General features: G+C 43.3%; 1 long non-coding RNA gene across 1 annotated transcript; it reads left to right on the forward strand.

Moving 5' to 3' along the window:
- Positions 1–794: 794 nt before the first annotated feature.
- On the forward strand, positions 795–57,792 carry LOC141245898 (uncharacterized). Its single transcript, XR_012309550.1, has 3 exons — positions 795–973; positions 21,747–21,775; positions 57,291–57,792. It is a non-coding gene; the product is annotated as an uncharacterized lncRNA (long non-coding RNA).
- The last annotated feature ends 14,297 nt before the right edge of the window (positions 57,793–72,089 follow it).

Raw genomic sequence — 72,089 nt, forward strand, 5'->3', positions numbered from 1 at the left:
TGCTGCTTTTTGTGATTTGTGTGTGCTTCTTTTTGGATTTTTACAGACATTTTATTTTTTTTTTGTTTTACTTTTTCACTTAGTCTCACTGCGGGACATATATAATTTTTACTTTGATCGTCGTTGGTCTCTAACAAGCCACTGTACCCTGTGGTCATCACATGGGGTCATTTAACCCTTTAGATACAGCTGTTGCAAGTAACAGCGTTATTTAACGGGTTAATCGGACCCCATCGGTTCCAAATCCGTCCGGGCCGATGCCACAGAATGCCAGCTGTCATTTAAGGGGATAATAAATATTTTTAATCTTGATTCAGGCGTCGCTCCCTAAACACTGGACCCCCGTGCCTAGTGGCGAATACGGACCTGTGGACTGTGCATATAGTGTACATGGATGTACACATGTGGGTGACTGTGCTGTGTGTCAGCGCAAGGATTTCCATATGTGTGGCTATATACACATTACTCCAGGATAAAGGCCTGGGAGAATAGCACTGGGGACTCTCTCAGCAGCCTGCTCTGTAGGCAGACTAGAATCCCCTCCATTCCAGCAGCCATGTCACTGATAAACTGTCTACAGCTGGTGCCTGCTGTGATAGCCTCCCCTTCAGAGGCTCCAGTCTGGTCACCTCTATTCAGAATGGAGACCTGTTGGAAGCCATATTCCACACACAGCAAAAGCAGCTTCCCTTCCTGGAGACAACAGCAATGAGAGCCGTGTGACGTGGAGGCTCCGCCCCTCCCGATGACGTCACCGCAGAGTCTAGCATCTCGAGCTAACGCCCGCAGAGGCAGTCGCTGGTATACTGCGTGCAGTACACAACGTATCTGGCGGGAGCGGGTGAGAGAGAGCGACCGTTACTACAGATACAGCGACATCCACTGCGAACAAGAAGACATCTTCTCATCTCCAGGAGACTGTGGCAGCTGGCAGGAGATGGCCATTCTATCAACACCTAAAATGGCGAGGCTGGTAAGTTACAAGATGGAGGCGCTGTGTGCTGATGGGCTGTGAGAAGAGCAGGCAATAGAACTTCCCTGCCTAATCAGCCCTGATGTTACTGAGTGGAAAAAAGCTTTAGAAATCATTTCTACTGTCCCTGTTTCCTGTGCTAATGAGGGCTTTGCCTAGTGGGTGTTAGGTCCCTCCTTCCCATGTTGTCAGGCCCCTGTTGGTGTGATAACATCATTTGCGCGAGCGACATCATCGCCGCTCATGCAAATCTCGCGCATGCGCCGCTCATTCCGGCAGCGTCACTGCATCTCTGAAGCCAGGTGTACAATTCCCCGCATCAGAGGCGCACTGCGCATGTTCGGAGGTTTAGAAGATGGTTTGCGCCTCTGATGCGGGGAAGCGTACACCCGGCCTCGGAGAAGCAGTGACGCTGCCGGAATGAGCGTCGCATGCGCAAGATTAGCATCAGCTGGCGATGACGCCGCTCGTGCAAATTATGTCATCACGCCAACAGGGGCGTGACAACATGGAAAGAGGGCTGACTAGTCTGGGGAACGAACGCCCTATCGACTAGTCAAACCTTCGTTAGCATAGGTAATGGGGAACTTGTGAATGTTTTTTAAACCTTATTTTCACTCAGTAACGTTATACGGGGCTGGTTAGGCAGGGAATTTGCTGATACATAGGTGAATGCTTCTGGGTTGGAGGGCATGGGGGACCTGACAGGTTCCCTTTAAGCATATTCACATAAGGGCAGCACGCTGCATTGTATTTTATTAATGTCATTTTTTTTGTGGTAAAACCTGTAAAAAAACAGAAAAAAATAAATTGCAGAATAAGAAACCTACTTCAGCATCGTGCTTGGGCTTCTGATCTTTTCTGACCTTAAAGCGCACCTGTCAGCAGGATTGTGCTCAGTAATCTACATACACTGTCAGGTGGGCGCCATTACCATGAATAATATGACACCTTGGCTGATGAAATCCATCCAGTGGTTCTTGTTTAACCCCTTCATGACCAGACCAGTTTCCATTTTTGTGTTTTCGTTTTTTGCTCCCCTTCTTCCCAGAGCCATAACTTTCTTATTTTTTGGTCACTATGGCCATGTGATGGCTTATTTTTTGCGGGACAAGTTGTGCTTTTGAACAGCACCACTGGTTTTACTACATCGTGTACTGGAAAACAGGAAAATTCCAAGTGCGGTGAAATTGCAAAAAAGTGCAGTTCCACAGTTGTTTTCTTGGGGTTTTGTTTCACCATGTCTGCTGAATGCTAAAACTGACCTACCATTATTATTCTCCTGGTCATTATGAGTTCGTAGACACCAAACAGGTATAGTTTTTTTACTTAAGTGGTGAAAAAAAATCCAAAGTTTGCTTAAAAAAAAAAAAAAAATGGCTCCATTTTCCGGGACCCATACCATCTCCATTTTTTACGATCTGGAGCTAGATGAGGGCTTATTTTTTGCGCGCCAAGCTGACGTTTTTATTGATACCATTTTGGGGTAGATCCAATGTTTTAATCGCGGTTATTGCAATGTTGCGGCGACCAAAAAAAAGTAATTATAGCATTTTGAATTTTTTTCACGTCACACCGTTTATCGATCGGATTAAATATTTTTTCATATTGATAGATCAAGTGATTCTGAATGTGGATATGTGTATGAGTGATTTTTTTTGTTTTATTGTGAATGGGGCGAAAGGGGGTGATTTAAACTTTAATATAATTTTTTTAATATTTTTAAACTTTTTTTACTTTACACTAGCTTCAATAGTCACAATGGGAGACTAGAAGCTGCAATTCTCTGATCGCCTTTGCTACACACAGGGGATGATCAGATCTCCTGTGTGTAGCAGAAATGCTCACCTGCTATGAGCGCCGACCACAATCTGGCAATGACAATAGCTAGGGTCTCCTGCAGACCTGGGTTGTCATGCCAACCTATCGGCGACCCACGATCATGTAACACGGTCGCCGATGTGCGGAGCCAACGACACGCTTCCGGGAAGCGCGAGTTAAATGCCGCTGTCAGAGATTGAGAGCAGAATTTAACTACACTGTGTTCCAAATTATTATGCAAATAATATTTTCTCAGATTTTCCCAAATTACCTATATGAATTGCAGTCATTGTAATTTTCCAGTCAAATAACTATTAGAGTACAATTGAAAGGTTTTTGTACAAACTGCCTATGATAACAGTATAGTTTTAAAAAATAAAAAACTCAACTGCACTCAAAATGCATGTTCCAAATTATTATGCACAGCAGAGTTTTCAACCTTTTCATTTTAATAAAGAACAAAAAATTGTCATTTTTGAAATTATAAGCATTAGCAGGTTATTACAAACTGAAATCAAACAGTTTTCAACTCAAAACTTTATTCTAGGTGATGTTACATTTGCACATAGGACCGCTTGTTCGAAAGGAGCTTCTGAACTTTTTCATCCATTGAATTTGTCAGGTTTTGGATGGTTTCTGCTTCCAATTGTTTTGCCTGAGGACAGAATACCCTCCCAGAGCTGTTGCTTAGATGTGAACTGCCTCCCGCCATCATAGACACTCCTTTTGATGATGCCCCAGAGGTTCTCAATGGGGTTGAGGTCAGGGGAGCATGGGTGCCACACCATTAGTTTGTCCCCTTTTATGCCCATAGCAGCCAGAGATGCAGATGTGTTATGTGCAGCATGAGACGGGGCATTATCATGCATGAAATGATCTCGATGGTCCAGATGGATGGATTGGAGGATGGCTGGTTGATGGACACCCCATGCAAACACGGCTACGGCGCTAACAAGGAGGAGGTGGAGTAATGTTTTGGGCTGGAATCATGGGGAGAGAGATTGACGGCCCTTTTAGGATCCCTGAAGGGGTAAAGATGAACTCCATAATGTATGTTGAGTTTCTCAAACAGCACTTCCTTCCATGGTTCAAGAAGAAGAACCGTGCATTCCGCAGCAAGATCATTTTCATGCATGATAATGCCCTTTCTCATGCTGCACATAACACATCTGCATCTCTGGCTGATATGGGCATAACAGTGGACAAACTTATGGTGTGGCACCCATGCTCCCCTGACCTCAACCCCATTGAGAACCTCTGGAGCATCATCAAAAGGAGTGTCTATGATGGTGGGAGGCAGTTCACATCTAAGCAACAGCTCTGGGAGTCTATTCTGTCCTCAGGCAAAACAATTGGAAGCAGAAACCATCCAAAACCTGACAAATTCAATGGACGAGAGAGTTCAGAAGCTCCTTTCGAACAAGCGGTCCTATGTGCAAATGTAACATCCCCTAGAATAAAGTTTTGAGTTGAAAACTGTTTCAATTGTACTCTAATAGTTATTTGACTGGAAAATTACAATGACTGCAATTCATATAGGTAATTTGGGAAAATCTGAGAAAATATTATTTGCATAATAATTTGGAACACTGTGTAGTTAACAGCCACGGGGGGGGGGATCGCTATTCCACCCGCAGCTGTTGCGGGCACATGTCAGCTGTATATATCAGCTGTCGTGTACCTGGAAAGCTGCGGGCTCAGTGCTGGAGCTCGCACCAAACAGGGGGTTCTCACGTTTGTCATACTATTATGGCACACGTCAAAAAGGGGTTAATTTTTACTTATAGTTTGGAGATGATGATATGCTCGTGCTCTGGGACAGCCTGTAGGGTGGGCTCTATCTGGTGCTCTGCTTATACAGTCAGCTATATGCTCTTATGACAGGTCACTGATCGTTCAGTTACCTGCCTCCTATTTTACATGTTATATACATAATGTGGGGTTAGAAAAAACAAACAAATCAAGCAAAATGGCGCCCGCACAGGCACAATAGCATCTATCGCTTGGCCATAGATGCTACTGTGCACGTGCCGTGGCCATTTTGTTGGAGCAAAAGAAAAATTTGTCTCCAGAAAAATGGCCACGTCACGTGCGCAGTGGCATCTATCAGCAATCGAGGCTCTTAATCTGCGCAAGCCCCGCCCACTGGTGGCTGGCTCTTGCGCATATTGAGAGCATCACTTGGCGATAGATACTATTGCAATTGCTCCGCTGTCATTTTGTTGGAGCAAAAAATCTGGCTCCAGCAAAATGGCCACAGCACGTGAGCAGTTGAATCTATCGGCAAGCGATGCTCTTACTTTGCGCAGGCCTTGCCTACTGGTGGGCGCCGCTTGCGCAGAATAAGAGGATCACTTGCCGATAGATGCTACTGCACTTGCGCCGCAGACATTCTGCTGGAGAATAATTTTTTTACTCCAACAAAATGGCCGTGGCATGAGATAGATGCGCCTGCGCGAGCGCCATTTTGATTGATGTCATTTTTTTCCCCCCATAATGTATACACTATGTAAATTAAAAATTGGAGACATGTCAGTGATCGATCAGTGAGCTGTCATAAGAGCATACAGATGTAAGCAGAGCACCAGATAGAGCCCACCTCACAGACTGCCCCGGAGCACGAGCATATCATTATCTCCAAACTGAAAGTAAAAATTACACAAGAACCACGGGACGGATTTCATTAACCAAGGTATCATTTTAATGTGTGTAACAGCGCCAACCTGACAGTGTATGTAGTTTACTTAGCACAATCCTGCTGACAGGTTAATTTTCAAGGAGTTGTCTGCTCTAAATCATTAAGTCTGCAGTCACTCTGTGTGCCTGCAGACTTCTGAATCCCCACAGAGCACAAGGTTTAAAAAACATTTATATGGTCCTCATTTCCTATGCTAATCAGGGATTCGACTAGTGGGTGTTAGTTGCTCCCAGAAGAGTCAGCCTCCTTTCCATGTTATCACGCCCGTGTTGGCGTGATAATTTGCCGCTCATTCTGGCAGCGTCACTGCATCTCTGAAGCCAGGTGTATGCTTCTCCGCATCAGAGGCGCACTGTGCATGTTCGGAAGTTTAGAAGATGACTTCCGTACATGTGCAGTGTGCCTCTGTAGCCAAGAAGCGTACACCCGGCCTCAGAAAAGCAGTGACGGTGCCGGAATGAGCGGCGCATGTGCAAGATTTCCATGAGCGACAATGACGCCGCTCGTGCAAATTATGTAATCATGCCCCATCAACTAGTCAAAGCCCTCATAAGCATAGGCAATGGGGAGCATGTGAATGTTTTGTAAACTTTGTTTTCACTCAGTAATGTTATACGGGGCTGGTTAGGCAGGGAAGTTGCTGATACATAGGTGAATGCTGCTGGGTTGGAGGGTATAGGGGATGTGACAGGTTGCCTTTAAGCTTACTCACATAAGAGCAGCGCACTGTTTTGTATTTTATTAATGTAATTTTCTTTGTCGTAAAACCCGTAAAAAACCCCAGAAAAAATAAATTGCCGAAAAAGAAATCTACTTCAGCATCGTGCTTATGCCTCTGATCTTTTCTGACTTTAAAGCGCACCTGTCAGCAGGATTGTGATTGTGTGCCCACACTGTCAGGTGGGCGCCATTACACTGATTAAAATGATACCTTGTTTGACGCTTGGCGATAGATAATACTGCTCATGGTCTGCGGCCATTTTGTTGGAGCAAAAAAAATTAGTCTTCAGCAAAATTGCTGCATCGTGTGGGCAGTTGCATCTATCAACAAGCGATGCTTTTAATCTGCGCAAGGTGGGCGGCGCTTGCCCAGTTTGAGAGCATCTCTTGGTGATAGATACTACTGCACACGCACCACTGCCAATCTGGCTCCAGCAAAACGGCCACGGCGCATGCTCAGTTGCACATATCAGCAAGCAATGCTCTTAATTTTATCATTTTAATCAGCGTAACGCTGCCAACCTGACAGTGTATGTAGTTTACTTAGTACAATCCTACTGACAGGTGCACTTTAAAGGGGTTGACAACTCTAAATCTATAAGTCTGCAGTCCCTCTATGTAACTGCAGACTTATGAATCCCTCAGAGCACACACTGTGAGCTGCGGGGATTCGCCTGTGTCTGAGCCATATGCGTTATACATACTCCTGGCCAGATTCCGACTAGTGGGTGTGGCTTCGCTTCATGCACTTGCATAAAGTGAGGCTGCGCCCCAACTAGTGACTCGACTGTTCAGTGAGCGTGGCTTATATGTAAAGATGGTCTGAGATCAGTGGCCCAAAGTCATTTAACCCTTGAAAAACACCAGTTACTGGCTATTTGCCCCCTTTGATGGCAGTTCTCATGCCCAGAGCATATTTAAACGGGCTAGAATGACCTGAACTTGATGCGCCCATCACTATGTATGTAATGGTGGTCAGAGATCAGTGACCCAAAGTCATTTAACCCTTGAAAAACACCAATTATTTATTCAAATATGTGAAAATTGGTTATATCTCCACTTTGATGTCAGTTTTGATACCCAAAACTTATTTTGGCCAGGCTGGAGTGACTTGTATTTGATGCGGGCAATCACTATGTAATGGTGGTGTGAGATCAGGGGCCCAAAAACACTTAACCCCACTGCCCACTTTGATGCCCATTTTTGTGCCATTGTTATAACTTTTGTAGCTGCTCTTAATTGTATTCTAATCAGGGCACCTCGCTGCATTGTATTATATTAATGCATTTTTTTTTGTCAAAGCGCACCTGTCAGAAAGATTGTGCTCAGTAAACCACATACACGGTCAGGTGAGCGACATTAAACTGATTAAAATGATGAAATCCATTCTGTGGTTCTTGTGTAATGTTTACTTTCAGTTTGGAGATAATAATATGCTCGTGATCAGGGACGGCCTGAGGAGCCTCCTATTTTACATAATGCATCCATTAGTGCGGGGTAAAATAAGAGTCAGGTCAGTGAAGGCACAGTGACCTGTAATAAGAGCATACAGATGAATATGTAAGCAGAGCACCAGATAGAGCGCCCCCCCCCCACAGGCCGCCCCGAAGCACGAGCATATCATTATCTCCAAACTGAAAGTAAAGACTACACAAGAACCACAGGACGGATTTCATCAACCAAGGTATAATTTTAATCAGTTTAATGTCGCCCACCTGACAGTGTATGTGGTTAAGGCTGTGTGCCCACGATGCCTCCCAGCCTATGGCCCCGATGCTGCGGAGGGGCCGCATGCGGATATTCAAATGAGCGGCACCTTTTTTTTTTACCTACGGACTTTCCCCATAGAGGTTAGGTCTATGGGGAAAGCCTGCAAGCGGACCTGCAACTGAAATTGACATGCTACGGTCTGGAAAGACGCGCCACATGTCAGTTTCCGTGAGTGAGCCACAGACGCATAGTAGACATAGAATTTCTAGAAATGCCATCCACTGTACTGTAACATTTGTCTCCTGCTTATTTGACGCTGCATAAGTCCGCAGCGTCAAACCTGCAGCGGCTCCGGATCGTGGGCACACAGCCTACTGAGGACAGTCCTGTTGACAGGTGCGCTTTAAATCTGTAAAAAACAGAAAAAAATAAATTACCTAATAAGAAACTGCCTAATAAGAAACCAACTGCAGCATCGTGCTTCACACAGCTTCATACTACTACAGTGGTGGCCAAAAGTATTGTCACCCCTAAAATTCTGTCAGATAATACTCAGTTTCTTCCTGAAAATGATTGCAATCACAAATTCTTTGGTATTATTCTCTTCATTTAATTTGCTTGCAAGGAAAAAACACAAAAGAGAACGAAGCAAAAATCAAATCATTGATCATTTCACACAAAACTCCACGGTATGCGTGGCCCCCTCAACCCCCAATCCTAGGATGCGTGGCTCCCTCATCCCCCAATCCTGAGATGAGTGTCCCTGTCATCCCCCAATCCTGGGATGCGTGGCCCCGTCATCCCCCAATCCTGGGATGCGTAGCCCCCTCATCTCCCAATCCTGAGATGAGTGGCCCCCTCATCCCCCAATCCTGGTATACGTGGCCCCCTCATCCCCCAATCCTGGTATGTGTGGTCCCCTCATCCCTTTCACGCTGCACACATACAAAAAAATAAACATTTATACTCACCTTTCTTCTCTGTGCTCCAGCGCTGCGGTGTCCTGTTCTTCTGAGGAGTGCGGCGCCGGAGTACGCACGTGCCCATACTTCGCTGTCCTGTGCCATTTTGCTGAAGACACACTGAAAATGTGTCTTCAGTAAAATGGCACCGGATAGCGCTATACGCATACGCCGACTACGACACCTTCACTCCTGCCCTGGTCTCTGGCGAGAAGAGAGGTGCTGTGGCAACGCTCCTCCCGGTCAGGTAAGTATGTAAGTATGGCGCCGGAGATCGTGGTATGCGTTCAGTGTCTTTTCATACTGCGAACTTTGGCGCCATATACTCCTCTTACCTGTAACAGCTCCATGCATTTATCTGTCTGGAGCCAGACTGCGCAGGCGTGTCTAGCTTGTGCAGTCTATAGAGGCTTCAGACAGAGGGACGCTTGTAGTGTTATATTATAGATACACATGCACAGCTTCACACTATAAGGTATGATAGTAGTGTGACGCTGTGCCTGTGTATATAACATCTAGTGGGGAGTTCACACTATAAACTATAAAGTGTTTACATAGCTCTATACTATATACTATTATATATTATATACCTCGTCGTGTAAAGCTGTGCATGTGTATATAATATATAATGAAGCGTTCACACTACATACCATAAAATGTATACATATCACTATACTATATACAAGAGCATCTCACTAAATTAAAATGTCATCAAAATGTTAATTTCAGTTCTTCAATACAAGAAGTGAAACTTATAGAGTCATTAAAAACAGAGTGATCTATTTCAAGTGTTTATTTCTGTTAATGTTGATGATTATGGCTTACAGCCAATGAAAACACAAAAGTTATTATTTCAGTAAATTAGAATAATTAACAAAAAACAAGCTTTTAAAAATGTCCCTTAGTCTGTTTCAGTAGGCTCCACAATCATGGGGAAGACTGCTGACTTGACAGTTGTCGAAAAGACAGTCATTGACAAACTCCACAAGGAGGGTAAGCCACAAAAGGTCATTGCTAAAGAAGCTGTCTTTTTACACACTGCTGTATCCAAGCATATTAATGAAAAGTTGCGTGGAAGGAAAACGTGTGGTAGATAAAGGTGCACTAGCAACCGGGATAACCGCAGCCTTGAAAGGATTTTTAAGAAAAGGCTATTCAAAAATTTGGGGGAGATTCACAAGGAGTGGACTGCTTCAAGAGCCACCACACACCGACGTATCCAGGACATGGGCTACAAGTGTCGCATTCCTTGTGTCAAGCCACTCATGACCAATAGACAACGCCAAAAGCGTCTTACCTGGGCCAAGGAGAAAAAGACCTGGACTGTTGTCAGTGGTCTAAGGTGTTGATTTCAGATGATAGTAAATTTTGCATTTCATTTGGAAATCAAGGTCTCAGGAGTCTGGAGGAAGAGTGGGGAGGCCACAATCCAAGCTGCTGGAGGTCTAGTGTGAAGTTTCCACAATCAGTGCTGGTTTGGGGAGCAATGTCATCTGCTGGTGCAGGTACACTGTGTTTTATCAAGACCAAAGTCAGCGCAGCCGTCTGCCAGGATATTTTATAGCACTTCATGCTTCCCTCTGCCGACAAGCTTTTAAGAGTTGAAAATTTCTCCAGCAGGACTTGGCACCTGTCCACACTGCCAAAAGTATCAATACCTGGTTTAAAAACAACAGTATGGCTGCGTGCACACGATGCTTTTTTCATGCGTTTATGCTGCGGATTTTCCGCTGCTTAAACGCATCAAAAACGCATGGTAATCCGCACCCCATGGTCCCCAATGGCATTCCGCAATGTCAATGCACATGCTGCGGATTTTTCCGCAGCGTTTCTGCAGCGCAAATAAATCCGCAGCATGTTCATTAATTTTGCGGAAGCGCCGCCATTGACTTGCATTGAGACGCATATAATGCGCGTCTGTACATTTATACAAGCGGATTATATGCGTCTCTATGTGCGGATGGTACCCAGTTCTGGAGGAGAGGAGACTCTCATCCAGACCTGGGTACCATTGTACCTGTAAAAAAAAGAATAAAATAATAAATAAAGTTTATATTCACCTGTCCGGCGGCCCCTGCAGCGCTTCTCCTTCCAGGACCTGAGATGACGTCGCGGTCATGTGACCGCAGGCTGTCTCGCGAGATGCCGGCAACCCGGAAGAAGCCAGGACGAGCGCGACAGCACACGCGGCGGGGGATCGGGGGTGAGTATAGCTTTATTTTTTTATTTTTACGGTCACACTATGTAAATCCATGCCTTTTGCATGGATTTAAATTGTGTGACCTAGTTGTCAAGCACTTTCCAAGTGATGCTATCGCTTGGAAAGTGCTCGTCAGTCCGCATGCAGAAACACATGCGTTAACGCATGTGGGTACGCATGTGAATCCGCATGTATTCTGCAGGAAAAACGCATGCACAATCTGCATGCGTTTTTTCTGCCAGGGAGATGCAGAAATGCTGCAGAAATTTTCTGCTTCATTTCTGCATCGTGGGCACATAGCCTATCACTGTGATTGATTGGCCAGCAAACTCGCCTGACCTTAACCCCATAGGCAATCTATCGGGTATTATCAAGAGGAGGATGAGATACACCAGACCCAACAATGCAGACGAGCTGAAGGCTGCTATCAAAGCAACCTGGGCTTCCATAACACCTCAGCAGTGCCACAGGCTGATCGCCTCCATGCCACATTGCCGCATTGATGCAATAATTGAGCCCCGACCAAGTACTGAGTGCATTCACTGAACATACATTTCAGTAGGCCAGCATTTTGGATTTTAAATTAATTTTTCAAGACGGCGTTATGAAGTATTCTAATTTACTGAGATAATGACTTTTGTATAATGATTGTCTGTAAGCCATAATCATCAACATTAACAGAAATAAACACTTGAAATAGATCACTCTGTTTGTAATGACGCTATATAATATATGAGTTTCACTTTTTGTATTGAAGAACTGAAATAAATTAACTTTTTGATGATATTCTAATTTAGTGAGAAGCACTTGTATACAGTGCTGAGCATAAGTGAGTACACCCCCTGTATTATCAGTACATTATTTTTACAATGCTCAGCATAAGGGCGGTTTCATGCGTCTGGATATTTCCGGGACTGGAAAAACCCATATCGGAGATATACATATCCGGTGTGTCTGTGTGTGTCACACTTGTGGCGCATCAGGATCACCCGTACCGGCGCCTGGGAATCAGTGTACAGTTCCCAAGCCCTGGGTGCTATATTCTGCCCTCATCATTGTTCTTTGCTCGCGCTGTGATCAGCACGAGCAAGAGACAAAGTTGGGTGTAGTAGTGTCTGCTCCTACAGTGTCTCAGTGTAAAATAAGATTAAAATAATAAAATACATTTACTCGCCTGTCACCACACGTACTGGACACACTGACATGTGAAAGAGCCCTAAGTAGGTACTCCCCCTTATTATTGGTACATTATATATACAGCACTCAGCTTAAGTAAGTACACCCCTCTATTATCAGAACATTATATACAAAGTGCTCAGTGTGTGTACACCCGTTTATTATTAGTACTTTATATAGCACTCAGCATAATTGAGTACACCCCCATATTATCAGTGCATTATATATACAGCAATCAGCATAAGTGAGTACAAACCCTGTATTATCAGTATATTATATAGAGTGCTTAGAGTAAGTGAGTGCACCCCCTGTATTTTCACAAAATTATATATAAAGCTCTCAGAATAAGTGAGCACACTCCTGTATTATCAATACATTATACATAAAGTACAGACCAAAAGTTTGGACACACCTTCTCATTTAAAGATTTTTCTGTATTTTCATGACTTTGAAAATTGTACATTCACACTGAAGGCATCAAAACTATGAATTAACACATGTGGAATTATATACTTAACAAAAAAGTGTGAAACAACTGAAAATATATCTTATATTCTAGGTTCTTCAAAGTAGCCACCTTTTGCTTTGATCACTGCTTTGCACACTCTTGGCATTCTCTTGATGAGCTTCAAGAGGTAGTCACCGGAAATGGTTTTCACTTCACAGGTGTGCCCTGTCAGGTTTAATAAGTGGGATTTCTTCTTGCCTTATAAATGGGGTTGGGACCATCAGTTGTGTTGTGCAGAAGTCAGGTGGATACACAGCTGATAGTCCTACTGAATAGACTGTTAGAATTTGTATTATGGCAAGAAAAAAGCAGCTAAGTAAAGAAAAACGAGTGGCCATCATTACTTTAAGAAATGAAGATCAGTCAGTCCGAAAAATTGGGCAAACTTTGAAAGTGTCCCCAGGTGCAGTTGCAAAAGCCATCAAGCGCTACAAAGAAACTGGCTCACATGAGGACCGCCACAGGAAAGGAAGACCAAGAGTCACCTCTACTTCTGAGGATAAGTTTATCCGAGTCACCAGCCTTAGAAATCGCAGGTTAACAGCAGCTCAGATTAGAGACCAGGTCAATGTCACACAGAGTTCTAGCAGCAGACACATCTTTTCAACAACTGTTAAAAGGAGACTTTGTGCAGCAGGCCTTCATGGTAAAATAGCTGCTAGGAAACCACTGCTAAGGACAGGCAACAAGCAGAAGAGACAAGTTTGGGCTAAAGAACACAAGGAATGGACATTAGACCAGTGGAAATCTGTGCTTTGGTCTGATGAGTCCAAATTTGAGATCTTTGGTTCCAACCACCGTGTCTTTGTGCGACGCAGAAAAGGTGATCGGATGGACTCTACATGCCTGGTTCCCACCGTGAAGCATTGAGGAGGAGGTGTGATGGTGTGGGGGTGCTTTGCTGGTGACACTGTTGGGGATTTATTCAAAATTGAAGGCATACTGAACCAGCATGGCTACCACAGCATCTTGCAGCGGCATGCTATTCCATCCGGTTTGCGTTTAGTTGGACCATCATTTATTTTTCAACAGGACAATGACCCCAAACACACCTCCAGGCTGTGTAAGGGCTATTTGACCAAGAAGGAGAGTGATGGGGTGCTACGCCAGATGACCTGGCCTCCACAGTCACCAGACCTGAACCCAATCGAGATGGTTTGGGGTGAGCTGGACCGCAGAGTGAAGGCAAAAGGGCCAACAAGTGCTAAGCATCTCTGGGAACTCCTTCAAGATTGTTGGAAGACCATTTCCGGTGACTACCTCTTGAAGCTCATCAAGAGAATGCCAAGAGTGTGCAAAGCAGTCATCAAAGCAAAAGGTGGCTACTTTGAAGAACCTAGAATATAAGACATATTTTCAGTTGTTTCACACTTTTTTGTTAAGTATATAATTCCACATCTGTTAATTCATAGTTTTTATGCCTTCAGTGTGAATGTACAATTTTCATAGTCATGAAAATACAGAAAAATCTTTAAGTGAGAAAGTGTGTCCAAACTTTTGGTCTGTACTGTATATACAGTATATATATATATATATATATATATATATATATATATATATATATATATACACACACACACATACAGCGCTTAGCATAAGTGAGTACACCCCTGTATTATCAGTACATCCTATATAATGCTGGACTCGTCTTTCTTTCCAAAGCCGGGATGGGCGGAGACTGCTCAGTGTGGCGCCGGAGTCAGCACGTGCGCATACCGCACTACGGCGCCATTTTATTGAAGACACTGTGCTTGCGAATTCGCAGATACAGTGTCTTCAACAAAATGGAGCTGGATATCGCAGGATGCGCACGTGTCTACTCCTGCACCATTTTATTGAAGAATTCTACTACAACATCAGTATAGCAGTGCTTACAAGCCGGCCATCACCATTATCCTTATAGTCAGCTTGTGCGCACTGCTATGTTGACGTTGGAGTACATTACTTCAATAAAATAGGCGCTGTTTTATTGAAGACACTGTGTATGCAAATTTGCAGACCCAGTTTCTTTAAAAAAATGGTGCAGGATAGCGCTGTATGTGCACATGCTGACTCCAGCGCCATTAAAGGGGTTGTCCAGTACTTTATATTACCCCCCCCCCCCCAATGTATCCCCCCGGGTCCCCTAAGGATTTTTGTAATTACCTTATGTTGCAGATACTGCCTGTGAGCAGCACGATCACTGGCCGCTCACAGGCATGACGTGAACCCCGACTACAGCCGGCTCTGACATCCGCTGATGTCACGACAAGTGCTGGCAGCAGCCAGGGGTCTCTGTCTTCTGCGTTCCGCGGTGGATGCCAGGCTGTGAGCGGGGTTACCCTCTACCCGCGTCACACCCAGCATCTACTGTGTGCTCTGCCTCTCCCCATTCATTGGGAAAGCGCGCGGTGGATGCTGGGTGTGACACGGGGTAGCCCCGCCCACAACCCAGCAGCCACCGCGGGGACCGCATCACTGATGTCACTCCTCACTTGTTGTGATGTCAGCGCGGGGTCACGTGATGCCTGTGAGCGGCCAAGGATAGCACCGCTCACAGGTAGAAACAGCAACCTAAGGTATTTACAAAAATCCTTAGGGGCCCCGGGGGGGGGATCCATTGTGGGGTAATAAAAAGTACTGGACAACTTCTTTAATAAAATTAAAAATGTACCAGTAAAAATGCTTGCCACGTGGGCGTAGAACGTGTTTAATAGCTAGTGCAATATATAGTGAGGCATTCACACTATAAGCTATACAGTTTATACATAGCTCTATACTGTCATATAGTAGATGCCTCGTTGTGTGAAACTGTGCCTGTGTATATAATATATAGTGGGTAGTTCACACTTTATATTGTATACATAGTAATACGCTATACTATCATATAGTATATACCTTGTATATAGTATAGAGCTCCGTAGATCACTACTAGCTTCACGATCACCCAATTAAGATTATTAGCTGCCACCACCAATCAGTTCCGGTCGATTGGATGCCTTATAGGTAGCGTGTGGCTTTGGGGGAGGAACGATTACAGAGCAAAAGAAACAGAACTATTACATTTTATATTTAATCCAAAGGGAGACAGTGTTTATGAAAAAATATACAAAAGATTTTACAAAGGGAGACAAAACAATACAGCATATACAGTTACAGAAATAAAAGGGATTAACAGAAAAGCTTACTATACCGATCGCAGAGACGATTCAGTTTAGATGAAGGAAAGCGCTTCGATTTGACTGTTAAGGAACGTGGCCCTTGCTTACACGAAAATATGTATCTTCCAGCATGAGCGAAGATCAATATTCGGCTTGATCTTTTATGCCTGATTGGGCCCTGCCCACACACTCCCCTGTGATGATGTCACGTGGGCTGGTCTGCGCCCTTCATGTTTTTTTTTAAATCTCTTAATTTCTGTGATATCTCCTCGCTCGATGATCGCAGAAGTTAGCAAGTGAATCCATATTTTTTATTGTGATTTTACTTTTCCTTAGAGATCAAACATGACATGGCTGCTTTCAGTTATCTTTGCCCTGTTGCGTTACAGCTCAACGGCAGGGCTCGCAGATATGGAAAAATATGCATACTGTTCCCCACATAGCCCCGCTGCTAAAAATATAGGTCCCATCACAATCAGAATTATAGAAATTCCCCTATTCCACACTTACTTTCGGTACCTAAAAGTCTGGAGATTAAACGCATTTGCAACTGGAAATGACCCGGCTATTCTCAGGAGTGTGATAGATTCCCTTTGAAGCCTAAGGAGATGTTTCCTATCTCTCTCAGGTGTCATAATGGTTACCTTTACACAACTCATTCAGTCTCTAGTCCAAGGGTCCTCAAACTTTTTAAACACGGGGCCAGTTCACTGTCCCTCAGACTATTGGAGGGCTGGAATATAGTTTTTTTAAAAAAAAACTATGAACAAATTCCTATGCACACTGCACATATCTTATTTTGATGTAAAAAAACAATACAGGAACAAATACAATATTTAAAATGAAGAACAAGTAAAGTTAGATAAACCGGTATTTCAATAGGCAAGTAAATGTCCCCAATAGACACCATAGGCCCCAATAGGCAGGTAAATATCCCCAATAGGCAGCATAGGTCCCCAATAGGCAGGTAAATATCCCCAATAGGCAGCATAGGTCCCCAATAGGCAGGTAAATGTCCCCAATAGGCAGGTAAATGTCCCCAATAGGCAGCATAGGTCCTCAATGGGGAGGTAAAAGTCCCCAATAGGCAGCATAGGTCCTCAATGGGCAGGTAAATGACCCCAATAGGCAGCATAGGTCCTCAATAGGCAGGCTATTTCCCCCTTATAATGCCCCATGCAGGCTGTTCCCCCCTTATAATGCCCCATGCAGGATGTCACCCCCCATATAATGCCCCATGCATGATGTCCCTTTCTCCCACCATATAATGCCCCATGCAAGATATCACTCCCCTGTCTTTATAATGTCCCATGCAGGATGTCACCCCCCCATATAATGCCCCATGCAGGATGTCACTCCCCTGTCGTTATAATGCCCCATTCCGGGTGTCACCCCCATATAATGCCCCATGCAGGATGTCCCTTTCTCCCACCATATAATGCCCCATGCAAGATATCACTCCCCTGTCTTTATAATGCCCCATGCAGGATGTCACCCCCCCCATATAATGCCCCATGCAGGATGTCACTCCCCTGTCGTTATAATGCCCCATGCAGGATGTCACCCCCCCATATAATGCGCCACGCAGGATATCACTCCCCTGTCGTTATAATGCCCCTTTCAGGATGTCACCCCCCATATAATACCCCATGCAGCATGTCACTCCCCCATATAATACCCCATGCAGGATGTCACCCCCCCATATAATGCCCCATGCAGCATGTCACCCCCCCATATAATGCCCCATGCAGGATATCACTCCCTTGTTGTTATAATGCCCCATTCAGGATGTCACCCCCCCCATATAATGCCCCATGCAGGATGTCACTCCCCTGTTGTTATAATGCCCCATTCAGGATATCATCCCCCCATATAATGCCCCATGCAGGATGTCACTCCCCTGTCGTTATAATGCCCCATGCAGGATGTCACCCCCCCCCCATATAATGCCCCATGCAGGATGTCACTCCCCTGTCGTTATAATGCCCCATTCAGGATATCATCCCCCCATATAATGCCCCATGCAGGATGTCACTCCCCTGTCGTTATAATGCCCCATGCAGGATGTCACCCCCCCCCCCCATATAATGCCCCATGCAGGATGTCACTCCCCTGTCGTTATAATGCCCCATTCAGGATGTCACCCCCCCATATAATGCGCCACGCAGGATATCACTCCCCTGTCGTTATAATGCCCCTTTCAGGATGTCACCCCCCCCATATAATACCCCATGCAGCATGTCACTCCCCCATATAATGCCCCATGCAGCATGTCACCCCCCCATATAATGCCCCATGCAGCATGTCACTCCCCCATATAATGCCCCATGCAGCATGTCACTCCCCCATATAATGCCCCATGCAGCATGTCACCCCCCCATATAATGCCCCATGCAGGATATCACTCCCCTGTCGTTATAATGCCCCATTCAGGATGTCACCCCCCCCATATAATGCCTCATGCAGCATGTCACCCCTCCCCCATATAATGCCCCATGCAGGATGTCACCCTTAATATTATGTCCCATGCCTCCATACATTAAAAAAAAAATGCAATTCTCACCTCCCTCCTCCTCACCTGCTGCAGCTGCTCAATTCCGGACTCCAGCGTTGCCGGCCTCATCCTGCTCTGCGCTGCCTGTGATGGCTCAGGGGAGGGCACGGTGTAAAGACGTCACCGCACCCTCTGACCTGACACGTCACAGGGAGCATGCTCCAGGAAGACAGTGGATCTGCGGAGGCACGAGAGGTAAGTATCCGGCTGCCGGGGCCATGAGCAAGCGGGGGGAAGGGCGGGCGCTGGCACCGCTCTCCTCTGCCCCCAGCTCGGCGGGCCGGATAAAAATCCTCCGCGGGCCGTAGTTTGAGGACCCCTGCTCTAGTCCATATGTTTCAAGGTGTCTATTCATCGCATGTGTCTTTTACTAAGGGCTCCATTTCTTATGGTAATTAGCCTGAATAATTAAGTTTGGCACTTCTTGTGTGCACTGCCACTTTACATTGAAGCAGCTTTTTAGATTGTCAGCTTTACTCCTTACTATGGTATAGGGTTTGTGGGGATGAGGGGCTTGGAGAGAGAGATATTTTTTATATTTCCTGACAAATAGTATACAGTATGGAGCTATGTATACAATATGTAGTATATAGTGTGAACTCCCCACTATATATTATATGCACAGGCACAGCTTTACACAATGAGGTATATACTATGTGATAGTATGTGGTATAGCACTTTGTATACAAGATATAGTGTGAATGCCCCACTAAATATGATGTACACATGCAAAGCTTCACTCTGAGCTATATACTATACAATAATATATAGTATAGAGTATGTATACATTAGTATATAGTGTGAACTCCCCACTGCATATTATATACACAGGTACAGTTTTACACTACGAGGTGTCTACTAGATGATGGTATATAGCAATGTTTCCCAAACTCCAGTCCTCATGGCCCCCACAGGTCATGTTTTCAGGATCTTCTTAGTATTGCACAGGTGATGGAATTACTATCAAGGCATCATGAATTCTCTAACCTGTGCAATACTAAGGAGATCCTGAAAACATGACCTGTGGGGGCCATGAGGACTGGAGTTTGGGAAACACTGGTATATAGTATAGTGCTATGTATACATTATATGGTATGTAGTGTGAACTCCCCACAATAGTGATGGTCCGAGTCAAAATCAGGTCACTTTAACTTGTCTCAAGCATTAGAACTGGTATTTTTAGGGGTTAAATTACTTTGGTTCACTGATCTCACACCACTGTTACACATATAGGGATGCCCTTCATCAAACATAAATTCTCTAGCCCAGCTTAAACGGGTTCTGTGCATCAGGACTGACATCAAAGTCGGCAATTAGCTTATTTTTACAGATTTGCATAAGTTACTTTTTTTAATTGGTTAAAGGGGTACTCCGGGGAGATAAAAAAAAAAAAAGTTGTACTGTTCCTGCACTCATACACTATAAAGATGATATGCCCAGCGCGCTATAATAATCTTTATAACTCCTGCTCCCTGCTAGTAGCCCTGTGAATGAGACATTATCAAGGGGCTGCTATTAGAAGCTGTGAGCAGGCGATGCCCTCGACATGTCCCCTCACCTGGGACTGCAGACAGGGAGACATTATGGGGCTGGTGTGACAGGCGCTGCTTTTCACTGCACTGCTCACCCCTCTGTCTGGGACATTACAGCAGTGTGCAGCTCCTCGCTGTTATTACCCAGTCTAATAGTTGTTTCCCTGCCGACAACGGGAGTTGCCTCGCCTCCTCTCCTCAGGCTACCTGTTCCCTACATGCGGGAGCAGCACTTAGTGTATGATGTAATGACCCAGGCGGGAGGGGGTAGCAGTGAAAGAGCAGATCCTGTCACGGAATTAAAAGGGTTAAAAAGATTATGTATCTGCACTGGGCATCTCCTCTTTATAATTTGAGTGCAGGAACAGTCCAAAATAAATGTCTATCTCCCTGGGGTACCCCTTTTAAATAACTGTGGGCCAGTGATCTCACATCACTGTTATACAATAGTGATGCCCTGCATGAGATTCAGGTCACTCCAGCATGGCCCAAATGGGTTCTGGGCATGTGAACTGGCATCAAAGTGGGCAAATGGTTGTATGACTTAGTACTACTGGTTTTACTGCACCACCACACAGAAGAGGAAGACCCACATCACAGTTTCCTTCTGGATGGCCAAAGTGGTTATTAATCAGAAAAGCTGGCATCAAGGTGGGCAAATTTCAACTTTGTCGTGGGTTGAATAAGTTACTGATTTAGTTTTTTTTAGAGTTTAAGGGGTTGTCCGGCCTTAGGCTACTGTATGTACCTGCAGACTTGTGAATCCTCACATCGCAAATATTGCTCACTGTAAGATTTCTCCGATGGCGGCACAAGGAGTTGGCGGTCATGTGTAATTTGCATACTTCAGCCATATCCTGACTATATGAGCGTGACCTCCCTCAATGCAAGTGTATTAAGTGAGGCTGGATACAATCTAGTCAGAAAGTGGCTGGAAGTATGCAATTTGCATACTTGTGGTCACATGACTGCCCACTAATGGCGCTGGCACCGGAGGATCCTCACAGTGAGCAGTGTGTGCATTGTGAGGATTCACAAGTCTGCAATCACATGCAGTGACTTCAGACTTGTAACCTAAGGCCGGACAACCCCTCTAACTCTAAAAATAAACCAGTAACTTCTTCAAATCAGTACAAAGTTACAATTTTTGTCCACTTTGATGCCAGCTTTTCAGATCAGTAACCACTTTGACCATCCTGAAGGAAATTGATTATAATATGGGTGTTCCTCTTCTGTGTGCTGGTGATGTAAGACCAATATTCATTCAACCATTTAGCAACACCAGATACTTATTCAAATCTGTGAAAACTGGCTAATTGCCTACTTTGATGCCATTTTTGATACCCAGAACCCATTTGGACTAGGCTGGAATTACCTGAATTTGATGCAGGGCATCACTTTTTCTGTAATTATGGTGTGAGATCAGTGGCTCAGGGTTATATAACCCTTCAAAAACACAAGTTATTCGGCTGTGTGCCCACGATGCTTTTTTGGTGCGTTTTTTGTTGCGTATTTGCAGCGCATAAACGCTCCAGAAACGCATTGCATACCTTTTCCCATGACTTCCTATGACATTCTGCAAGTTCTGTGCACATGGTCAGGATTTTTTCTGCGCAGAAAATTTTCTAATAACTCAATTTGGTGACAGTTCTATTGCCCAGAACCTGTTTGGGCCAGGTTGGAGGAACGTGTTTGATGCGTAGTATCACTCTCTGTGTAAATCCTAAATACTTGACATTTTTTTTTCTTCAGCAGACAAAGCTTAAACGGCACAGAAGAGGGTAAGTCTGATTTCATTCTCTTATGTCCATTACTAGGACAATATCTTTATAAATACTGTGTTTTCCTGGATATAAAACCTACACCTAAAATAAGCCTTTGCATGATTTTACAGAGTTTTTGGCGTATGCTTGAAATATAATCCCCAAAAATAAGCCCTAGTTACAGTTAAGGCCAGCATTAAAGTGGGTGGAGAGCAAACTGGGCAATTGACCAAGACCCCAACTCTCGTCGGTTGTGTGCCCACGATGCGTTTTTTAAGTGTTTCCGCAGCGGCAAAAACGCTGCAGAAATGCTTAAAAAACGCATGGTAGAAGGCCTGCCATGTTCCCCAATGATAATCCGCACGTGCTGTGCACATGCTGCAGAAATTTCCGCTGTGGATTATCATTGCGGAAAAAAACGCAGCACTACCAATTATTTTGCGGAAGTGCTACGTTTTCGCCGCCATTGACTTGCATTAGAACAAATGGATTACGCATCACTGTATACAGTTATATGAAAAAGTTTGGGCACCCCTATTAATCTTAAGCTTAATGTTTTATAAAAATTGGTGTTTTTGCAACAGCTATTTCAGTTTGATATATGTAATAACTGTTGGACACAGTAATGTTTCTGCCTTGAAATGAGGTTTATTGTACTAACAGAAAATGTGCAATCTGCATTCAAACAAAATTTGACAGGTGCATAAGTATGGGCACCCTTATCATTTTCTTGTTTTAAATACTCCTACCTACTTTTTACTGACTTACTAAAGCACTTTTTTTGGTTTTGTAACCTCATTGAGCTTTGAACTTCATAGCCAGGTGTATGCAATCATGAGAAAAGCTACTTAAAGTCGCCACTTGCAAGTTGTTCTCCTGTTTGAATCTCCTCTGAAGAGTGGCATCATGGGCTCCTCAAAACAACTGCCAAATGATCTGAAAACAAAGATTATTCAACATAGTTGTTCAGGGGAAGGATACAAAAAGCTGTCTCAGAGATTTAACCTGTCAGTTTCCACTGTGAGGAACATAGTAAGGAAATGGAAGAACACAGGGACAGTTCTTGTTAAGGCCAGAAGTGGCAGGCCAAGAAAAACATCAGAAAGGCAGAGAAGAAGAATGGTGAGATCAGTCAAGGACAATCCTCAGACCACCTCCAGAGAGCTGCAGCATCAACTTGCTGCAGATGGTGTTACTGTGCATCGGTCAACTATACAACGCACTTTGCACAAGGAGAAGCTGTATGGGAGAGTGATGCGAAAGAAGCCGTTTCTGCAAGCACGCCACAAACAGAGTCGGCTGAGGTATGCAAAAGCACATTTGGAGAAGCCAATTTCTTTTTGGAAGAAGGTCCTGTGGACTGATGAAACCAAGATTGAGTTGTTTGGTCATACAAAAAGGCGTTATGCATGGCGGCAAAAAAACACAGCATTCCAAGAAAAACACTTGCTACCCACAGTAAAATTTGGTGGAGGTTCCATCATGCTTTGGGGCTGTGTGGCCAATGCCATCACCGGGAATCTTGTTAAAGTTGAGGGACGCATGGATTCCACTCAGTATCAGCAGATTCTTGACAATAATGTTCAAGAATCAGTGACAAAGTTGAAGTTACGCAGGGGATGGATCTTTCAGCAAGACAATGATCCAAAACACCGCTCCAAATCTACTCAGGCATTCATGCAGAGGAACAATTACAATGTTCTGGAATGGCCATCCCAGTCCCCAGACCTGAATATCATTGAACATCTGTGGGATCATTTGAAGAGGGCTGTCCATGCTCGGCGACCATCAAACTTAACTGAACTGGAATTGTTTTGTAAAGAGGAATGGTCAAAAATACCTTCATCCAGGATCCAGGAAATCATTAAAAGCTACAGGAAGCGACTAGAGGCTGTTATTTTTGCAAAAGGAGGATTTACTAAATATTAATGTCACTTTTCTGGTGAGGTGCCCATACTTATGCACCTGTCAAATTTTGTTTGAATGCAGATTGCACATTTTCTGTAAGTACAATAAACCTCATTTCAAGGCAGAAACATTACTGTGTCCAACAGTTATTACATATATCAAACTGAAATAGCTGTTGCAAAAACACCAATTTTTATAAAACATTAAGCTTAAGATTAATAGGGGTGCCCAAACTTTTTCATATAACTGTATGTAGATGCACATTCCATGCGTTCTAATGTACGGCTGGTACCCAGGTCTAGAGAAGAGGAGACTCTCCTCCGGACCCGGGTACCATAGAAACTGTGAAAAAAAGAATAAAATAAAAAATAAATATGATACTTACCTTCTGGCGGCCCGCGGCGCGCTCCTCCTTGCTTGGTGGCAGTTCGCGATGGAATGAAGGACCTGCGCTGACGTCACAGTCATGTGACGGGTCACGCGACGCTGACGTCGGCAAGTCCTTCAGTTTACCACTGCCAGCAGTCGGGACGGTGAAGCAAGCCAGCATGGGCCATCGGAGGGTAAGTATATATTTATTTGTTTATTTTTTGACATTCTCTCGGGTCACACTATATGCCGGTTGCATGGATTCATATAGTGTGACCAAGTTGACAAGCACTTTCCAAGTGATGCTAAAATCGCTTGGAAAGCGCTTGACAACCCGCATGTGGAAATGCCAGTGAAGAACACTTCACTTCCGCATGTACCTGGCAGGAAAACCGCATGTACAATCCGCATGTACAATCCGCATGTACAATCTGCATGTACAATCCGCATGTACAATCCGCATGTACAATCCGCATGTACATTCCGCATGTACAATCCGCATGTACAATCCGCATGTACAATCCACATGTACAATCCGCATGTACATTCCGCATGTACAATCCGCATGTACAATCCGCATGTACAATCCGCATGTACAATCCGCATGTACATTCCGCATGTACAATCCGCATGTACAATCCGCATGTACAATCCGCATGTACAATCCACATGTACAATCCGCATGTGTTTTTTTCTGCCAGGGAGATGCAGAAACGCTCGGGAAAAATCCTGAGCATTTCTGCATCGTGGGCACATAGCCTTAGAGGTCACCAGCGTTTTTATTCCGAGGTTAAGACTTCCTAAGGACGTTTGGTGACATCAAGGTCATTTGACCATGATCTCACCAAATTTTATTTAACCCCTTCACCCCCCAAGCTTGTTTTCATCTTTCTGCCAGCCCAATTTTTACAATTCTGACCACTTTATGAGGTAATTACTCTGGAACGCTTCAACGGATCCCACTGATTCTGAGATTGTTTTTTCATGACGTATTGTACTTCACGTTAGTGGTAAAATTTGTTCAATATGACTTGCGTTTATTTGTGAAAAAAATGGAAATTTGGTGAAAATGTCGCAATTTTCAAACCTTTAATTTTTATACCCTTAACCCCTTTACAACCTTGGACGTATGAGTATGAATCCTGAACAATTTACCTCCCCCACTATTATGCCAAAACCAGAATGAGATTTTTTTTTTCACTGTACTTAATTTACATGCATAAAAGAGACAAAGCATGAACAAGAGATAATTCTGCAAAAAAAAAATCCAAAAACGCACCAAAACAACATAAATAATGCAGCAAAACCTCTGTTTTTGACCCAGCTGATTTCCTTCCAGAGATCAGTTTTGCTGCAGATTTTTGACATAAAAAAACAACATGTGTGAACAGGGCCTAAAAATTACACGCCTCAAAGTCCTCAAAACCACATTCAAGAAGTTTATCCCTTCGCAGGAATTAATGCATCACAAGAATTAATGTGGAAGGAAAAAAATTAACATTTTATTTTTTTTCTAAAATTTGTAACTTTAGCCCCAAATTTTTTATTTTCACAAATGGACTCCAAAATATTTTGTGCTATTTCTCCTGAGTGCGCCAATAACACATATGTGGGGGAAAGCTACTGTTTTGTCGCACAGCGGCTCGGAAGGGAAGGAGCACTGTTTGACTTTTTGAATGCAAAAAATGGATGGAATCGACTGCGGACGCCATGTCACTTTTGGAGACCCCCTGATGTGATTTAAAAATGGAAACCTCCATAAACTAGACCATTCAAGGCGGGGGCGAACACTGACATCTTGGGGACCCTGTGCAAGAAATGTGCCTAGAACCCCTCCTTTTATGGCATTTTATATATGTAATAAAAGAGGGCACTGTGACTAACAGAAATAACAAGAATACACTTGTTATACAGTACAGACCAAAAGTTTGGACACACCTCATTTATAGATTTTTCTGTATTTTCATGACTATGAAAATTGTACATTCACACTGAAGGCATCAAAACTATGAATTAACACATGTGGAATTATATACTTAGCAAAAAAGTGTGAAACACCTGAAAATATGTCTTATATTCTAGGTTCTTCAAAGTAGCCACCTTTTGCTTTGATGACTGCTTTACACACTCTTGGCATTCTCTTGATGAGCTTCAAGAGGTAGTCACCGGAAATGGTCTTTCAACAATCTTGAAGGAGTTCCCAGAGATACTTAGCACTTGTTGGCCCTTTTACCTTCACTCTGCGGTCCAGCTCACCCCAAACCATCTTGATTGGGATTAGGTCTGGTGACTGTGGAGGCCAGGTCATCTGGCGTAGCGCCCCATCACTCTCCTTCTTGGTCAAATAGCCCTTACACAGCCTGGAGGTATGTTTGGGGTCATTGTCCTGTTGAAAAATAAATGATGGTCCAGCTAAACGTAAATCGGATGGAATAACTTGCCGCTGCAAGATGCTGTGGTAGCCATGCTGGTTCAGTATGCCTTCAATTTTGAATAAATCCCCAACAGTGTCACCAGCAAAGCACCCCCACACCATCACACCTTCTCCTCCATGCTTCACGGTGGGAACCAGGCATGTAGAGTCCATCCGTTCACCTTTTCTGCGTCGCACAAAGACACGGTGGTTGGAACCAAAGATCTCAAATTTGGACTCATCAGACCAAAGCACAGATTTCCACTGGTCTAATGTCCATTCCTTGTGTTCTTTAGCCCAAACAAGTCTCTTCTGCTCGTTGCCTGTCCTTAGCAGTGGTTTCCTAGCAGCTATTTTACCATGAAGGCCTGCTGCAAAAAGTCTCCTCTTAACAGTTGTTGTAGAGATGTTGCTGCTAGAACTCTGTGTGGCATTGACCTGGTCTCTAATCTGAGCTGCTGTTAACCTGCGATTTTTGAGGCTGGTGACTCGGATAAACTTCTCCTCAGAAGCAGAGGTGACTCTTGGTCTTCCTTTCCTGTGGTGGTCCTCATGTGAGCCATTTTCTTTGTAGCGCTTGATGGTTTTTGCAACTGCACTTGGGGACACTTTCAAAGTTTGCCCAATTTTTCGGACTGACTGACCTTCATTTCTTAAAGTAATGATGGCCACTCCTTTTTCTTTACTTAGCTGCTTTTTTCTTGCCATAATACAAATTCTAACAGTCCATTCAGTAGGACTATCAGCTGTATATCCACCTGACTTCTGCACAACACAACTGATGGTCCCAACCCCATTTATAAGGCAAGAAATCCCACTTATTAAACCTGACAGGGCACATCTGTGAAGTGAAAACCATTTTGGGCGACTACCTCTTGAAGCTCATCAAGAGAATGCCAAGAGTGTGCAAAGCAGCCATCAAAGCAAAAGGTTACTTTGAAGAACCTAGAATATAAGACATATTTTCAGTTGTTTCACACTATTTTGTTAGTATATAATTCCACGTGTGTTAATTCATAGTTTTGATGCCTTCAGTGTGAATATACAATTTTCAAAGTCATGAAAATGTGGAAAAATCTTTAAATGAGAAGGTGTGTCCAAACTTTTGGTCTGTACTGTATATATATATTCAGTCAGTCTGAAAAATTGGGAAAACTTTGAAAGTGTCCTCAAGTACAGTTGAGGCCTCTCCTCACTCCATTCATTGTTCTCTCCCCACCCCCATCATTGACCTCTCTGCACCCCCCCATTATAATCTCCCCCACTCCTCATTGTCCTCTCCCCACTCCATTCATTGTCCTCTACCACAGGCGCGCACTACATGCTGATGTCATCAAGCCGTGCGCGCCTGTATGAGAGAGAAAGCACTGGGCAGGAAGCAGAGGATGGATTCGTGCAGCTCCACAGCCATTATCTTATCTCCTGTTGGCAACGGAGATGCATCAATCGCTCCCTGCCCGCTGCTCATAATGAGGGCAATTGCCCTCATTATTAGCCACCCTGCAAGGGCCCCCCTGCACCTCCGAGCCCACGTGCAGCTGCACCGACGGTATGTCCGCCCCTGTTTCATGGAATGTATATAGATGTGTGTTGAACACGTTGAACTTCCAGATGCTTCACAGAAGTTTATAATGTAGAGCCGTGAAAATAAAAAGTCACATTTTTCCCACAAAAATGTTCATTAAGCCCCAAATGTAGATTTGATGAAAGCCGGCCGGTGGGTGCAGCTCTCTGGCTCCCCCTTACCTCTCAGGTGAGTCAAGGTACTGCACCTAGAGTAAGTGGTGCCAGGAAGCTGCTACCAGGGGGGGAAAGCACGGTGGTGTGTTGTCCCTTACACGTCACCAATCCGTGACGCCACGATACAGGCACAACTCTCTGGCGCCCCCTTGCCTCTCAGGTCAGTCAAGGTACTGCACCTAGAGTGAGTGGTCGCCGGAGAGGCCGTCCTGTAGCCCTCTGGGTATTTGAGGCCCTCTTCAGTGAGGGCGGTATATATATTCCCCTGGCTGCGCCAGTAATATATATCCACACCTCTGACCGTCACTGCTAGCCTTCCTCAAATCCCCCAGATGGTATGCTGCCACCAGTTCTCGTTTGATACAAGCCCGGTCCGTTAATAGACTTGTATCGGGTCAGGAACCAACCCAGTAGCGTTTCAGCCAAGCGTTTCCGGACCAATGGATTCGTATATGCAGAGTAAAGGATACAGCCCACGATTAATTTATGATTTAATCGATTATAAGAATACACTAGATTACAAGGCTATACCATTAACTATACAATGGTATTTTGGCCAGAATAAGAAATATAGCAATTAGAAGTACAAAACACAGGAATAACAACGATAAATCAGTTACCGTTCTTGTGGTGCAAGGGAGGATTGCGATCCCACAGGTTCAAGCTTAGTTGCAGTCGTCCAGGCCTCAGTAGCACATGGCAAAGGTGCTCCTCCCACTCAGATACCTGGACCCGACGGTAGGAGTTGTTCACATCATCTCCTGGGTCAAACTGAGGGGGTTTCTGACTGTCGGCTATACTAAAGTCCTGTCACGCCCACTCTTGGTGATGTCAGTTTACTAAAACCCGCCCCCCAACCAATGCTCATTTTAGCTTCATTTTAGAAAAGTACCCATAACTTTCCCTGGGGTGACCTCATCGTATCACCAGAGGTCTCATCGTGATCCTCCTCTTGTGGGGAAGCCATTGACTCTAAACATGCCTCCCCTGAGACCTTGTATATGGTTCTTCTAAATATCCAGCTTTCCAGGCCACTCAGGGATTTATGAGTCCCATGATTGTGTCCGCGGGCACCTTCCTCACATGATACATTTTATTTGGGTTCCCTAACTTGTATCGTGTGGTTAGAAATTGATACTGTATCTTGTAGCTTTTGGGTGGCCATTTTCCACAAAGAAAGCACATGGTTCCTGGACAATGGAAAGGTTTGCAGGCATGCACAAATGGTTTGCTTTTGGTTTCCAGTGACATCAAGGTGTTAATTACCCCCCTGGGGCCTAGCTGACTCTGTCCTTCTTGGACACAGAAAAAATGGCCCATCTATTTACCATATCAAAAACGTTTCTGGAGACTGATCTCCAGAGGTGGGGGCGAATTGCTCTGTTTACCAGGGGCTGCAGAAATCTGACATGGTAGAAGCTGTGTGACAATAGGGAATATCTTCAGGTATGACGTATCATACCTAAGATGGCGGCTAACTTTCATGACACAGTAGAATTTTCACAAGGGTAAGAAAATGCACAATACAATTTGCTGTGCAGTTTCTTCTGAGTACGCCAATACCCCATATGTGGAGGAAAAGTACTGTTGGTGCGAATATCAGGTCTCGGAACAGACGTGCCATTTGAGTTTTTGAATGCAATATTGGCTGGCATCATTAGCGGATGCCATGTGGTGTTTGGGGAGTTCCTGGTGTGTCTGAATAGTGGAAAGCCACCCCCCACAAGTCAACCCATTTGGGAAACTAAACCCCTGAAGGAATGTATCTAGATGTGTGTCGAGCACCTAGAATTCCCCAATACTTCGCAGAAGTTTATAACATAACTTATGAAAAAAAAAAAATCACATTTTTCCCTACAAAATTTTTAGCCCCAAATTTTGCATTTTCACAAGGGTAACAGGAGGAAGTGCACTTTACAATTTGTTATGCAGTTTTTCCTGAGTACACCGATGACCAATATGTGATGGAAAACTACTGTTTGGGCGCATGGCAGGGTTCGGAAGGGAAATAACTATTTGACTTCTTGAATGCAAAATTTGCTGGGATCACTAGCGGACGCCATATCGCATTTGGAGAGTCCCTGATGTGCTTAAACAATAGAAACTAGACCCCTCAAGGAATGTATCCAGATGTGTGGTGAGCAACTTGAACCCCCGGGTTCTTCATAGAAGTTTATAAAGTTGAGCTGTGAAAATAAAAAAAATCAAATTTTTACAAAAAAAATGTTCTTTTAACCCCAATTTTTTTTTTTTTCACAAGGGCAACAGGAGAAATTGCACCATACAGTTTGATGTGCAATTTCTCCTAAGTTTGCCGATACCCCATATGTTGTGGAAATCTACTGTTCGGGTGCAAGGCTCAAATGGGAAGGAACGCCATTCAACTTTTTGAATGCAAAATTGTCTGGAATCGGTAGCGCATACCATGTTTTTTTTTTCATTATTTTGTGATTCTTTAACCCTTTCCTGACTAGCAGTATATGTACGGCGCCACGGGAGCTGCTATCCCGCAAACCGCCTACATATACTTCCTCGCATCGGGCAGGCTCACAGAGACCGCCACCGCGATCAAGTGCGAGTGTTAGCTCTATATGAGGACTGACACCCTGTAGCAGTGCCCATGATCAGTGCTAGCACTGATCGCGGGCTTTTAACCCCTATGATGCTACTATCAATAGTGACAGCGACATCGAGGAGTTTCACAGAGGGAGGGAGCTCCCTCTCTGCGCCCATCGGCGTTGTGCCGATGGTCTCCATGGTGACCCTGGGCCGAAAGATGGCCGCGGGGTCACCCAGGGGCGATGACCTGTAAGCTCCTGAATTTTATTTAAGAAAAATGTCCCGAAAAGCTAATTTATGAATCATAATAGGACCAGTTAAAACATAAATTTTTATTGACGAGGGCTTTTAAAATGTCAAAAATATGACCACGAACACACAGACACCATAAAGTGTTAGGGTGCATGCACACGGTCAGTGTTTGCTGCGGATTGGACGCAGCACACTTGGTCTGCTTCCAATCTGCAGCGGCCAGATGTTACAGCATAGTGGGTGGGATTTATATAAATCCCATGCCCACTATCCGTCTGTCTGCTCCTGCGGCTCACCCGCGGAGAAGGACATGCGACACGTCTTCACAGACCGCAGCATGTCAATTTCTCTTGCTGAAATGCTAGTCTCCGCAAGAGAAATTGACATGCTGCTGTCTGTGAAGACTATACATTACACTAGTAGAATTTCTCTTCCATACTGCAAAAGAAATTCTACTAGTATAATGTATAGGCTGCGGTGACGCCGCATGTGTTCAATAAACACATGCGGATTTACCTGTGTGCAGCGCTTTGGACGCAGCATCAGTATGCTGCTTTCAAAGCGCTGCCATTCCTGACAGTGTGCACATACCCTTACCCAAAAGAAACTTTTCAAATACCTCAAAATTCTGTATATTGACTATCTAAATGACCCTAATTTAACACCTATCAATTTCCCTGCCTAACAGCGGAGGTTGGCACCCTATCGGGAAAGCGTTACGGCGCCCCCGCTCCACGGCGGCTAGCCCTCAGATGCCCTGGATGACCCGAGTCAAATGTCTATATCCAACAGGAGAATGGAAAAAATCTTCAGGCACCACTGTGTGATATTTATATAGCTGAACACCAGCAGTGATAAAGGACAATAATAGTGGTGCAAAGGCTAAAGGATGGCATCTATGCAACAAGTAGAAAAATGAATAGCAGTACTCACCTTAGTCCTTTGGCTAAAAAGTCCTTTATTTCGATGCAGCGGTCTATCGGAGGTGCAGCGCAGACAGCGGGGAGACGAGAGGACGACGGCCGTTTTGCGTCTTACAAGCGCTTCTACACATAGGAGGAGTTTAGTATACATAATTAAAAGTTAATTGATTAACATAAAAACATTCATTAAAAAAAACATACAGATGCTATACAATATTTTAGAAAGAGACTGCCATATCTAGGTTTTCATTTAGCCCTAGCGGGCCCTGGGCTTCTGCTTTTAATATCCATTTCCCTTCTCTTGCTAACAGGAACTGATTGTGATTTCCCCTTTGTATGGGGTATTTTAACTGTTCAATGCCTGGAAATTGCAGTACACGAGGGTTTGCATTGTGACACTCCCGAATGTGTTGAATCAATCTAGGTGAGCCTTTACCAGAGGAAATGGAATCATAGTGTTCTCTAAATCTGACAAATGGTTTTTCCAATATAATAGAATTTACATGGACAGTATAATATTATAATATAATATTTATTCCTTCTATATGAAAATAATGGTTTGTTCAAAGCTATATCACAGAGATCCGGATCACTTTCAAGTAAATGCCAATTGTTCCTTACTGCATTCTGTATTAGATCTGTGTTGGCACTTTGTTTAAAATTAAAAATACATTTTCTCTTTTGGTTAGAATCTACTTTTGCATTTTTATGTTGTTGTTTGATTAATTCATGTTGTTTTTTCTTGTGTGCTCTATCTTGTGCTTCTCTCGGTAGTGTAATTGGGTATCTATCCTCTCCTAGAGAACCTGTTAGTTCCTCTGCCTGTTTCAAAAAACCTTGATCAGTATTGTTAATTTTTCTTATGCTCAAGTATTGACTATATGGTACAGTTCTTTTAGTATGAGAAAGATGTGCACTGTCATAATGAAGTAGCATATTGGTAGCTGTTACTTTTTTTCATATAAAAGGAATAAAAATTTGGGAGATTTATTGATACATAATAGATTTAGACGCACTACCGAAAAAAAGACATAGTTAGAAGAAAATTCGTTGACTGGAAATTACAGGTGTGGTAATTGTTCTTTTTGCCAGGCACACATTACAGGGAAAAATCTAAAAATAGGAGCTATATGGCACGAAGTAAAATAATTTCTCATGCAGGACCAAACATGTGGTATATACACTGCTCAAAAAAATAAAGGGAACACTCAACACATGATCTGAATGAATGAAATCTTCTCATTGAATACTTTGTTCTGTACAAAGCTGAATGTGCTGACAACAAAATCACACATAAATCACCAATGGAAATCAAATTTATTAACCGATGGAGGCCTGGATTTGGAGTCACCCCCAAAATTAAAGTGGAAAAACACACTACAGGCTGATCCAACTTTGATGTAATGTCCTTAAAACAAGTCAAAATGAGGCTCAGTATTGTGTGTGGCCTGCACGTGCCTATATGACCTCCCTACAACACCTGGACATGCTCCTGATGAGGTTGAGGATGGTCTCCTGTGGGATCTCCTCCCAGACCTGGACTAAAGCATCCGCCAACTCCTGGACAGTCTGTGGTGCAAAGTCACGTTCGTGGATGGAGCGAGACATGATGTCCCAGATGTGCTCAATCAGATTCAAGTCTGGGGAACGGACGGGTCAGTCCATAGCTTAAATGCCTTCATCTTGCAGGAACTGCTGACACACTCCAGCCACATGAGGTCTGGCATTGTCCTGCATTAGGAGGAACCCAGGGCCAACTGCACCAACATATGGTCTCACAAGGGGTCTGAGGATCTCATCTCATTACCTAATGGCAGTCAGGCTACCTCTGGCGAGCACATGGAGGGCTGTGCTGCCCTCCAAAGAAATACCACCCCACACCATTACTGACCCACTGCCAAATCGGTCATGCTGAAGGATGTTGCAGGCAGCAGATCGCTCTCCACGGCTTCTCCAGACTCTGTCACATGTGCTCAATGTGAACCTGCTTACATCTGTGAAGAGCATAGGGTGCCAGTGGTGACTTTGCCAATCCTGGTGTTCTGTGGCAAATGCCAAGTGTCCTGCACGGTGTTGGGCTGTGAGCACAACCCTCATCTGTGGACTTCGGGCCCTCATACCATCCTCATGGAGTCGGTTTCTAACCGTTTGTGCAGACACATGCACATTTGTGACCTGCTGGAGGTCATTTTGCAGGGCTCTGGCAGTTCTCCTCCAGTTCCTCCTTGACCAAAGGCGGAGGTAGCGGTCCTGCTGCTGGGTTGTTGCCCTCCTAAGGCCCCCTCCACGTCTCCTGGTGTACTGGCCTGTCTCCTGGTAGCACCTCCAGACTCTGGACACTACGCTGACAGACACAGCAAACCTTCTTGCCACAGCTCGCATTGATATGTCATCCTGGATGAGCTGCACTACCTGAGCAACTTCTGTGGGTTGTAGAGTCCGTCTCATGCTACCACGAGTGTGAAAGCACAACTAACATTCAAAAGTGACCAAAACATCAGCCAGAAAGCATTGGTACTGAGATGTGGTCTGTGGTCCCCACCTGCAGAACCACTCCTTTATTGAGGGTGTCTTGATAATTGCCAATAATTTCCATCTATTGTCTATTCCATTTGCACAACAGCATGTGAAATTGATTGTTAATCAGTGTTGCTTCCTAAGTGGACAGTTTGATTTCACAGAAGCTTGATTTACTTGGAGTTACATTCTGTTGTTTAAGTGTTCCCTCTATTTTTTTGAGCAGTGTATATTATACTGTCCATGTAAATTCTATTATATCGGAAAAACCATCCGCCCTTTATTTGTCAGATTTAGAGAACACTATGATTCCATTTCCTCTGGTAAAGGCTCACCTAGATTGATTCAACACATTCGGGAATGTCACAATGCAAACCCTCGTGTACTGCAATTTCCAGGCATTGAACAGTTAAAATACCCCATACAAGGGGGAAATCACAATCATTTCCTGTTAGCAAGAGAAGGGAAATGGATATTAAAAGAAGAAGCCCAGGGCCCGCTAGGGCTAAATGAAAAGCTAGATATGGCAGTCTTTTTATAGAATATTGTATAGCATCTGTATGTTTTTTTAATGAATGTTTTTATGTTAATTAGCTTTTAATTATGTATACTAAACTCCTCCTATAAAGGAAGAATCTTTTGCACTTCCTTTAAAGTTTGGACCCGTAGAAGCGTTTGTAAGTCGCGAAACGGCCGTCGTCCTCTCGTCTCCCCGCTGTCTCCGCTGCACCTCCGATAGACCGCTGCATATGATTGTCCAGAATGCTATGACAAAAAGGACTTTTTAGCCAAAGGACTAAGGTGAGTGCTGCTATTCATTTTTCTATTTGTTGCATAAATGTCTATATCTCCTAACAGGAAGCTCTGTTTCTATACATAGATCACTCCTAGTGTGCTAAGGGTAAGTCATAATGCAACAAATGATAATCAATCAAATTATATGAAATTAAAGTAGTGTCATTATCACACACCTCTGTTTGAAATCACTATCTTACTGATAATAATGGAAAGAGAAGTGATTCAAAGTTCATAGTGCTATAACAATCAGGTCCATAGCAGATCAATATTTAGTTGATCAGACCTATACATTTTAAAAGATTATACCATAGTTTAAGTGCACTGTGCATGAGACAAAATTGACCATATAAATGTGATTTAACCAATTGCACCAGCAGCCCATATGGATCACACTTATATCGATTTATGAATACATATAAGGAGACTTTAATAATATCTTCCTTAGCAATGTGAGCAATTATACTTCAAGGATAATAAACCATGATAGAAACAAAGTACTTATCAATGTGTGATAAAGATCCTCTACATCGCCTCTACACGTTTCGCCCTGTTAGCTCTTCAGGAGGCCTGATGGCAGGTAAATGTGGTGGATATTTGCATGTCTGTCTGATTCAACACATGTCCTTTTATACATAAATAGGAGAACTATTGAGTATAATGGCATAAGAAGCTTTATTTCATAAATAATTCATTTAAAATTAGTACATCACATCAAAAATATGAAATATTATAAAGACAGAGACATGCAGACAAATAGTCCCAATTTTTATTGCTGACCTCTACGAAGGGTCCATCCAAGGGGTCATAAAGCATACTAGTGCAGGGATAGAGAGAGAAGCAAGTGATCAAACGGCTTACATGCAATTATACTAAGTTCATGGAGCCCACTCTACCACAAGAGCTAAATTGCACCTCACTCACCGAGTAAAGGAGAGCCCAAGTCTGAGAGGAACGGCACAGGGACTGGTCAATGGCAAAAGAGAGCCTCGACGCGCGTTTCGCCGGTGATTATCCTTGGCTTTCTCAAGAGACGTGTGTGGTTGCGCTTTCAGGACCTTTAAATATGCCCCCAAGAGATCATGTGTATTGTCACGTGACTCCAATATGGCCGCCGAACATCAGATGAAAGGCTGCGCATGTGCTGCTGCTACCACCGCCTCCATGTGCGCGCCCCAGCCGTCATGACTTCGGCACGTGACTGGAAGTGCGGGTAAGCGCTATTCCCGGCGACGCGCTGAAGGCTTATTGACAGCTGAGCGCTACCATAGGGCGGGAGAGACCGGGCGCATGAGCACAACATCTGCTCACAGACAGGCATAGGGGGAAATATGTATGTAATGGACAAATCTACTGCCAAGAATCAATGTGGTAGCAAATTAAAGTGCCATCCGATCATAATAATATTCATGCATTGAACCTAATATCACAAAGTATGAGGGATTATAGCACTCAATGATAATCATAAGTATGCTAGCAAACATCAAAATGCAAAGGGGAAACATACATTATACAAAATATATGTGCATATATTCTTCGCCATCTATCCAATCTATTACAGATATCAGGATGAGAGGGGTCCACAGACAAAGTTCGTCTCTACAAATGGTATAGAGTAGACGGTTTCTAAAGCGCAATCACTATATAAAAGAAGTGAGTACAAATAATAAGAACAAATAAAAACATAGAACCATGGTCCCTAAATTAGGGACCATGGTTCTATGTTTTTATTCTTAATTTTTTAAAATTTTATTTGTTCTTATTCTTTGTACTCACTTCTTTTATATAGTGATTGCACTTTAGGAACCGTCTACTCTATACCATCTGTAGAGACGTATTCTGTCTGTGGACCCCTTCCATCCTGACATCTGCAATATATTGGATAGATGGTGAAGAATTTGTGCATATATATTTTCGTATAATTGATGGCGCCTTAAGAACCGTCTATCCCATACCATTTGTAGAGACGAACTTTGTCTGTGGACCCCTCTCATCCTGATATCTGTAATAGATTGGATAGATGGCAAAGAATATATGCACATATATTTTTGTATAATGTATGTTTCCCCTTTGTATTTTGATGTTTGCTAGCATCCTTATGATTATCATTGAGTGCTATAATCCCTCATACTTTATGTGATATTAGGTTCAATGCATGAATATTATTATTTCCCCCTATGCCTGTCTGTGCACAGATGTTGTGCGCATGCGCCCGGTCTCCCCCGCCCTATGGCTGCGCTCAGCTGTCAATAAGCCTTCGGCGCGTCGCCGGGAATATCGCTTACCCGCACTTCCGGTCACGTGCTGACGTCATGACGGCTGGGACGCGCACATGGAGGCGGTGGTAGCCGCAGCACATACGCCGCCTTTCATCTGATGTTCGGCAGCCATATTGGAGAGTCACGTGACTATACACGTGATCTCTTGGGGGCGTATTTAAAGGTCCTGAAAGCGCAACCACACATGCCTCTTGTGAAAGCCAAGGTTAATCACTGGCGAAACGTGCGTCGAGGCTCTCTTTTGCCATTGACCAGTCCCTGTGCCGTTCCTCTCAGACTTGGGCTCTCCTTTACTCGGTGAGTGAGGTGCAATTTAGCTCTTGTGGTAGAGTGGGCTCCATGAACTTAGTATAATTGCATGTAAGCCGTTTGATCACTTGCTTCTCTCTCTATCCCTGCACTAGTATGCTTTATGACCCCTTGGATGGACCCTTCGTAGAGGTCAGCAATAAAAATTGGGACTATTTGTCTGTATGTCTCTGTCTTTATAATATTTCATATTTTTGATGTGATGTACTAATTTTAAATGAATTATTTATGAAATAAAGCTTCTTATGCCATTATACTCAATAGTTCTCCTATTTATATATATATGGTTTTGAGTAGGCACTTGTGTGTGAAGATGGGGGTTGGCCCTCCTCTTTAGACCCCCTACCCACACTATCTATTATGTGGGCCGCAGTTTGTTTACATGTCCTTTTATATAGAGCTCCCTCTCAAACAGTCTCCTCCCCAATCATTTTGATAACTTCCTGTGTAACCGCCCCTTTGACCCTCTCTAGATATAACCCCCATTACTCAATAATCGCCGCTCAGTGTGCCCTGATATAAACCACATATGAAGCAGTCAGGCTAAGATCATTTAAAGCTCAGAAAGCGCAACCCATCCACCACCATACATTATCACGGAGTACGCGCCTATCAGCCACCGCAGGAAGTGACGCGTCCCACTGGTGCGATGCGTTCCGACTCAGGATGCTCACCTTAATGCTATGGAACACACAGTACTGCACATGACCGGAAACTTTACACCGGAAATAACGTGTGCAGATGAAGCAGTGCGATCCAGCCTCAGACATTCTCCTTGCTACTGTGGAGCGCACGGTACTGTGCATGACCAGAAACTCCGCTGGATAACAGCAACAACCAATTTAGGTGTGCCCAACCCTCTGATTCGCTCCAAACGGGAGCGCAACCACTGACCACCAATATACATAGCCAAAGATAAAACTGTGGATACCATATTTATCACAACTACTCTATTGGTTGATAAACGGGGAAATTGAGAGACAGATAAAATTGCAATTACTCTCTAAACCTCACCTTCAATACTTATACATATGATAGAGTATTTTATAATCACATATATTTACAGAGCGGCAAGGCAAAAAATTATACTAAAAATAAGGGGATGATGAAGACTGATGATACAATAACTTTTTTTAGGGAGGGGTAGAGGACAAGACAAGAAGAGGGGAGAGCAAGGAGGAGCTCCATTGACCATATAGGACAATCAAATGTGTATGTGTGTATATCTGTAAATATATATACACTACAGACCAAAAGTTTGGACACACCTTCTCATTTACATATTTTTCTGTATTTTCATGACTATGAAAATTGTACATTCACACTGAAGGCATCAAAACTATGAATTAACACATGTGGAATTATATACTTACCAAAAAAAGATTGAAACACCTGAAAATATGTCTTATATTCTAGGTTCTTCAAAGTAGCCACCTTTTGCTTTGATGGCTGCTTTGCACACTCTTGACGAGCTTCAAGAGGTAGTCAACGGAAATGGTTTTCACTTCACAGGTGTGCCCTGTCAGGTTTAATAAGTGGGATTTCTTGCCTTATAAATGGGGTTGGGACCATCGTTGTGTTGTGCAGAAGTCAGGTGAATACACAGCTGATAGTCCTACTGAATAGACTGCTAGAATTTGTATTATGGCAAGAAAAAAGCAGCTAAGTAAAGAAAAACGAGTGGCCATCATTACTTTAAGAAATGAAGGTCAGTCAGTGCGAAAAATTGGGAAAACTTTGAAAGTGTCCCCAAGTACAGTTGCAAAAACCATCAAGCGCTACAAAGAAACTGGCTCATATGAGGACCGCCCCAGAAAAGGAAGACCGAGAGTCACCTCTGCTTCTGAGGAGAAGTTTATCCGAGTCATCAGCCTCAGAAATCGCAGGTTAACAGCAGCTCAGATTAGAGACCAGGTCAATGCCACACAGAGTTCTAGCAGCAGACACATCTCTTCAACAACTGTTAAGAGGAGACTTTGTGCAGCAGGCCATCATGGTAAAATAGCTGCTAGGAAACCACTGCTAAAGACAGGCAACAAGCAGAAGAGACTTGTTTGGGCTAAAGAACACAAGGAATGGACATTAGACCAGTAGAAATCTGTGCTTTGGTTTGATGAGTCCAAATTTGAGATCTTTGTGCGACGCAGAAAAGGTGAACAGATAGGGTATGTGCACACGATGCAGAAATGAAGCAGAAAATTTCTGCATCATTTCTGCATCTCCCTGGCAGAAAAAACGCATGCAGATTGTGCATGCGTTTTTCCTGCGGAATACATGCGGATTCACATGCGTTTCCGCATGTGGATTGACAAGCGCTTTCCAGGCGATTTTAGCATCACCTGGAAAGTGCTTGACAACTAGGTCACACTATATAAATCCATGCAAACAGTATGGATTTATATAGTGTGACCCGAGAGAGTGGTAAAAATAAAAAATAAATGTATACTTTACCCTCCGATGGCCCGCGCTGTCCAGCTCACTCCGTTCTCCCTTCCGGCAACACTGAATTTAAAGACCTGCCGACGTCAGCGTCACGTGACCTGTCACATGACTCTGACGTCAGCGCAGGTCCTTCAACTCACTGCAAAGTGCCGGGAACCAAGCAGGAGCGGTACGCGGGCCGACAGTAGGTAAGTATACATTTATTTTTTATTTTATTCTTTTTTTTACAGATTTTTTAATGGTACCTGGGTGTGGATGAGACTCTCCTCTCATCTACACCCGGGTACCATCCGCACATTAGAACGCGTGGATTACGCATCTACATATACAGTGATGTGTAATCCATGCGGTCTAATGCAAGTCAGTGGCGACGAAAACGCCGCATTTCCGCAAAATTAATGGACATGCTGCGGAGTTTTGAGCGCAGCATAAACGCTGCGGAAAAATCCGCAGCATGGGCACAGCATATGCGGATTTCCATTGGGGAACATTGCTGCCCTTCTACCATGCTTTTTTAATGCGTTTCCGCAGCTTTTCCGCAGCTGCGGAAACGCATAAAAAACGTATCGTGTGCACACAGCCATAGACTCTACATGCCTAGTTCCCACCGTGAAGCATGGAGGAGGAGGTGTGATGGTGTGGGGGTGCTTTGCTGGTGACACTGTTGGGGATTTATTCAAAATTGAAGGCATACTGAACCAGCATGGCTACCACAGCATCTTGCAGCGGCATGCTATTCCATCCGGTTTGCGTTTAGCTGGACCATCATTTATTTTTCAACAGGACAATGACCCCAAACACACCTCCAGGCTGTGTAAGGGCTATTTGACCAAGAAGGAGAGTGATGGGGTGCTACGCCAGATGACCTGGCCTCCACAGTCACCAGACCTGAACCCAATCAAGATTTGTTTGGGGTGAGCTGGACCGCAGAGTGAAGGCAAAAGGGCCAACAAGTGCTAAGCATCTCTGGGAACTCCTTCAAGATTGTTGGAAGACCATTTCCGGTGACTACCTCTTGAAGCTCATCAAGGGAATGCCAAGAGTGTGCAAAGCAGTCATCAAAGCAAAAGGTGACTACTTTGAAGAACCTAGAATATAAGACATATTTTCAGTTGTTTCACACTTTTTTGTTAAGTATATAATTCCACATGTGTTAATTCATAGTTTTGATGCCTTCAGTGTGAATGTACAATTTTCATAGTCATGAAAATACAGAAAAATCTATAAATGAGAAGGTGTGTCCAAACTTTTGGTCTGTACTGTATATATATGTGTAAATGTGTAAAAAGAACTGACCAGCACATCCTAAATGTGAACAGGTGCAAGCTGCAGAAACTGAATAAGATATATGAAAAGAAAGCACAGCAGCACTCTATTATGGCCAAAATACATAAAGACAATAAAAACGTTTGATATAAACTGTGATATTACTCAATGGACTTTACTTACAATAAACGGAGGTTCTTAGCGCATAAATTGGCCAATTCATGTGTGCCCATCAACCGCTGCAAGGTGACCTCCCGTCTGATGGGTACTTCTCTGCCTACGTGCCTCTCTTGGGCTACAAGCCTATAACTCTGGACAGAACATGTCACTTCTGGGCTAAAACACCTACAATTCAAATGGGCTGGTAGAATAGAATATACATCACCTGCTGGTTAAATGGGGGGAATGCCAGGTCAGACAGGAGGCAGTTACAACCTCCTATAGTAATATATAATAAGAAAACTGACCAGCACATCCTAAGTGTGAACAGGTGCTAGCTGCAGAAACTATATATAATGATGAAGTCTAATCCAGATAAAAAAATAGACACAAGAATTTGTGCAGCCCACAATGAGGGGACAAAAAACTAGCTTATATGGTCAGCCAAAACAATCCAATCGATTCAAAGGTCCATCATAACGTCTCATGGTTATAAGAAACAGGCCTATGTAATTTGTTTGTTTATCCACTTAGGGGTAAGGGAATCCACTCTAAAGGTCCATTCACATTCATGTTTCAATAGGTCCTTATCCTGATCGCACCCTCTGGGGCTAGATTTCACAACCTCAATAACTGTAAAGAGAATTTCATCTACTTCACCCAGATGTGTTGTTCTCATATGTCTTGACAGTGGGGTATGTCGATCATTCCTGATGTCACCCAGATGTTCACTCACTCTCCTCCTCAGTTCTCTCTTAGTTTTGCCCACATAATTAAGTGGATATGGGCAGGTTGCCATATAGATCACACCTGAGCTCTTACTGTGGAAAAAGCACGGTGGCTCAATAGTTAGCACTGCAGCCTTGCAGCACTGGGGTCCTGGATTCAAATCCCACCAAGGACAACATCTGCAAGGAGTTTGTATGTTCTTCCCGTGTTTGCGTGGGTTTCTTCCGGGTTCTCTGGTTTCCTCCCACACTCCAAAGACATACTGATAGGGAATTTAGATTGTGAGCCCCAGTGGGGACAGCGATGATAATGTATGTAAAGTGCTGTGAAATATGTTAGCGCTATATAAAAATAAAGATTATTAATATTGTTAATATTTTACCCATGCGGAATCAAACACAAAATTTCAAAATGGATTTCCAAAAAATCAATCTAATATTAAATTTGCAAAAAAAATAACATGTACCTCCTATGCTCCTAGCCACATCTGTACCAAAATTCAAGTTGGCATCTCAATGGGATCATACTTAACCCCTTAACCCCCGAGGGTGGTTTGCACGTTAATGACCAGGCCAATTTTTACAATTCTGACCCCTGTCACTTTATGAGGTAATTACTCTGGAACGCTTCAACGGATCCCCCTGATTCTGAGATTGTTTTTTTCGTGACATATTGTACTTCATGATTGTGGTAACATTTCTTCGATATCACTTGCGTTTATTTGTGAAAAAAATGGAAATTTGGTGAAAATGTTGAAAATTTGGCAATTTTCACAATTTGAATTTTCCCACATGTCTACTTTACATCAGCACAATTTTGGAACCAAAATTTTTTTCTGTTAGGGAGCTATAAAGGTTAAAAGTTGACCAGCGATTTCTAATTTTTTCAACAAAATTTACAAAACCATTTTTTTAGGGACCACATCACATTTGAAGTCACTTTGAGAGGTCTTCATGGCAGAAAATACCCAAAAGTGACACCATTCTAAAAACTGCACCCCTCAAGGTGCTCCAAACCACATTCAATAAGTTTATTAACCCTTCAGGTGCTTCACAGGAATTTTTGGAATGTGGAAGAAAAAAATGAACATTTAACTCTTTTCACAAAAATGTTACTTTAGACCCAATTTTTTTTATTTTCACAGGGGTAATAAAAAATGGACCGCAAAATTTGTTGTGCAATTTCCCCTGGGCACGCAGATACCCCATATGTGGGAAAAAACACTGTTTGGGCACACGGCAGGGCTCGGAAGGGAAGGAGCGCCATTTGACTTTTTCATTGTAAAATTTGCTTGAATAATTAGCGGACGCCATGTTGCGTTTGGAGAGCCCCTTTGTGCCCAAACATTGGAGCTCCCCCACAAGTGACCCCATTTTGGAAACTAGACCCCCAAAGGCACCTATCTAGATTCATAGTGAGCACTTGGAACCCCCAGGTGCTTCACAAATTGATTCGTAAAAATGAAAAAGTGAAAAAAAAAACACTTTTTCATTTTTATGAATCAATTTGTGAAGCACCTGGGGGTTCCAAGTGCTCACTATGCATCTAGATAGGTGCCTTGGGGGGTCTAGTTTACAAAATGGGGTCACTTGTGGGGGAGCTCCAATGTTTGGGCACACAGGGGCTCTCCAAACGCAACATGGTGTCCGCTAACAATTTGAGCCGACAATTTGTTAGCGGACACCATGTTGCGTTTGGAGAGTCCTTGTGTGCCCAAACATTGGAGCTCCCCCACAAGTGACCTCATTTTGGAAACTAGACCCTCCAAGGCAGCTATCTAGATGCATAGTGAGCAGTTGGAACCCCCAGGTGCTTCACAAATTGATTTGTAAAAATGAAAAAGTGGAAAAAAAATCCTTTTCCATTTTTACGAATCAATTTGTGAAGCACCTAAGGGTTCCAAGTGCTGACTATGCATCTAGATAGGTGCCTTGGGTGGTCTAGTTTCCAAAATGGGGTCACTTGTGGGGGAGCTCCAAAGTTTAGGCACGCAGGGGATCTCCAAACGCAACATGGCGTCCTCTAACAATTTGAGCCGATTTTCCATTCAATTTGTTAGCAGACACCATGTCGCGTTTGGAGAGCCCCTGATTTGTTAGCGGACACCATGTCGCGTTTGGAGAGCCCCTGATGTGCCTAAACAGTGGAGCTCCCCCACAAGTGACCCCATTTTGGAAACTAAACCCCTCAAGGATTTTATTAAGGTGTATAGTGAACATTTTGAACCCAGAGGTACGACACAGAATTTGATAACATTAGGTCATTATATTGAATAAGTTGTCATTAGTCTTGAGCGCAAGTGCTCGCTACTTGAGTTTGCATCGGGTACTCAGGTATGCACCATGTACTGCGTGTGCTCGAGTGACATGCTTGAGTCCCCGCCCGGATGTTTCACGGTTATTAGACACCCAAAAAAAAACATGCGGGGATCGCTTATGCATGGCAGACAATCCCCGCAAAGTTTTTTGGGCCGTGAAGCTTATGGGGCGGAGACTCGAGCATGTCACTCAAATACCCACGATACTCAATGCATACCAGAGCACCCGATGCAAACTCAAGTAGCGAGCACTTGCGCTCAACACTAGTCGCCTTATTGTCATGTTTTTTTCTTTTGTAAAAAATCACAACCCCATCACAACCCTAACCCCAACCCAGCCCTAACCCTAGCACAACCCTAACCCTAGCACAACCCTAACCTGAGAGTTTATTTTTTACGTCGTTCCTCATGCGGTATAAGTGATTAGACGACCTTATTCTTCGGGTCGGTGAGACTACAGCGATACCAGAATCCTATGGGGTTTTTCTGACTGACAGCTGTCACACACTAAAAGACGCATTTTTTGTAAAATCTAGTTTTTGCATCGCCATATTTTGAGAGCTATAATTTTTCCAGATTTTGGCAGACAGTCATATGACGGCTCGATTTTTGCGGGATGACTTGACGTTGTTATTGGTGCCATTTTCAGGCACGTGACATTTTTTGATCGCTTTCTATTCCGATTTTTGGGAGGCAGAATAAACAAAAACCAACAATTCAGGAATTGTTTTTTTTGTTTTTTTTATTCTGTTCCGCGTGTGGTAAAATTGATAAGGTAGCTTTATTCCTCGGGTCAGTGCGTTTACAGCGGTACCACATTTATATCGTATTTCTATGTTTTGCACTTTTACATAATGAAAGCAATTTTATAGAAAAAAATATTTTTTAGCATTGCTTTATTCTGAGAGCTATAACTTTTTTATTTTTCGGCTGATGGAGCTGTGTGGCAGCTTGTTTTTTGGGGGACGAGATGACGTTTTCAGCGGTACCATATTTATTTATATTCGTCTTTTTGACGCGTGTTATTCCATTTTTTGTTTGGCGGTATGATGATAAAGCATTGTTTTTTGCTTCGTTTTTTTTCATTTTTTTTACCGTGTTCACTGAAGGGGTTAACTAGTGGGACAGTTTTATAGGTCAGGTTGTTCCGGACGCGGCGATACCAAATATGTGTACTTTTATTGATTGTTTTTTTTTTTTTTTTTTATAATAATATTTATTGATGGGTACATTATATTTTTATTTTTGGTTGATTATTTTTTTAATTTTTTTTTATATATTTTTACAATTCTTTTTTTTTTTTCACTTTCTGATAGTTTTTATACTTTATTACTTTGTCCCACTATGGGACTTTCACTTTTTTTTCTCTGATCGCCTGCATGGCACAGGAATGCAGCACCATCCCTGTGCCATGCAGGCTGTCAGTGCTGGACAGGGAGAAGATAGTTTGGAGATGCACTGAGCATGTCCAAACAATCTTCCTGCTGTCTGGTGACCCGGATGTTGTCATGACGACATCGGGTTGTCATGGCAACATCCTGGAAGCCACGGCAGACAGCGCTGGAAGCCAGAAGAGGAGGTGAGTATCTGCGATCACCTCCCCTTGCCCCCGCAATGCTGCGGTCGACTTCGATCGCAGCATCGCGGGGGTTAATGTGCTGGGAGCGGTGCCTGAGCGCTCCCTGCACATAGTACCGGGTGTCAGCTGTGACAATCAGCTGACACCCGGCGGCGATCACGCCCGCACAGCCTGTGTGCGCTCGTGATCGCCATGATTTACTAATACGGGTCTGGCTCTAAAGTCCCAGGGCACAGACGCGTATTAGTACGTCAGATGTTGTTAAGTGGTTAAAAAACAAACTAAAACAAAACAGTATAAACACTGTCAATTCGAAAATCTTGAATTCAGATCTGTTCAGTCTGTGGTCTAAAAGTATAAGGTCTTTTTTTACAAATAAAAAACTCATGTTTTTATAAATGTCTGCCATCACAAGAAAGAATTTGGAGTGGAAGCTGAATGGCTCTTTTTTCTACAGCTCATGGCAAAGGTGTATGTGATGGTTAAGAAGGCAGCGTGCAACGTCTTGCAGCTCGGGCTAGCCTCCAGAGGCCATATTCAGACCACATCTTAACACACCGCCAACTATTCAGCTGCAGTGAGAAAATATTCCTAACATTCAGTTCATGTACTGTACAAACCAGGACTACAAAGAAGAGGAGATTTTGTTAAAACATTAGTTACAGGAAGTAGAACCCATCACAAGAACTTCACAATACCACACTTTCATTCCACTGAGTGACACAGAAATAAAAACATTCATTCAGCAACGACAGTGAAGTCCATGAAGTGATTGAAGATGGCACAAGATTGGCAATGGTGACATAACTGGTTATGTGACCTGTGAATATGATCAGCACTGGTGGCTGCCGGCTAATGTACTCTGCCAAGATTATGCTAATGAAGAAGTAGAAGGGATTTTTCTGCATCCTTCTGGTCCGTCCCCTTCCTTTGTGTATCCAAGAAAACCAAAGCTATTAAAAGTAACCAAAAATCAGATATTAACTCAGGTGGACTCTAACACCATAACAACCATACATACTGACACAAAAGAAAACGGCCATTGTTATAAGAGATTGTTGACAAGATTAAATCTTGCCCAGTAGAAGGGACAAATTGATGAAACAAAAGGACTTACTATTAATTCAATTGTTCAGACTAGTTAATTTTGTTTTATTTTAAAGCTTGGTGATTTAACTACTATACTCTGTTTAAAAACTTGAAAAAGTACATATCTAGTGTTGTAATATTAATAATAAAAAAATTGAAACACGTGTATTTAAATAACCCTTTCTGACATTGTATGTAATAATACTGTCCTGTGCCCTGGGTCTTATGGACCAGGTACTTATTATTACTTCTCATCTTTAATGAGGCACCGTGACCGGAGTCGTAGTGATCACATTTAAATTCTGGTGCATCTTACCTCAGGGTAGAAGGCGTCGTCATCCTAGGAGGATGTCACCGCCCCCCTGCAACTATGACCGCTGTGATTGGCTGTAAGAGCACCGATCACAGGCTGGTGCCTGGCAACGCCAGGCCTCACCTGAGCCCGCTATGATTGGTGTTATCGACGATGACATCGATCGCACCAGTCACAGCGCACAGATGCGCTGTGACCTGGCTGTGACTGTCCTGCACTTCCTCATAGTAGCTGAGGACTTGTACAGGGCGGTCACGCTGTCAGATTGTGTGCCGTGCTGGCCTTGTGGTGCGACAAAAGCCTGTGACCCCACAATTGCTGCTCCTGCTGCTAGCAAATAAAGAAAATAGAAGAAAGAAGATCCCTGCCTGATCTCTCCTCATCCACCTCAATCCCCCTCTTCCTCCTTTCCCCCTCTTTTTATCAAACTCCCCACCTCCCCCTTTCTGCCACCGAGTGATGATCAGTACTTGATTTTTGGCAGATTTTTTTTTTCGTGCGTCCTGCAGCGGCTGAGCATGGATCAATGACGCAAATCACTGATCAACGTCTGTGCTCGCTGTTTTCCAGGACTTTTTTTTGTCTCTGTCCATTCCCCCCCTCCTTTGCACTACCTCTGTGCGCACATCCAGCAGCTGCCGAGCATTACACTTTTTTTCTCCCCTCCCTTTGCACCACCTCCTTGTGCACATCCATCAGCCATCGAGCGTTAGTCAGTGATGCAGATCACTGATTCACACTCGTGTTTGCTGTTTTGCACTCCCCCTCCCTTTGCACCACCTCCGTGCGCACATCCAGCAGCCGCCAAGTGTTGATCAGTGGCGCACATCTCTGATCCGCACTCATGCTTGCTGTTTTCCACTGTTTTGTTTCATAGACTTTTTTTTCTCCCCCCCCCCTTTGCACCACCTCCTGTTATTGCTTTTTTTCTTTAAAAAAAAAAAAGTTTACACCAAGCACTCTCACACACACAACTGAATAAAGTACTGATACAAACACCACATACATGAAAAAAAAAATGTTGTCCCGCTTGTCCCACACACGGTATTCAGTAAAGGAGCCATACACTACTTTCCTTGCCTTCAACACTGACAGTAAGGGAGAGGATCCCACCTTTCTTTATTTTTCCTCATCCTCGTCCCCCTCTTCCTCCTCGGGTGATTCTGAACCGCCAAAAAGACGCCCTAGGACAAAAGCTGAACCAGCGCCAGCCATTATTGACCCCATGTGGACCTAGACCCTCGAAAATTATGAGCCACAGATTCCGCATATTCTGGTGCAATAAGGAATCAAGTTTGACACCACCCGCCTCACAGAAATAGACTTTTTCAAAGTCTTTTTCTCTGAGGATTTTTTAAACCTGATGGTGGGCGAAACTAATTTGTACGCTCAACAATTTTTGTCACAAAACCACTCATCATTTTCTAACTTGAAGTTAGAAGTTTTGGGGCCTGGTCCTTCACATGGGGATACTGAAGAAGCTAGAAGTTCATTGGAGTGTTAACGTTTTGTATAACACTCCATTGTTCCGAATGGTCATGATCCAGACACGTTTTGAGACCATCCACAAATTCTTGCATTAAATGATAATGTACGTTGTTCTCACCGAGATGATCCCAATCATCTTTTCAAAGTTCGGCCGGTCATCGAAGAACTTCAACAACAAGTCTACTGAAATGTACATGCCTCAAAATGACATCTACGTGGATGAGTCCCAAATTCATCTTAAGGGGAGGCTTAAATTCTGGCAGTACCTGCGCACTAAGAGGGCCAGGTACAAAATGAAGCTGTACAAACTGTGTGAGAGTACCTCAGGGTACACCCACAAGTTTAGGGTTTATGAAGGAAAGGACTCCTGCATTGAGCCCACTGAATGCCCCCCTGTCCTGAGAGTGAGTGGTAAAATTGTGTTGGATTTGGTGCGCCCACTGCTGGATCAAGTTTATCACCTCTACGTGGATAACTTTTATACCAACATCCCACTCTTTAAGTCCCTCTTTGTGTGAGGTACCGCAGCCTTGAAATACTGTCCGCAAAAATCAGATGCCTCTCGAAGATGCTAATTGGGCAGCTGCTCAGAAGGGGTGAGAGCAGAGCCCAATGCAGCAACCACATGCTGGTGGTCAAGTACTAGGACAAGAGGGATGTCCTTCTCTTGACCACCATACATGGTGATGGCAGCACTCCCAGCACTGTACGAGGTACCTCTACACAGGTCGTCAAACCAGATTGTGTACTGGGGGGGGGAGTTGATCTCTCTGATCAAGTCCACCAGCCGTACAGTGCTTTGAGAAAGGCCAAGGTGTGGTACAAGAAGGTGGCCGTGCACATCGTACAGATGGCAATGCATAACACTTTTCTTTTATCACGATGTGCAGGCCAGACCGCTACATCGTATTTTCGGTTCCAGGAGGTAGTGATCAAGGCCCTGTTATTTGGCAGTGAGGAAGGAGCAGGCCCCAGTAATTCCGGAACTGAAGGTGCTCGTATAGTACAATGCCAACATTTCCCGGGGGAAGTCCCTCAAAGCAGAAAAAAAGGTAAGTCACAAAAGAGGTGCTGAGTGTGCTACGGAATGCGACACCTGCACTGACAAACCTGTCCTGTGTATGAAAGAATGCTTCAGCCTGTACCACACATCCATGGGCTACTAAATTCATTTCTGACTTACACAACTGATATATGACAACTAGTGTTGAGCGATACCTTCCGATATCGCGAAATATCGGATTGGATCGGACCGATACCCAAAAAATATTGGATATCGCCGATTCCGATACTGGAAACCAATGCAAGTCAATGGGACACAAATATCGAAATGAAAATAAACCCTTTCTTTCCTTGTAGGTTAATTCTACATGAAGGAAAACAACTAAGAATAATGTAGAATGTATTACATGAAAAGCCGGCAATTCAGCAGCGGCATACAACGGTACCTGACAATTTAGAACAGAAAGAATAGAGCATCACACATAGATTAGATAGATAGAAACATGTCAGTCACATATATAAGAAGTACAGTGACAGTGTTGCTTACTGTACTTGTCATTTAGTGTTAAAGGATTTATTAAAAAAAATAATAGTGTTTTCATGCACAGTCTCTTTAAAAAAGCCGGCCGGCAATTCAGCATCGGTACCCGACAATTTAGAATAGAAAGAATAGAGCATCACACATAGATTAGATAGATAGAAACATGTCAGTCACATATATAAGAAGTACAGTGATAGTGTTGGTTACTGTGCTTGTCATTTAGTGTTAAAATAAAGGATTTATTAAAAAAAAAATTGGCGTGGGGTTCCCTGTAATTTTAGTCTTTAGCGGAGGTTAAGCGGATGGCTGGGGCAGATGTTTGAAGCCTGGGAAGGGGGTAATACCCACGGAGCTTCCCAGGCTACTAATATCAGCCCCCAGCTGAATACCTAGCCTTTACTAGCTATTAAAATGGGGGACCCCCAAAAAAATGATGTGGGGAATCCCCTATTTTAATAGCTAGCAAAGGCTAGGCAGACAGCTGGGGGCTGATATTAGTAGCCCAGGAAGGGTGCCATGAATATTGGCCCCCTCCCAGGCTAGAAACACCAGCCGTCAGCCGCCCCAGAAATGGCGCATCCATAGGATGCGCCAATTCTGGCACTTAGCCTCGCTCTTCCCACTGCCCTGTAGCGGTGGCAGTGGGGTAATAGGGCTGGGGTTGATGTCAGCTTATAATGCCAGCTGACATCAAGCCCAGGTTAGTAATGGAAAGGCGTCTGTAAGACACCCCCATTACTAACCCCATAGTCAAAGTAAAAAAAAAAACCACAAACACCCAGAATAAAGTCCTTTAATTGAAATAAACACACAATTCTTTATTGTTCTAAATTAAACCATACTTACCATCACGCCCATTCCAGCTAAAGCCAACGATCTCCTGCAATAAAAGTAAAATAATAAAGCAACTTCATCCTTACCTTTCGATGGTTCCCAGGATGGCTCCAGCTCTGCTACATTCACATGACAGGCTGGATCGCAGCCGAAAGCTGCCATCCAGCTTGCCATGCCGCAGACACTGAGAAGCGCAGGCATGCTTGCGCTCCTCAGTGTCTGGCTGTGACGGCATAAAGATGAGCCGAGGTCATGTCCAATGAACTCAGCTCACCTCATGCACGTCACTGACAGCGTCGGAGAATTCTACTGCGCATGCGGTGAGCGTGAGAGAATTCTCCCAAGGTGTCAGTGACGTGCATGAGGTGAGCTCATGTCCAATGAACTCAGCTCACCTCATGCACGTCATTGACAGCGTGGGAGAATTCTCCTGCACTCAGCGCTTGAGCAGGAGAATTCTCCCATGCTGGGATGGCATTGAGATGACAGGCTGGATCGCTGCTGAGCGCTGCCATCCAGCATGCCATCCTTCATAGACACTGCAGAGCGCAGGCATGCTTGCACTCTGCAGTGTCTCTGAAGGATGAAAAGCTGGATGGCAGCGTTCAGCTGCGATCCAGCCTGTCATCTCAATGCCATCCCAGCGTGGGAGAATTCTCCTGCTCAAGAGCTGAGTGCAGGAGAATTCTCCCACGCTGTCAATGACGTGCATGAGGTGAGCTGAGTTCATTGGACATGAGCTCACCTCATGCACGTCACTGACAGCATGGGAGAATTCTCTCACGCTCACCGCATGCGCAGTAGAATTCTCCCACGCTGTCAGTGACGTGCATGAGGTGAGCTGAGTTCATTGGACATGACCTCGGCTCATCTTTATGCCGTCACAGCCAGACACTTTCTCAGAATCAGTGGGATCCGTTAAAGCGTTCCAGAGTTATTACCTCGTAAAGTGACACTGGTCAGAATTGTAAAAATTAGCCTGGTCATTAACGTGCAAACAGCCTTTAAAGGGGTTAATATTGCTTCTTTTACTTTAGTATTAAACATATAAAAGTATTGTCCCAAGGAGAGATCCCAACTTGAGTCCTTGTACAAATGTAACCAAAAACACAGGTAACACTTATACCTATTTAAAATTTTTTATAACATAGTAGCTATTGAACCTGTTCTACGCCCGGGTGGCGAGCATTTTTATTGGTATATGGTCCCCCATCCTGTTATGTGCTGCCCCTATTCTGCGCCCCCATCCTGTTATGTGCTGTCCCCATCCTGATATTTGTGCTGTCCCCATCCTGGTATTTGTGCAGCCCCCATCCTGGTATTTGTGGCTCCCCATTTTGGTATTTGTGCTACCCAATCCTGTTCCCCCATCCTGTTATGTGCTGCCCCATCTTATCCTGGTATGCATGATACCCCTCATCCCTATCCTGGTATGCATGGTACCCCCTCATCCCTATCCTGGTATGCATGGTACCCCTCATCCCTATCCTGGTATGAATGGCACCCCTCATCCCCAATCCTGGTATGCATGGCAGCCCTTATACCAATCCTGGTATGCATGGCACCCTTCATCCCAATCCTGGTATACATGGCACCCCATCCCTCATCTTGGTATGCATGGCTCCCTCATCCCCAATGCTGGTATGTATGGCCTCCTTAGCCTTATCCTGGCATGCATGGGCCCCTTACCCCCATCCTGGTATGCATGGCACTCCTCATCCCCAATCTTGGTATTCATGGCACACCATCCCTCATCCTGGTGTGCTTGGTACCCCTCATCCCTATCCTGGTATGCATGGTACCCCATCCCTCATCCCTATCTTGGTATGTATGGTACCCCCTCATCCCCATCCTGGTATGCATGGCCCCTCATTCGTATCCTGGTATGCATGGCCCCTCATCCCTATCCTGGTATGCATGGTACCCCTTCATCCCTATCCTGGTATGCATGGCCCCTCATTCGTATCCTGGTATGCATGGCCCCTCATCCCTATCCTGGTATGCATGGTACCCCTTCATCCCTATCCTTGTATGCATGGTATCCCCTCATCCCTATCCTGGTATGCGTGCCACCCCTCATCTTCAATCCTGGTATACTTGGGACCCCTCATCCCCAATCCTGGTATGCATGGCCCCCCTCATCCCCAATCCTGGTATGTATGTTCCCCTCATCCTCAGTCCTGGTAAGCATGGCACCCCTCATCTCCAATCCTGGTATGCTTGGCACCCCTCATATCAATTCTGGTATGCATGGCTCCCTCATCCCCAATCCTTGTATGTATGGCCCCTCAGCCTTATGCTGGTATGCATGGTACCCCTCATCCCCATCCTGGAATGCATGGCATCCCATCCCTCATCCTGGTATGCATGATACCGCTCATTCCCAATCCTGGTATTCATGGCACCCCTCATCACCAATCCTGGTATGTATGGTATCCCTCATCCTCAATCCTGGTATGTATGGTACCCCTCATCCGTATCCTGGTATGTATGGTACCCCTCATCCCCAGTCCTGGTATGCATGGCAAATGTGTCTTCAGTAAAATGGCGCCGGATAGCACGCTATGCGCATGCGCCGGTTCCGACCCCGCATTCCTGACCCAGTCTCCGGCCAGAACAGAGGCGCCGGGGCAACACACCTCCCGGTTAGGTAAGTATGAAAGTATGGCGCCCTAGATCGCGGTATGCGTTCAGTGCTTACGCTTACCGCGATCTCCGGCGCCATACACTCCTCTTACCTGTAATGGCTCCTTTTTAATTTGACTCCTCAAAAACAAAATATTAGCAAACATAATCTTGTGACATGTCAAATTAAAGCTTGTACCTTTCTAAACAGAACGGTGGGAGATCTCTTTATCTTATTTCTAACCCGAGATATGACATATCAAAAATTTATCATTATGCAAGCCCAAAATTCTAACTTTTTCAAAACTTTAGAAATCTATATAAAATTAACTACCTTATTTTGAAATTCACTAAATTAGCACTGAAAAAAAAACAAAGAAAAAAAAAATCCGAAGACATCAGGTAAAAAAAATATTCAGATTTGGATCACTTGACAGAAAATGACCCATATGGGGTATTTCTACATTCAGCTAAAATTGTGGGACAATTTTTTTTGTGCCATTTTTGCCCAGTGTGAAAGTGTAAAATCTGGGGCTAAAACAAAATTTTGGTGGTAAAAATTTAATTATTTTTCTTCACTGCCCAATGGTATGTGGAGTCGGTAAGCCAAACCTTCGACTCCTCAATTTCCATGACACCGACTCCACCTTCGACTCCACGACTCCGGCTCTGACACCCTCATACATGGCTCATGTTTAAGTGATAAATTTACGGTATAAATTTCCCTTCAGAGCTTTGCACTGTGCCTCAAAAGTAGTTTTGGACCACATATAGGGTATCTGCGTACTCAGGAGAAATTGCACAACACATTTTGGGGTCCATTCTCTCCTGCTATCCTTGTAAAAATGAAAAAACTTGCGGTTAAAGCAATATTTTTGTGAGAAAAATATATATATTTTTTTTAATTTTCACAGATCAGTGTTGAAAAATTCAGTGAAGTACCTGGGGGTTCAAGGTGCTCAACACACATCTAGATAAATTCCTTAAGGGGTCTAGTTAACAAAATGGGGTCTCTTGTGGTGGGTTTCCACTCTGTAGGCACATCAGGGGCTCTCCAAATGTGACATGATGTCCTCCAATGATTTCAGCACATTTTGCATTTCAAAAGTTAAATAGCACTCCTTCCGTTCTGAGCCCTGCTGTGCGCCCACACAGTAGTTTTCCCCCATCTATGTTGTACTCTTGGGAAATTTTACAGTGTTTGGGGTCCATTTTCTCCTGTTACCCTTGTGAAAATAAAAACATTTGGGTCTAAAGTAAATTTTTTGTGAAAATAGTTAAATGTTAATTTTTTCCTTCCACATTCCTTTAGTTCCTGTGAAACAACTGAAGGAAGGGTTAATATACTTGAATGTGGTTTTGAGCACCTTGAGGGGTGCAGTTTTTAGAATGGTGTCACTTTTAGGTATTTTCTGTCATATAGACCTCTCAAAGTCACTTCAAATCTGATGTGGTCCCTAAAAATGAGAAATCGCTGGTCAACTTTTAACTTTTCTAACTTTCAAACAGAAAAAAAATATGTTTTAAAAATGATGCAGATGTAAAGTAGACATGTGGGAAATGTTATTTATTAAATGTTTTGTGTGACATATCGCTCTGATTTAAAGGTATAAAAATTACAATTTTAAAAATTGCAAAATTTTCGCCAGTTTTCAGATTTTTTTCTCTCAAATAAATACAAGTCATATCGAAGAAATTTTAACATTATTATAAAGCAGAATATGTCATGAAAAAAAGAATCTGAGAATCAGTGGGATCCGTTGAAGCGTTCCAAGGTTATTACCTCATAAAGTGACAATGGTCAGAATTGAAAAAAATGGCCTGGTTAGGAAGGTGAAAACAGGTTCTGGGTGAAGGGAATAAAAAATAATTTACAATATTTTTTTAAACCTTTTTACTTAATCTCTCTATGGGACTTTCGCAGCTCTGATCACCATAATAAAGATTCTAAAGCATAGCAATGCACAAGCATTGCAGTGATTTATAAACTGTCAGTGCTAGTTAGATCATGCACTGCTCTTGATCTAATTGGCTTGCTAGCACTCGTGACCCAGATGTCATCATGACAACGTCGAGTCACCATGGCAATGATCGGCCCCTGCCTTGTAAATGCCGCGATCGATATTGATCGCAGTGTGTAGGGGGTTAAACTGCCCTTCAGTGAGAGCTGGGTGTCAGCTGTCAGAATCGCTGAACACCCGGCGGTGTTCGTGCTCCCACAGAGTCTGTGCGTGACAAATCTGGAAGTACTTACCAACCTGGACTTATGGATACATCGAAGGTCGTGAAGGGGTTAAAGTAAAGTCTGTTAAATGGAAGCTGTGACATAAGTGCTCAGCGCAGAGCATGGGATAATTGTGAACTTAGCCTTAAAAGCAAAATGTTATCTACTGCAAAATGGTACCAAGAAAAGCTGCCACTCAACTCACAAAAAACAAGTTTTCACTCAGTTTCATCATCATGCAGTTGAAATATACAGATTTCACTCTGCAACACCAATTGCATTCTGATTTCTGGAGAACACCTGTGCAGTCCAACCGCAACTGAGAGGGTGTAATTTCCAAAATGGCTTCACTTGCAGCAGGTTTCTGCTGTTTTGGCAACCTCGAGGCTTCTCAAATGTTACATGGCAGTCTCAAAGCATTTTTGCCAAAATTCTGCATCAGAAGTCAAGTAGCCCTCCTTTTCTTCCGAGCCCTATGGTTATGGTGTGCCCAAACAGTAGTTTCCGGCCACACATCGGGTGCCGGCATATGCAGGAGAAATTGCACAACAAATTTTGGGCTCCAATTTCTATACTTGAAAGGTTAACAAACTTTTGAATGTGGTTTTTAATACCTTGAAGGGTGCCGTTATTAAAATGTGGTCTTGATTGTGGGGTTTCTGAAATATAGGCCCCTCAGTCACTTCAGAACCGAAGTGATCCATTCTAAAAAAAAAAAAAAAAAAGATTTGGAAATGTTATTGAAAAAATGCTGCTGAACATTTAAACATGTTAAGAAAAGGGATGTCAGAAATGTTGCTGACGTAAAGTAGACATGTAGTAAATGTTAGTAACTATATTTCGCATTTTGCTTGCTGGCAGGTATGAGCTTGTAAGGAGAGTCAGCGAGAGGCTGAAAGGGAAGCCTAAACCCATCTACGTGTTTGAGGAGAAGTACCCCGACTACTATTTTACTGATGGTAAGGTGTATATTTGTGTGTGTTTTGTTGTACACGTTTGTACGTATGTTTTCCTATGAAGTGCTGCATCGGGGAGTAATGTTTAGGGCTCACTCACACTGGCGTAAAACACGGCCTTGAGCTATCCAATATTTTATCGAATAGCACTCAACCCAATATTATACTAAGGGGCAGTACATAGCACCGACTATTTTCTCATGCCAATTCAGTATGAAAAAACAATTGCAGCCTGCACAGGTATGCAGCGATTGGGTTTATGAAAATGTTTTCAAATTCAATGACTGTTTTAATAAATTTAACCATCACATATGGATAATGCACAAAATGCGCATGAAATTACCTACAAGTGAGATGAACAAGGAAAATTTTTACTGTAGGCAAAAATGCAAACAATATTATAATTTAAATTTATTGAACATTCATTCTGCAACTTTATTGCAAATTAATTCTTATTCCTTTTCTTTTTCTCTTCAGTTCTCCTCTCCATGTTAATGTGGAGTGGTGGCAGGAGAACTTTAGTGGAATTAACTAAACATTCCGCAACTATGTTCTTGAATCCCAGATTGCAAAGATGTTCTTATTGACCCACTGTTTTTGCTCCAGTAATGAGTCCTATCCCGGCTGTGCCATTCTCACAAAAGCATTGGTACTTCACGCATCCTTCTTGCTGCTTAAGGAGCAATGAGAGAACTTTCAGATCACCACATATTGACCTTCCTTGATCCTTGTAATTAAAGCGGTTGTCCACTACTTTCACATTGATACCCTATCTTTAGGATAGGGCATGAATGTATGATCGGCTGGGGTCCTGAACGCGGCACCCCCGTCGATCAGCTGATATCGGTGCCTTTCGGAAGTCCTTACCTGCGGTGCTTGGCAGTCAAGTTGTAGTGGCTGGCGCTTGTTACTGCTCATCCACCTCCCATTCAATTGAATGTGCAGTACCCCCCGGCGGCCACTACAGATGGACAGCCAAGCACTGCAGGTAAGGACTTTCGGCTGGGACCGATAACAGCTGGTCGGCGAGGGTTCCCCGGCCGATCATACATGGATGCCCTTTCCTACGGGCATCAATGTGAAAGTAGTGGACAACTTCTTTAAGTTTCTTTAGAATAAAGTCAAAATTCTCATAGCATTTCTTCAAGTGCATAGAATGCTCTACAGGCACTAAAGCATACTTGCTGCCATTGTGCAGTAGCACAGCTTTCATACTTTTTCATGAATCAATAAAGAATCTCCACTTGCTCACATTGTACTCAATGTTACATTTTTCCATCAGCCTAGGAATATCACTGCAATACACTAGAGCACCGTCTTGAGTAAAGTATGGAAGGAATTCCTTTTCTCTGCTTCTGTACCAAGAATTAACAGTTAACAGGAATAGTGGGTTCTTTTCCTTTAGTCTAGAGCCTAAAAGTTGTGCAGAATATTTAGGAAGTCCTTGACTAAATCATTTTATTCAAAGTGTGAAGAAAAAGCTGTGGCTCATTGGGACTAGTATGAAACCTTCGTCAGAATCCTGCTCTTCATGTTCTGAATCAGGTGTATCTGCAAGTGTATCCAGAGATGAAAGGACAGGTATTCCTGGACCGTGAATCACAGGGCAAATCACTATGATTTCACTATGATTTCGCTACGAGTCAATGGGTGTGTGTGAAATATCGGACTGCACTCGGACTTAATCTGAGTGCAGTGTGATGTATGCGCACAGAGACAATGGAGAAGATTGAGAAATTAAGTTCTCCGTCTTCTCCACACCTGTGCTGAGATTCTCTCATGTGAGAGAATGGGATCACACTAACATGACACCCAGATCAAAATGACAGAGTGTGAGCCGAGTGTCCTTAGCATAATCAGCCCGATTCTCTCGCATGAGAGAACTTACAACAGTACAATAAACCTCATTTCAAGGCAGAAACATTACTGTGTCCAACAGTTATTACATATATCAAACTGAAATAGCTGTTGCAAAAACACCAATTTTTATAAAACATTAAGCTTAAGATTAATAGGGGTGCCCAAACTTTTTCATATAACTGTAAGAGGGATTTAGAGCCCCTTTAACTTAATGTGGGTCACTTTTGGAGAAAAACTCCATAAAATGTTTTTAAAAAAGTATGTTGCTGCATCTGTAATGACTTGATAGATAATAATGTCATTATTTATCCCACACAATGAAAACAACAAAAAAGACAGTGTAAATTGAGTGTCTCCGTAATCATATTGAACCAAAATAATAGCATGAACATTATACTGCATGGTGAACACAATAAACATTAAGAACAATTGCACATTTATTCTTTGTTTTGTTCATCCTTGCTAACAAAATTGATTAAAAATGAGAAAATACCCCAAAATACTAGTAAAAAATACATACAGCACACTGGCTCGGTGTTTAGTACTGCAGCCTTGCAGCGCTGGGGTCCTGGGTTCAGATCCCACCAAGGAGTTTGTATGTTCTCCCCGTGTTTGCGTGGGTTTCCTCCGGGTTCTCCAGTTTCCTCCTATGCTCTAAAGACATACTGATAGGGAATGTAGATTGTGAACCCTGATGGTCACAGCGATGATAATGTATGTAAAACACTGTGGAATATGTTAGCGCTATATAAAAATAAAGATTATTATTATCCTATTCGGCAAATACACTGTGTTCCAAATTATTGTGCAAATAATATTTTCTCAGATTTTCCCAAATTACCTATATGAATTGCAGTCATTGTAATTTTCCAGTCAAATAACTATTAGGGTATGTGCACACGATGCAGAAATGCTCAGGATTTTTTCCTGAGCGTTTCTGCATCTCTCTGGCAGGAAAAAACGCATGCGGATTGTACATGCGGTTTCCTGCCAGGGACATGCGGAAATGAAGCGTTCTCCACATGCATTTCCGCATGCGGGTTGACAAGCGCTTCCCAAGAGATTTTAGCATCACTTGGAAAGTGCTTGTCAACTTCACACTATATAAATCCATGCAACCGGCATGGATTTATATAGTGTGTGAATGTCAAAAAATAAAAAATAAATCTATACTTTACCCTCTGATGGCCCCCGGTGTCCTGCTTCATCGGTCCCGGCTGCCGGCAGTGAAGACTTTAGGACCTTCCGACGTCAGCGTCACGTGAACCGTCACATGACTCTGACGTCAGCGAAGGTCCTTCATTCAACCGCGAAGTGCCCGGGAAGCCAGCAGGACGCAGCGCGGGCCGTCAGAAGGTGAGAATATATATATTTTTTATTTTATTCTTTTTTTTTTAATGGTACCTGGGTCTGGATGAGAGTCCTCTCATCCACACCCGGGTACCATCCGCACATTAGACCGCATGAAAAGCGCATCAACATATACAGTGATGCGAATTCCATGCGGTCTAATGCAAGTCAATGGCGGCAAAAGAGCAGCGTTTCCGCAAAATTAATTGACATGCTGCGGATTTTTGACCGCAGCGTTTACGCTGCGGAAAAATCCGCATCATGGGCACAGCACATGCGGATTTCCATTGGGGAACATTGCTGCCCTTCTACCATGCGTTTTTCATGCGTTTCCGCGGCGTTTACGCAACTGCAAAAACGCCGCGGAAACGCATGAAAAATGCATCGTGTGAACTCAGCCTTAGAGTACAATTGAAAGGTTTTTGTACAAACTGCCTATGATAGCAGTATAGTTTTAAAAAATAAAAAACTCAACTGCACTCAAAATGCATGTTCCAAATTATTATGCACAGCAGAGTTTTCAAACTTTTCATTTTAATAAAGAACAAAAAAATGGTCATTTTTGAAATTATAAGCATTAGCAGGTTATTACAAACTGAAATAAAACAGTTTTCAACTCAAAACTTTATTCTAGGTGATGTTACATTTGCTCATAGGACCCCTTGTTCGCAAGGAGCTTCTGAACTCTCTCGTCCATTGAATTTGTCAGGTTTTGGATGGTTTCTGCTTCAATTGTTTTGCATGAGGACAGAATACCCTCCCAGAGCTGTTGCTTAGATGTGAACTGCCTCCCACCATCATAGACACTCCTTTTGATGATGCTCCAGAGGTTCTCAATGGGGTTGAGGTCTGGGGAGCATGGGTGCCACACCATAAGTTTGTCCCCTTTTATGCCCATAGCAGCCAGAGATGCAGATGTGTTATGTGCAGCATGAGACGGGGCATTATCATGCATGAAAATGATGTTCCTGCGGAATGCACGGTTCTTCTTCTTGAACCATGGAAGGAAGTGCTGTTTGAGAAACTCAACATACATTATGGAGTTTATCTTTACCCCTTCAGGGATCCTAAAAGGGGCCGACAATCTCTCTCCCCATGATTCCAGCCCAAAACATTACTCCACCTCCTCCTTGTTAGCGCCGTAGCCGTGTTTGCATGGGGTGTCCATCAACCAGCCATCCTCCACTCCATCCATCTGGACCATCGAGATCATTCAATGCATGATAATGCCCCGTCTCATGCTGCACATAACACATCTGCATCTCTGGCTGCTATAAGCTTTGAGTGCAGTTTGAGTTTTTTATTTTTTTAAAACTATACTGTTATCATAGGCAGTTTGTACAAAAACCTTTCAATTGTACTCTAATAGTTATTTGACTGGAAAATTACAATGACTGCAATTCATATAGGTAATTTGGGAAAATCTGAGAAAATATTATTTGCATAATAATTTGGAACACAGTGTATTAAGCCGGTGACCAAATAAAGATAATAAAAAAATGACATTGTCCAGCAGAATAGATATAACATGTCTGCTATACGGAACAATACACAATGGTGTCAATTAAATCTACAGTTCATTATGCTAAAAAATCCCTTAGGCTATGTTCACGCATTTTTGCAGCGTTTTTTATGCTTTTTTTAGTGCAAATTTTCAGCTTTTTTTTTACAGTACCAGCAAAGTCTATGAGATTTCAGAAATCCCATGCACACACCTTGTTTTTTTTCCTGACTGTTTTGTCAAAGAAATGCGTTTTTGCAAAATGTAGCATGTCACTTCTTTCAGCGTTTTTGCCGCGTTTTTTACTTAGTTGAAAGAAATGGGTAGAGCAAAAAACGCAAGTATCAGGTTTTGCTTCGTTTTTTGGTGCCAAAACCTCATGACTTTGAGTCAATTATTTTTTTATGCACTAAACTTTATCAGCATGCAGAAGAAACAAATGTACACTGACAAAAACGCCACAGAAAATGCTGTCAAAAACTCAGCAAAACCTGCTTTTTTTTACTTGCTTCTTTACTGCCAATAGAGCAGGTTTTTCCTGCAGAAAGAAACACATCAAAACGCATCTAGTGAACATAGCCTTGCACAGCTCTGTAGACTAAAATATATATAAGATATGACTCTCAGAATATGAAGGCACAGAAAATATTTTTTTTATCTAATTGTATGTTTCTCTATGTTAGCATTGGGGACACAGGATCATGATTGTACCTCCTTCCACTAGGAGGCTTGACCACAGGTGAAAAAATTAAGTGCGATATCTGCCTGGTGGCGTATACCCTATCTTAGGCATCATTCCCACGTTGGTATCTCCAGTACGTGTGGTGCCAGTTTTCACACGTACTGGAGGTACTTACACATCTAGAACCATTCAAATGAATGGGTCTTTGCACATGTCAGTGTGTTTTCACGGACCATGTGTCCGTGGGCAAAACACACTGACATGTCCGTTTTTTACATGCAGCACGGGCCGCAAAATGTCCCACACCTGTGCACATTGATGACACACTGATGGCATCCTTGTGTCATCAGTGTGACACTTACCCGCGCCTAGGAATCAGTGGTACAGTTCCCGCTGTTCCCAAGCGCTGGGTGTTGAAGGCACGTCTCATCATAGTCCCCTGGTTGGGGAGCGATCAGCGCTAGCAACAGACAATGTTGAGAGTAATATTCTGCTCCCGCTGACTCCAAGTGTAAAAATAAGAATAAAATAAAAAAATCCTTATACTCACCTGTCTGAAGATTAAATAAGTGTGCCACCCTGTAATCCATCTGACTGACATTTCTTCATCAGTGTGATCGGCGCCGTGAGGCGGCCGCACACGCTGAGGAGCTGAGTAGAATGATTCGCTACAGCGAGCGGGCCCCTGAACTGCGCTGAGCTCACTGAGCTGTGTCCTGTCACTCAATGATCTGCATGTATAGCTTCATGTGTAATTGTGAGCAGCGACTGTTTAAGTAGGCACAGAAGCGGGATTGTTGCACTGACTATGGCGTCATCGCTGCTCACCATCTTTGTGGAGTCCTCAAAGTCTTGGAGAACTGCACATCTGTCAGACATCCATGCCTACTCTTCAGTTATTATGTGTGGAGGCTAACCAGAATAACGATGGGAGTGTTGGAGCTGGTACTCAACCACTAGTCTCTGCTGCTCACAAAGCCTTGCCAGCAAGTGCAGTACGGAGTTCCAGCAAGTGGGCACATTGCAAACCAGTCAATGAGCTGGCACTTCCATGCACTGCTGCAGAACTGCCAGAGAGGTGGCAGCTATATATGACTTGCATAAACGGGCGCTGACGCGGTTTACCTTGACCAGAAGCTCTGGCAAATCTGGGTATGTTTTCAGAAACCGCTGAACTACCACGTTGAGCATGTGTGCCAAGCATGGTACATGTGTGAGCTTGCCAAGCTTCACACCTGCCACCAAGTTGTGCACATTATCACATACGACCGTGCCTGTTTGACGGTTCAGCTTCAAAAACCACAGATCTGTCTGGTCTGTTATTCCTTTAAGTAACTCTGCCGCAGTGTGCGGTTTGTTTCCTAGACAAACTCGCTTCAGCAGAGGCTGTTGCTGCTTTGCAGAGGCAGTGCTACAGAGCTTCCTGCTGATATGTGGATGATGTGCTCTGAGATAGCACATCAGAGGTGGAGGATGAGAAGGAGTAGGAGGGGATGCAGGAACTGGTGTAGAAGGTGGAGGAAACCCTGAGAGAAGTAGGGCCAGCAATCCTCGGGATTGGGAGCACATGCGCCGTGCCAAGGTGTGACTTGGCCCCAGCCTTCACAATGTTCACCCAGTAGACTGTTACGAAAATATAGCATCCCTGGCCACAAGCGCATGTCCACATGTCGGTCATTAAGTGGACAATGTTAGTAAGTACGTTGGTAAGGGCGCAGTTGATGTTCCTGTACACATGCTGATGCAAGGCGGGGACGCCAAATTGAAAGAAAAATTGGCGGCTGGGAACCAAGGAACGACCACCGCCATAAATTGGCGTAAATCCTCCGTGTCTGCCAGCCGAAATGGCAACACTAGAAACTTTCATTTTCGTTCCAAGCACTGAGGTAGGGACAGCTAAACGCTAGGCTGGGAGAAAGATTTGGAAGTGCCTGTTTATTATAAGTCACAAAGTGCAAAGATAGGTCAGTGTTTTGGACAGGGGATTGGGAATCGCCTAGCATAAGGGAAGAGGCAGAGGTGTCACCCAGGTGTCGGCCCACCGAGTCAGGTGCTTAGATGACATGTGCCTGATCATGCTGGTGGTGGTTACATTTTTAGTGGTTAGGCCCCTGCTGATCTTTGCATGTCATAGGTTGCAAATGGCCATTTTGTTTGTCTTAGAACTCTTTAAAAAGAGTCCCAGACTGGGGAACACCTAAGTCTTTGACGGAGAAATTCAGAAGTGTCGGTGTTCTGCGGAACAGTTGCCCGCCTTCTCCCTCTGGTCACCCCACTGCCTCTTCCTGTCTGTTTCAATGTTGCCAATCTCTCTCCCTCAGCGTTGCTGGCCTCGCTGTGCATGCCAGCTTCCTAGGTAAGGATGATGACTTTGTCATCCACCACCTCGACTTCCAGCATTGCACCTTGGTTCTCTTAATATCGTGACTTAACAACAAGACTTAACAGCTACTGTGTCTCATCATCATCTTCCTACTTATCCCAAATCCAGGGTCATTTTTTGTGGCCATGACTGCTGTAAGGTAAGTGCATCACTAAACAGCATGTCCCTCTTGGAACATGCAGGTTGAGAGGCCACAATCAAGAAATCATGTTGTAAAGAGCTTCTCAGTGTGTCTGTGCAATGGTGTCAGTGTGCCGGGCACCGCCTGTCCTTTTATAATGCCTAATGGTGTTAGATGGCTAGCCAATCACAGTAATGCCACAACCAAGATCGCTACAGCATTACAGTGACTCCCAGGCAATCCCCGCATGCTTATTGGCTGTGCAACAGGCGGAGGTAACGGTCCTGCTGCTGGGTTGTTGCCCTCCTATGGCTCCCTCCACATCTCCTGGTATCTGCTCCATGCTCTGGACACTGTGCTGACACACACAGCTACCCTTCTTGCCACAGCTCACACTGATGTGCCATCCTGGATGAACTTCACTACCTGAGCAACTTCTGTGGGTTGTACTGTAGACACCACCTAATGCTACTGTACATCTAGGGGTGAGAAAAATGAAAAAACTGACCAAAACAACAGCCAAAAAGGATGAGAACAGAGAAATGGTCTGTGGTCACCACCTGCAGAACCACTCCTTTATAGGGGGTATCTTGCTAATTGCTTATCATTTCCACCAGTTGTCTGCTCCATTTGCACAACAGCAGGAAAAATTGATTCACAATCGGTGTGGCTTCATAACTGGACAGGTAGATTTCACAGAAGTGTTATTGACTTGGAGTTACATTGTGTTGTTTAAGTGTTCCCTTTATTTTTTTGAGCAGTGTATATAGGAGGCTATGTGGGGGCTCATACTGTATATAGGAGGCTATGTGGGGGCTCATACTGTATATAGGAGGCTATGCAGGGCTCATGCTGTATATAGGGGACTATGTAGGGATCATACTAAATATAGAGGGTTGTGTGGGTGCTTATGTGGTATATAGAGGGGCTATGTAGATGCTTATACTTTATATAGTGGGGCTATGTGGGGGTTCATATTGTTTATGAGGCTGTGTGGGGCTCATACTGAATAAAGTGGGTTATGTTTGTGCTTGTACTGTATATAAAGGGGCTATGTGAGTGCTCATACTGTATACAGAGGGGCTATATGGGGGCTCATACTGTATTCAAGAGGCCGTGTGGAGGCTCATGTGGGATGTAGGGGGTTTTCCGCATACTTAATTCTGCTCAATATTAAGGGAGAATATTAATATAATTATAATTAATATGTTAATATTAATATTGAGCATAATTAATTCCAGCCTATTGGTTTGGCCATCAAGATCAGTCACAGTCTCTCATGTGGACCCTCAGGAAAATTAAATGCCCACCCCTGATATATGCCATCACATCTTATCCTGTATATGCCGTCTGATGTCGGTAGCCACAGTATATGATATACCAGTGACATATTGTTCCATATACTGGACGTGCACAGACATCCTGTTATATAGAGGATAAAATGTGGCTGGTGTAATATATGATGTCTGTAATCATAGGATAATATGTGACTATTGTATATTATACCGTGTGATGGCTGTAGCCACATTATGACATATACCAGTCACATATTATTCTCCTGTATGTAATATATTATGTGTAGCTAAATGGAGAATGAGCCTGCACCACCTTCTAAGCGCATAATGACCGCACCTGAATCTTAACGGCAAATTCACATCGCATAAACCTGCGGTGCCAGCTTTAAAATGCAGAAACAATAGTCCAATAGAGAGAAGATGATGAAAAGCTACACTCACCGTTTATGTAAAAATAAGAGTCCTTTATTTCATATTCAAATAAAATGAATGGAAAGCAGGGAGTGCGGGGAGGAGGTGGAGGACAGCTGTTTCACGCTCTGACTAGCGCTTCTGCGGGTCCATGTGACACAGCTGTCCTCCACCTCCTCCCCGCACTCCCTGCTTTCCATTCATTTTATTTGAATATGAAATAAAGGACTCTTATTTTTACATAAACGGCGAGTGCAGCTTTTCATCATCTTCTCTCTATTGGAATATATTATGTGTACTGACATCAGGTTGCATATACTAAATAAGATGTGGCTGGTATAATATCTGATGTTCTGTACTCTTAGTATAATATATACCATCAGATACTATACTCTATCACATCTGATATTTGTATATCATCATATTAGTACACCATCATATTATATCATATACCAGTCACATATTATCCTGTGCACTGTATGTGGTATATTGTGGCTGGTGCATGATATACGGACTACAGAGGTTATATTCAGGATAAAATGCAGCTGGTAGAATATCTCATATTCTATGCCTTTATATACAATCACATATTATCCTGTATGTGACATGGGGTGTCAGTATATCATACACCAGACACATATTCTCCTGTATACTGGATGAGCATCAGATGTTACATACAGCATAAGGGTTCATGCAGACGTCTGTGGATATCAGTCCGATCACGGACCACAATGCACGGACTGGCCACGGGTCTACCAACCAGAACAGAAATATATGAAGCTGGAACTTTGACCAGTCCGTGCATTGTGGTTCGTGATCCACATTTGTCTGCATGAGCCCTAATATGTGATATTTCACTCTATGACCATTTTTCATGTTCTAGAGTTCAGGCGTGCATTGATATCTTGTCCAAGTGAGTAAGTTTGAAAAAAACACAAAAAGCTATTCAGAGTTACCGCTTTGCAGAATCATGGATTACAATGGTCAGGTGTAACACTACTATACTTATGACCACCTTTAGGGCTCATGCACACAACTGTTTAAATGAAACGAGCGCTGTCTGTGGTTTTGAAGGCTAGCACTCATTCCCATGTTGGCAGCACGCATGATTTGCCACAGAAAATCGGATGGCGGTTGACCATTCTAGTCTATGCGTCTGTGAAAAAAATGGGACCGGACTCAGATTATCCAGACTAACATACTGGTGAAGGTGTAGAAACTTTAGTTTTCTCTCCACCTCTGAGAAAATCAGATCCCACTCTGATTAGCAAAATTGGAGCATTTTTCTCCCCAGCCTCACACTGAGTACATGCTGATGTTTAACAGCTAAGATAACTAGTTATATTGATCCTTTATCACTGACCTCTGTTCACCTACATGATTGCACTGGTACAGACAGCAACATTTATCTGTAATTGCATAGCTGAATCCCAATAACCTTGTTACCTCTAATTTATGAAGAAGTCATGTAAATATGATACCGATGGGCTGCGACTCATGGGCCACTGTTGTGTGCTGGTTGTGTTGTATGCTTTACATTGTGAAAATCGATAGCACAATTTTACCAGAGATGCCTACATATTTACATAGAACTGTAATTCAAGTGACACACAATAGAAGTTCAACCGAACAAAATGTGGGATGAAGTAGATGTCTATGATGTCTATAATACATGAGTAATATTATGTGGCATACAGTGTGCAAAGTACAAAGCTGTCTTACCTATAAGCAGGTTACATTGTCGGTGATGAACACACTACTCCATAGCTGAGCCGTGCAGACAGATACAGTGATAACCGAGGTACGGGAGTACCCCGGTATGGAGGAAGGACCTGCTGAAGAATATACTAAACAATCCTCTCACTGAGAAGAGACAAACATAAGTGACATGAGCACCAATGGGAAATCTGGAACTGTGTGCTTCACTTGTGGTACCTATAAGGCTATGTTCACACATGGCATTTTTTAAGAGTTTTTTTATGCTGTATTTTACAGTACCAGCAAAGTCTGTAAGATTCCAGAAATCTCGTGCACACACCTTGTTTTTTGTTTGATCAGTATATTGTGCTTTGCATGTTTTTTTTTTTGAGAACAGAGCATGTCACTACTTTCAGCGTTTTTTCAGCATTTTTCATCCATTGGAACTAATGGGTGCTGAAAAAACACCTAGTGTGAACATAGCTATCAGGTTTTTCTGCGTTTTTAGTGAAAAAAGCAAGTAGAGCAGTATGTGAAACTCATTTATTTTTGTGGTTTTACCATCTTGTCTTGGTCACCTGAGATGGCAGTTTGGATTGTACAGTTTAATTAAATTAGTGATGCGTAAACATTGGCTCAGCTAGGTGTAAGATTGAACTATTCCTGTGGCCCATGTAAATTTTCACAGTATACGTGTGAAATTGAATAATGCCTGAGCAATTCATTGACAGATCATAATGTGAAAATAAATAGTATCATACAAACTCAATGCACTGCCAGTGTTTTAGTTAAACTATTCTTAAACAATTCACCTCCCCCACTTTTACATTTGAAATTATGGTTAACCCCTTAAGGACCAAGCCACTTTGTAGGTTAATGACCAGGCCTTATTTTTTTAAATCTGACCACTGTCACTTTATGAGTTAATGACTCTAGAACTCTTCAACGGATCCCACTTATTCTGAGATTGTTTTTTCGTGACATATTGTACTTCATGATAGTTGTAAAATTTATTAGATATGACTTGCGTTCATTTGTGAAAAAATGGAAATTTTCAAATTTAGAATTGTTATACCGTTAAATCAGAGCGATATGTCACACAAAATAGTTAATAAATAACATTTCCCACATGTCTACTTTACATCAGCACAATTTTGGAACCAAAATTTTTTTCGTTATAAAGTTATAAGGGTTAAAAGTTGACCAGCGATTTCTCATTTTTCCAACAAAATTTATAAAACCAATTTTTAGGGACCACATCACATTTGAAGTGACTTTGAGGGGCGTTTATGACAGAAAATACCCAAAAGTGACACCATTCTAAAAACTGCACCCCTCATGGAGCTCAAAACCACAATCAAGAAGTTTATTAACCCTTCAGGTGCTTCACAGGAACTAAAGCAATGAGGAAGAAAAAAATTAACACTTAACTTTTTCTCACAAAAAATTGAATTTAGACCCAATTTTTTTTATTTTCACAAGGGTAACAGATAAAAATGGACCCCAAAATGTATTGTGTCATTTCTCCTGAGCACACTGATACCCCATATGTGAGGGAAAACCTCTGTTTGGGCACACGGCAGGGCTTGGAGGGGACGAAGTGCCATTTGACTTTTTGAATTCAAAATTTGCTGGAATAATTAGTCGACACCATGTCGCATTTGGAGAGGTCCTGATGTGCCAAAACCGTGGAAAACCCCCACATGTGACCCCATTTTGGAAACTAGACCCCTCAATAAACTTATCTAGATGTGTGGTGAGCACTTTGAACTCCCAGGTGCTTCACAGAAGTTTGTAACGTAAAGCCGTGAAAATAAAAAATCTAATTTTTTCCATCAACAAAAATGTTTAGCCCCAAATTTTTTATTTTCACAAGGGTAACAGAAGAAAATGGACCTCTCATTTTGTTGTGCAATTTCTTCTGAGTTTGCCAATACCCTACATGTAATTAGGTCCAATATTTTTATTTTCACAAGCATACCAGGAGAAAATTGACTGAAAAAGTTGTGCAATTTCTCCCGAGTACGCTGATACCCCATATGTGGGGGAAAATCACTGTTTGGGCACACCACAAGGCTCGGAATGGAAGGAGCACCGTTTGACTTTTTGATCGCAAAATTGGCTGGAATTGAGAGCAGACCCCATGTCACATTTTGGAGAGCCCCTAATGCGCCTAAACAGTGGAAACCCCCCACAAGTGACCCCATTTTGGAGACTACACCGCTCAAGGAACTTATCTAAATGTGTGGTGAGCACTTTGAACCCCCAGGTGCTTCACAGAACTTTATGACATAGAGCCATGAAAATGAAAAGATCATTTTTTTTCCACCAACAAAAATGTTTAGCCCCAAATTTTTTATTTTCACAAGGGTAACAGAAGAAAATGGACCTCTCATTTTGTTGTGCAATTTCTTCTGAGTTTGCCAATACCCTACATGTAATTAGGAACTAATTTTGAGGCATAGTGCAAAGGTCAGAATGGAAGGAGCATTATATTGTAGTGCAGATTTTACTGTTATGGTTTGCAGGTGCCATCACCCACTGGGAGATTCCTTGAGGTGCCATAACAGCAGAATTACCCGTAAGTGACCCCATTTTACAAACTATGATCATATTGACACCACAGATGTCACAGAATTTTATACCATTGGGCAGTGATCAAAAAATAATTACATTTTTATCGCAAAAGTTTTGCTTTAGCCCCAGATTTTACATTTTAATGGATAAAACTGGCACCAAAGTGTGTACCACAATTTCTTCTGAACTTGGCAATACCCCCCCATATGTGGCTGTACAGTACTGCTTAGCCACACGGCGACACTCGGGAGGGACGGAACGCTATCTGCCTGCTGGAGTGTAGATTTTCCTAGAATAGTTTGCGGACTCAATATACAGAGCCCCTAAATGCTAGAAGAGCAGAATCCCCCCCTCAGGTGACCCTATTTTGGAAATTATACCCCTGCCAAACATGTGGATGCTAACTGTGGTTTAGGCACACACTGGAGCTCAGAAGTGGGGGGGGGGATTAGAATTTCAGAGTGCAGAATTTGCTGAATTTCTTTTGGGGGCAATTTCACTTTTCCAGATCCTTTGTGCTACCAGTGACGTGGAAGCCCCCTGTGTTTCCATTTATAGATGGATTTTTTGTGGATTGAGTTGAAGCTTTTATTGGGAACATTTTACATAACATTTGGGGTCACATTTATCCTGCGCTCTATGCTGGGCAATTGCTTTGGGGCTTCCATCCTAATCTCTGAGTGACGTGATTCAAATAACACCCCTGCAGGGATCCATTCACTCTAACGAGGTAGCAGAGTTACTCTGGACTCTGTCTGGCCTCTGTTCAGCGTTGTCCTTCTTTTCAGAGGTGCCCAAAACTGTGGCCGACCGCGTTTTCATGCAC

The sequence above is a fragment of the Phyllobates terribilis genome, unplaced genomic scaffold (genome assembly GCF_046119375.1).
Source record: "Phyllobates terribilis strain yellow unplaced genomic scaffold, ASM4611937v1 Scaffold_2236__1_contigs__length_151205, whole genome shotgun sequence".
Taxonomy (NCBI): Eukaryota; Metazoa; Chordata; class Amphibia; order Anura; family Dendrobatidae; genus Phyllobates; species Phyllobates terribilis.